A 70923-nucleotide genomic window follows, 5' to 3' on the forward strand; every position below is an offset into this window, starting at 1 on the left:
TTGTTTCCTGTAGAAACCAATTAAAACCTAACCTAATATACCTATGTTATTTTTATGGTACAATGTCATTAAAATCCAATGTATTTTCAATATAAATTTCTACGATATAGGAAAATTTACCTTTTAAAGAAATGCAACGTTACTAAGTAATAGCAAACAATAAGGAAGCTAAATCACAATTTGAGACCGAGCTGCTCGCAATCAGGGTTACAGCCAATGTTATAACTAACAGTTGGCTAATAAGTAAATTGAACAGAGCACTAACGAAAAACGAAGGCTTTGTGAACTGAATTTGAAATCTTAGTTTCATTAAGTTTCAGGAAAGGTTTATTCTAAATTTAGAGACGAAAAAGATTCGCAATGAATGATGATTAATGAATGTGGATGAAACGAAGGAAGTTTGCAGAGATCGTGGCAAGTGGAAAGATGTAGTCTCTGCCTACCCCTCCAGGAAAAAGACGTGATTAAATGTATGTACGAGTGTGTAAGTTAAGATTCGAAACTAGGTACCTACTTACATACGGTAATTTATAGTTACACCAGTCTTGTTAATATTAACAAGACTTATATATTATACAAGAGAATTTAGTTCTATATATTCTAAGGTTTCAGTAGCATAAAATTATCCGTTTCATAAAGGTAAACATTCATCAAATCAGCAGAATGGATTTTGCCATTTGTGCCTCTTAAACATTGGCACTAAACTAAAACCGGAAATTTCATGAACATTGTTTCATCCGAGATACTTTTATTTCTTCAAAGCCAGGATCATGGTCAAAAAGGCGCACCCCGGGATCCTTTTCAGAAATATAAGTAACGCCACCCAAACAAAATACGCCAAATTAACCCAGAGTAACGCCAGGAAAAAAAAGCAGTTACTTTTATTTCTTAAGAAACACTCAGTACCCAAATGTACTTCAATCTCTACAAATAAGGAAGGCCGTACCTTCCTAAAGTGTAAATATCTTAGGTAATTTAGGATAAAGGAAAGTACTTTAAAGTACTTTGTACCTAAATTTTTCATATAACTCGAAACTATTACTAGCGCTGATGTAACGTATGACGTAAATGGGCCTAGACTTAACTAACAAAGGTACTTAATAAAAAATCACCATCGATATTTACATTTAATTAAGGCACATAATTAACTTTCACCTAACGCAAACTAATATATGAAGCAATAACAATATATTCGGCAAATACAATAAACTTGGGCCTATTAGAGGTCGCTTTACACCTGCCGTGCTCTTGAAATGAAACCGTAATCAATTTCACGCCAATGTTCTTTGAAGTATAACTTTTTGTTTAATTTACTGGTACCTTTTTTAAACATATTTTTTTTCTATAAAAAATTACAAGATATATTTATAATGTCTACTTTTTTAACATTAATCTCGCAATTAAAAATAGTCATTTGCTATTTCAAGTACATATAAAATTATTCTTAATCTATCTTTATGTATACAATCGAACACCATTATTACAACTCACTCACTGTTAACAAAATCTCAAATCTCAAAAACTACTGAGAACTGCTAGATGACGTCCCTAAGAAACAATTTTAGACATTTTCGTGGAAAAGGGACATAACAGCATTTCAGCAACAACGTTTGTCTAACAACGTATAAATCGTACGATATTAAAATCGTGTCGTATAAAATCAAATAAACTTTATGAACCACAATGACATGAACATTAAGAAACTGTTAACGTAACGAAATAACATTGCTAATCAAAAGGAAATTTGATTTTTGGTGATGAAAGGTTATGTGGCATATGAAAAAATCTATGCGAGTTCTGTTTATTATCTGCGGGAGAAAAGGAATTGAAGCCTTTTTTGGTATTTCATTGATAATTTAAAATTTTCGTTTTCGCAGCTAAAAATGGTTCCATTTTCACGATTCACTTCGGACAGATAAAAAGTGTAGTTCTGAAACTGAAATTAAGTTGCAAATGTTGCAAAATGTCAACCGATGACAAGCATTTAAACCGTTATCAGTGAATGATTAGTTCCGATTTTAAAGGTTTAGTTCGAACGCTACCCCGAGGCGGAGGGCGCGAGTGCAGTGAAGCGCGACGCTGCTTGGGCAAGCGCCGGCGCAACAAAACTGCGCGCACCGCCCTCCCGCGCGACACTCTACCATGCGCCATGCGCACCGCCGCGCCGCTGCTGTTGCTGCTGCTAGCAGCCGCACGCGCTGCCGAAAACATCACCGACACCACGACACGCGACCAGAAAGAGCTTGACGATATATTCGACACAGTTCCAATCGCAAATGGCACTGCTCTGGATGATGCGACCAACACCACATTGGATTCAGATGACGAACACGAACCTATAGTAAGAAAGAAGCGCACATTCGGAGATATAGTGTTTAGAGGATTAGCTGACGTGCTCGGGTACAATGTTCAGAGGAAGCAACAACAGGCTGCGTTTCCACCTCCGCTAGCTCCTGTTCCTGGGATAGATTTGCCCTTGCAGGCTGCACCGGCCCCCGCGCCTGCTCCAGCTCCTGCCGCTGTACCTCCTTGCGGAGCACCACGAGCCGCTACGCCACCGCCCTGCAGACCTCCAAGGCCTCCACCACCAAAACCGACGCCGCCACCGTGCCCTCGTCCACGAGCAGCTCCAAAACCCAAACCACGGCCCCCACCACCTCCTCCTCCACCGCCTCCACCACCACCGCCATGTCCTAGACCTAAAGCGAACCCAACTACACCTGCCCCATGTGCGCCCCCGCCTCCTCCTAAACAACAAGCTGATCCGAGCCTTGAAACTATATCTTCCCGATTCCAATTAAGTTTTAATTTTGAGCGAAGTACTCCGGCACCAGCAGCACAAGAAGCAGAGGTTGCTGATGACCAATTTTTGGTCGCACCGATTGCGATAGAACCACGAGCAGCAAGATTACCACCAGCACAGCAACGTGAACCGCGAGTGTTTGTCGACGCGTTTGTATTAAGAAATGGTGAAAAACGTAGAGTTAGTACGGTTGATGCGAAGGTGCTTGATCCGCAACGGGCATCAGATGAAGATGATTATTTAGGCGATTATGAAGAAGAAGCTCCGCAAAACGAAGATGATGATTATGAGGATGTGCAAGAATCCCGGGATGAAGCGGTGAAACAGTTTGGAAAAGCTGTAAATAAATTCTGGGAAAAGAAAAAAAAACCATCTAATGACTACCAACTTCCTGAAGATCATTATCAAAAGGTTCATTTTGGTGACCGTAAATTGACCAATCAAATTCGACGATCTGGCGGTCGAGACTCACATCAAAGTCTGCAACGTGGTAATGATAATAATCCAAATACTATTCATATACCACTGCCTAATAGTGACGATGAAGATGCGGAAGTAACAACAACGACAGAAGATCCCCGACGCCCACTACGTCCACGAGTTCTCCCACCAACTGAAAATAATCCTGGACAAATAGATACAGTGACAGTGCGAGTGCCACCAATATATAAGGAAAAGCGTCCAAAAAAATTACACCGAGAACGTCCAGAAAGACCCGATAGAGACGAAAATGACAGTCGCGAGGCTGTTGATGAAGAGCACAATCAGGGTTATAGTGAAATTGACACGTATGGAGAAGATTCTAGGCTTGCTTCCCGATCTGAAGCTCCCATTAGAAGAAGGCGTAGACGCAAACAAAATCGCAAAACTCGTTCCGCTGAAGAAACGGAGGTATCCGACGACGTGGACGTGTTTGCTCTGGGCGATTACGACTATTTTGGAAAAAAACTGCCCATAACCAAAGAAGAAGAGTATTTTAGAGGTTTGACTATTCCGCCACCTACAAAAGATCCGGATATTGCTCGGATAGAAGGAGAAAGTGCTAAAGAAGCCAATGGACATTTTTTAAATGATCATGAGCGTCTTCGTGAAGATCCTGAGAGGATAGATAATTCCGAGCGTTTAACAGACTCGGGAAGGGCTGATGACTCTGGAAGAACGGACGACTCAGGAAAGATAGAATCAGATGAGCGTCCTATCAAAGATAGTGAAAGTAACGATAAGGATCGTGCCGATTCCAGCGAAAGGACAGACAGACTAAGCCCCAATGCTAAAGTTCATGAAACAGGTTACAGTAATAACTACGTACATGCTAAAAATGTGCAGGTAGATGATTCACGGCCCCGTAAAATAATATCATGACATTAATTCACTGCATAGACCCGCCATACCTAGTTAGTTATTTAAAAAATTAACTCTTTGTACTGTATGTAATATATCATACCAGGACTGTAAAGTTAGGTTTACTTGACTTCAATCATCATTTAGTAGTTGATGATTTTTAAGTATTCCGTCATTAATGTCAAATTGAACTATTGAAAATGTCAGCATTGCTTAAAGGGCAAAAGATTTGTTAAATTTTATTTTACCGTGATTAATATTCATCATCTTTGCTCGTTGAAAACTTTAAATATATTGTATTAAAAACAAAATTGTATTGTGATATAGTTTATATTGAAATTTGTATACATTTTATAGTCTTGTAATTTTTGTACCTAGTTGTAAGAAAACCTGTACTTGTAAGTTTCCTAATAAACAATTTCGTAAATAGATAGTTTCATTATTAGTATTGGCGTCTTTGAATCGATTGTTGGGGCGTGAAATTCGATTTGGTCGAGGCACGTCGAATCTGCGACAACGTCTGTCGACTTTATGGGTGAAGGTCCGATGTTTGAGATAAATTAGAAATAAAGTAGAAACAGCGACCATTGGCAACTGTTTCGAGATAAAGTGCAATGACCTAATTGCTTCGTAAGCATTTTTGTGGCACGAGTTGCAATGCAAATCGAGACCAAGTTTAGAGGTTTATTGTTCGCGTAGTAAATTCAGGTATTATCAAGCCACGATTACAAGAAATAGAAAGGAATGGGTAGAATTTTATAACTATTTTGAGTTCAAAATAAATAATGCGCCAACCATATGTACATACATAAAAAAGGGATTTCTCAACCTTTAATATACTTATTCGTAATCAAACTTATAGTACTTATGCAACGTTGCAACCAAATAATGAATAAGTACTACATTTCAGACTATTTTTACAAGTTTTAGTTATAGAATTGCTAGTACCTAGTTCAACAAAAATAACTTCCTAAATATATATATCTATACTTCAAATAAATAAGAAAATATTGTGTATAAATTAAACTTTTTCCCCAATGAAACTATTATACCCACCACTATGGGGCATTCATGTATTGCGAACCAAAAAATAATGTTATAAGCGTAAACATTTTTTAATTCAATCTTTTTTATAATATATGGCGGCAAAACTTGTTGAGTAGGTATCCAGCGTGGTATACCACAGAACAAATAAAAAATCAAACTTACCTCAAAATCAATCAATTAAGTGACCGTGGAAATAACTCTCGACAGTCAGGTGACATCGTTCGATGCGGCCTTGACCCCGGCCGCGATCTGATTTCTACTTATCTATACGTCGAAATCTAGTAGAAAGCAAATTTGAGAAAAAAAATCATTTTGAACCTACCTAGTATGCCCGTTCTTTTTCAAGTAGTCACCTCGGGTCTGGAAAAAGAGATTTTCTGTAGCAAAAAACGTAAAAGTTTAGGAAAATCCCAGTTTTTTATACCAAAGTTTTTTTTTTAAGTTATATTTAAATGTATGTAAGTAAGGTATGTGACTAAGGGCATTTGATGTCTGAAAATAAATAAAAAAAAAACATTTTTTACCTATAGGAAACTGAGGAATAATCATTTTTACATAGCTTTTGCTGTATCATTGGGTGTTAGTAAATTACATAGAGGGAGAGGGAGTTACTAAATCAGTTTGTTTGTAATATCTTTATTGCACAGAAATGTACATTGTTATAAGAAAATGTACTATTTCTTGTAGTAAATTGTAAAAGAAATAGGTAATTATAATTTTCTAATCACATTTTGATCTTTTGTCAAATATTGCTTATTGTCAGTAATGAAAAGTCTGCCCAAAACCCTTTCCTTATCTTGTAAAAGAAACCAAAAATAATATAACAATAAAAGAATAAAATAATGTATTTTGCTAATTGTTTCTTGCTGAGACCCCTGGCATTTTGAGAAGCAATAACACTCAAGGTTTGTTTTAGTATAAGATTACGAGGAGGCTTTTGGCTAGACTTCAAAATTTGAATCAACAGAATTGAAATTGGCTTGAAATAGGCTTGCATGAGGATGTAAAATTGCCATTCAACATGACAATACATACTGCCAGATTTCTAGGCACGCTCTGGTAGATTGTTACCATGCTGAAACTTCACAGTATATACATTTAGTTTTCAATCAATATTTTAATGTTAATGCTTACTTATTTTATAAGAAATTTAAATATAAAAAGTAATCTATACCCTCGTACATACGCCACACTTAATGTTTGCAATATTTTATGGAAATCGGTTCAGTTGTTTTGACGAGAACGACGTACAAACAAATACACTTGCACACTTAGCAAGTGCGATACTTAAACAAACGTGAAAGTGTTTGTTTTTTGCATGTACGTATATTGAGAAATATAAAGCTTAGGTATTTATTAAAATAAAATTCTCTTTTTTACTAACTTAAAAATTATTTAGATGACTCAGTTTAATCAGTTTGGTGTTAGCACATCACGTTCTTAAAGCAGATTGACGGATGTTGAATAAGCAAATGTGTTGGATTGCGTATGTTTCCTCCTTTTTAGCTATCATGGGTTAACATACTAATGACTACATTACAACTGAGAGTCAAGTGCTGTACATCAAAACTTCTCAATCATATAAGTCACAATATTAATAAGGTTCAAATCCATCCAATATTAATATTATAAACGCGAAAGTAATTGTGTTGCATACATACATATATACGGTCACGTCTACCTATATCCCTTGCGGGGTAGACAAAGCCAACAGTCTTAAAAAGACTGATAGGCCATGTTCAGCTTTTTGGCTTGATGATAGAATTGAGATTGGTAACAGGTTGCTAGCCCATCGCCTAAAACAAAAATCCTAAGTTTGTAAACCATTAGTCTCCTTTTACCACATCCATGAGAAAGAGAAATAGTGGTCCAATTCTTTTTTTTTTATTGGAGCGAGGAACCACACGGCATACGGTCAGTTTGTTATTTGATGTTACTCGTATCTCTCACAGCTAAACTACTAAAACGATTGTCATAAAATTTTACGTACCAACCTTCATATAGTTTAAAGTACTTACTTACCTACAGAAAAAGATATAGGTTACTTTACATTGCTAAATAAATAAATAGACATTGAATCTAAGTAAGATTAGTTCTATTCCGTTAGAGGGTACTACCTCAACGATATTAGATTTTAAGATAGCTACAGAACAATCAAATGTAAATATCCAAGATCCTAGCCAATCAAAAAAAGAATTCATTGCAGCATGAATAAAGGTATCGAACAATGGACTTGTAAGTTTACACACAAAAATGCTTCTACTGAGCCTCTATATAACGTTGGGAACTTTGATCAGAACACCGTTTCCAGTGTGTTTTAAACATACCATATACTTAAATAATTTATATAACTTAACGGCAATGGTGTAGCAGACTCAGGACTCTTAGTACAGAGGAATGCAGCTACGTTTGCTCAGGAATGGTGTTAAGCTCAAGTATTTACAGTTGCACTCAATTTGCCTGCCGAAAATAGCTTTTCACGCCTGTTTTGCAAAACCAATGAGCGGGAACTGGATTACGTATTATGTATATAATACATGCTGTCCCGGCAAACGTTGTTTTGCCATTTAAATAATTTTTAAGTAATTTCTACTTAAAGAAAAATGTTAAGGGTGGACAACCCTTATCACTAAAGGGTATGAAAAATAGATGTTGGCCGATTCTCAGACCTACTCAACATGCTCACATTTCATGAGAATGGGTCAAAACGTTTTGGAGGAGTACGGGAACGAAAATTGTGACATGAGAATTTTATTTATAAGATCATCTTAACATCCAAATAAATAAAGGAGGTCACTGACTAACGCGCGCGCCAAAGTTCCTGTGGGAACCATGTTATCGGAATTTTTAATAACGCGGGCGAAGCCGAAAAATATGTATTCCGATTGAGGGTGCAACCATATTCCCGAAACGTAAAGCATGCATAGACTAAAGGATTTTTTTTTAATAGAAAGTAACAAAAACAGTTACAAAACGGACGAAATCATGTATTTAGTGGTTGGAAACAAAAAAAATTTTTTTTCGTCTATGTATGCTTTGTGTGTTCTCCCTTCCCTCGATATGCCCTTCCCGTTTTTGTTTTTATATTACTCAAGATAAAACTAAGCAATCAACGTTCGCAATCAATCGCTGTTCTAAACATCTTAATGTTTTTGCGTTCAAACACCAACTCCATCACAAAAACCCTGAAACCCAGTAACATAATAAGTTACCTAACTTTATAAGATCAGATAATGATTACAACATCTGGGTGTCCGGCACGCGTCGGCGCGGGAGTGAGAGCCAAGGAAAGTGATCGCGGACATTTGGTAACCTGGAGGACGAACTGCGCATGCGCAACAAGTGTAATGGGACGCACTCTAAACGTACGAGTAAGTATATAAAATATAGCCGTGTTATATTCCAAACTTTTCCAAACTCCTGTTAAACTTGTGTGATTTTTTTAACAATTGGGAAGCTAGATTTATCAAACAATATTATACGAAAAAATCAGTACATTATCGGATTACTTTTGTCTGCCTTTTGTATCCGCAACAGCGCTAGCTTTAACTAAATTCTGGTTTTTCATAAAATTTTCCAGGATAAAGTAGCCTATGTTTGAACTGAAATTTACAACAAGTATGCAATATTTCACCAAAATCGGTCCAGTGGTCAAGCAATAAAATCCTAACAGACAGACACACTGACATTATTTTACATTAGTAGTATGTTGTATGAGTTCTTAGTTCGGCACTGCCATCGCTAGTACAATTTCTCTGATTACGTTTGTCGATTAATTGGTATGCATTCGCCTCCTCATGTTACAGGAATGACGCCAACCTACGTGGCTACTGTGGTTGTGATAAACTTGTTACTTAAAAATGAACTCTATTTTACTTAGATGGAGTTGAAATTTGATCTTAACTCCCCACAAATAATTCAGATACGAACGTTTATGACTGAGAACGAAAGCATTATCACATATGGACTAAGTTCGATGTTAGACGTCCGGCTACCCCGAGTGAAACTCATACGCAGGCTACATACAAATTGGTAGCACTTTAAGTTATAAGTATGGGTGCTGGTGGACGATGACACTTGGTTTAACTGTGTCTTTTGTATCGGGCAGGCGACCGTGCCAACATGAGACTGACGACTGTAAGTAGTGACACATAAAGTGCAGTGACAGTGGCAGTGACAAGAACTCTTCTAAATAATATTGAAAATAATTAAAAATGGTGCATCGTGCGTTTCAGATCGCGGTGGTGTTGTGCGTTTGCATGTCAGCGTCGGCGGATGTTGCACATCTCAAAGCAGCGAAGTCCCGACTAGCAGCCAAGCTGATAGGACACTCCAAACATCACAAGAGAGGCATACTCTCCCCAGTGCCGCCATTCAAGCTAGGATATGACATTCCACATGTTACACACTCGGTTGTGAAGCCTTTGGTGGTGACCTACCCTCCGACAGCTTCAGTGACTGCTGTCAAAGTGCCACTCGCGCATCCTCTCGCTCACCGATATCCTGTCCCAGTTGGCCACAAGGTCCCAGTGCCTCATCCACATTATGGATTGAAGTTCCCCCATACGAAAACTGTATTGGTACCGAAACCTGATCATCACTTCCACCATCACCATCATCATTTGGAGCCTAAACCCTTAATTCCAGTTGTACCAGCAGATCCTCACCCTCCAACCCCAATAGTTCCCATTGCCCAACCAACTGGTAATGTTGTGCACCCGATCCCTGCTCCACCACCAGTTGTCGTGCGTCCTGAAACGGTATTGCCAGCGCATCATATTCCTGTTGGCTCACCACCAATTCCGTTATTACCGCAGGGACACATCGATGTAAAACCATTCCTCCCCGCAGCGCCTGTATCACTTCAGCCAGCTGGGATTCCGCTACCTCCTGCTCCTGTTGTGCCCGCTCCTGCCCCAATATTCCCGCTCACTCCACAATACCCCTACGTCATACGTCCAGGCAACGCTGTTCAAACTTCCTATTTTGCTACTTACCCTAGATACCCACTCTTAAATTACAACACGATATTCCCTCTACAAGCACCAGTGGCTCCGGCTCCTGTTGGACCAGTGCTGTACGACAGACCGGCTGTGCCCTCCTTGCACTTGGTACCACAAGCGGCAACTGGTGAGGGCGTCCTTGAGCAACAAGCTCCTACTGTCCACCTGGAACCCACTCCAAATATTGTACATCCTACACAAGCAATACCTCATCCTACCCTTCATCTTCAGCCGACGCAGCCATCTGTGCACTTGCAGCCCACCCAGCCTGCAGTTCACCTTCAACCTACACAGCCAGCGATTCCATTCGATCACAATGGCTGGTCCCCAGTACCGCCACACGATATAGCTTCGACGCAACACACAGATACTCACTACCCTCAGGCACATGATTCTCACCACTTCACTCAGCAGCAAGGTACTCAGGTTTATGAACAACACACAAATGAAGACCAACAGTATCATGACCTTCATAATCTTCAGCATCATATTCAACATCAAATCGACCAGGCTCAATACGAGCAGCATCTTAATAATCAACATCAATTAAGTCATGAATATGGTGTACCCCAGCAAATTAACCACGAATACAGTCAGCCGAATCAGGACTTTTCTCAGCACGATTATTCTCAACATGGGCATGATTTCTCGCAGCAACAGGCGCATGATTACGCTCAACAAGCTCAAGATTACGCTCAACAAGCTCAAGATTACGCTCAACACGCCCAAGATTACGCTCAACACGCACATGAGCAGCAATATGATTTGCAACAACCTGGACAGGAATATGGATTGCCTCATGCTGAGGGACGTAGTGAAGATACTGCTGCTACGAGCGCCACGGAGGGCGAAGATCAACGGTATCATAACCATATACCTTTAGGTCTTCAGCTGCCATTAGAAAGACCATTGGATCACTTCCGGTAGCCAAACGTTGTGATATGGCGAATGTTATTAGTGTAGAATTCGTAGTCATTTGTAAATAATTTATTATTTAATTTATATGAAGAATTGTTATTTAAATTCTATTTATTTTAAATAGGGTAGAGGAGTAAAATAAATATTTATTGATCAATAAATAAAATTGTTAATAATTTTTTTCGTCAAATTATTCATATAACATTGTGCAAATCGATGAACACATTTGACTAATATTTATTTAAATTATTCTTGTTTGACGATGATAAGTTGTTTATTTCTGCCCTTCATATATAAATTACACGTCATATAAAGTACTTACACATATGCCAGGTGTCTCCGGTCAGATACTCGTAATAATTATATCAGTTTATGATAAACTAATTTTATACAAAGTATATTTAAATTTTGACCCACTTAACGAAGGTATATTTATAAATTATTTTTAATTTAAGAGGCGCTGCAACTCGATGTGCTTTAATTCGATAACAAAACAAAATAATTTCCTGTATTTTCATAATTGACGAAACACTGAAATTTGAATTTGAGACATCTTGCAGAACATGTCATGTTACAATACAGGAACTTCCCAATAAGAGATTACATATGTAATTTGCATCATAACGGAAACCCTAGCGAAACAAAGTTACTAGTAAAAATAATACTTTGGTATGATGATACTATTTTACAAAATTTTCAATATAAATAAGCCGTGTGGTTCCCGGCACCAATGAAAAAAGAATAGGACCACTCCATCTCTTTCCCATGGATGTCGTAAAAGGCGACTAAGGGATAGGCTTACAAAATTGGGATTCTTTTTTTTAGGCGATGGGCTAACAACCTGTCACTATTTGAATCTCAATTCTATCATAAAGCCAAATAGCTGAACGTGGCCATTCAGTCTTTTCAAGACTGTTAGCTCTGTCTACCCCGCAAGGGATGTAGACGTGACAATATGTATGTATGTATGTATGTATGAATAATACCTTAAGTATTTAGTCAATATGATCAGTACAAGTAGGTAAAGTTCTCACGTAGAGCAAACAATATCAATACCCTACAGACACTCAACCCTATATTACAAAATAATGTCTAGGCATTACAAAATATTATCATTGCCTGTAAAGCGGACAGCGTACTACAAGATTTACTATATCATAGTCTAGCAGATGTACCAGAAACATGTAATTAATTTTTTTTTTATTATGAAAGCAAGGATTTTGAAGGAAAATTAATGCTCATTTATTTCGCTCAAAACATACTTATACAAACATACTTTAATTGAAAAAAAAGTGCGACTGAAAAATAAAATAAATCCAATTTTATATTCCTCCATTCTGTTTCGGGCAGCAAATATACAATTTGTTACTTCTACAAACTGTTATGTAATTATAATTTATTCGTTCAATAAGTGTACAAAATAGTCTAAAAACTATTAGCTTGCAATGTGTTCCTAGCTTAACAAATCAGAGCAATATGTTGCAACCACCGCAGCACCACCAAACGACACTACATGTCCGCCACAGAAGTGGGCCACACGTGTGGTAGATCGCAGATACATTACTAAGGGACAGTGAGACATAGGGCACACCCATTGCAGCAATGGGTATTATGTGTAGGGCTGGCAAAAATTGTAAGGTACTATTTTTAGAAATTCATGTCATCACCAGCCATCCATTCTTTCAATTTCATTATCCTACTTATATTATAAATGCGAAAGTATGTGAAAATGTCAGGATGTCATTATGGATGTTTGTTATTCTTACGTTACTTCTTACTTTCGTAAAGACTACTAAACCGATTACGATGAAATTTGGTATGTAGATAGCTGAAGACCCAGAATAATATATAGGCTACTTTTTATCTCGGAGTTCCCGCGGAATTGATAGGGTTTCCATGCGGGCGGCCTCTAGTATTCTATACTTCCAAAACTTCGTATGACTTCAGACTTAAAACGATGGACATTTAAACAATCTTTCAGCATTTCAGTATCATACTCGTAATTGCATCATTAAGTCACATAGCTTTACGAGCTCTTCGATCGAGTAAATATTTCTTCTGTCTACCCCATATCAAATGAAGACCTATATATGCGTGTGTGTAAGCTATTACAAGTAACGATTTATAGACAAAGCCACGGTGGCGTTATAAGGCTATAGTTAAACAAAGCACCTACGACAGTGGGAACCTAAATAACTAACGTTAAAAAAAAATCAAAAAAATATTTTAGAAAAATAGAACAATTTTATACTTAATCTGTCAATTTAATTGAGAGCCCTATTGCACGTTATAACTTCGTCACACCGGGGCCCGATGTTCGCTGGTCACCGCGCTTATAAATCATTGAGTGAATGCGGCACAGCATGTGTGGCTGTGGGAATTAACTGCACTTAGGAAAATGTAACATTCCCAACTTTTATGTAATTGCTTTGAAGAAGAAACAGATATTAAGTAGATCATAAGCCGCGTTGGTTTTTAAATGTATATAGGATGTCGAGTGTTAATCATTTTTATATAAGCTTTGACCTAGACAGTTTTAGCAAAATATTGTAATATGCGCTAAATTCTTACTCTATTATATGCGAATAGTTAAGTAATAAATAATATACCTAAATAAGTGCCGTGTAGTTTACGGCACGAAAAGAAAAAAGAATTTGACCATTCCATATCTTTCCTACGGATGTCGTAAAAGGCGACTAAGTGATAGAATTTTAATCTTGGGATTCTTCCGTTAGCCGTTAGTTAGTCGAATTTAAATAAGAAATAATAAACATTATTCTTTTAAAATAACACCTTATATAGTCAGACCTGTGTAATTTTTCATCTCGCCAGTTATATTTAAATTCTTATTCTTCGAAAATAGCTCACGTTCTTCCTCAATCTTATGAAATCAAAACTATACAAGCTTTTTCCCGCGGCTATGCTCGCGTACATAGTCATTATGGCCTACATTTACAAGTCCACATTTTAGCTATGTGGCTTTATGGCGGAATTGGAGATCTGGATCACTTTAGAGAGTGATCTGAAAAAAGATTCCTAAAGCTTATGATGCATTTCCTTTAATTGACTTTTACAAACTTTACGAATATAGAAATCAGGCATACTTTATGTTATTTTGCCGTTCCTAGACCACCATGGAAATAACCGAGATTATTTTAATAAATAAGCAACATACATATGAATAGTCACCTATATATCCTTGCTGGGTAGACAGAGCTAACAGTCTTGAAAATTACTTTTCACTTTGTTATTATGAAGGCTCGTTGATGTCTTTTATTCGTATGAAGAAAATATGAAAAAATATGCTTACGAAGCTAATCTTATCAAAATACACCATGTACCTAATAAGTTGATAGAAAATAAATTTGTAATTGATAAATAACAAACAAGTGAGTTTGGTCTTTTTTTTCTTTAATGATTAAATGAGACTTTTCCCGTAAATTCTATTTTTATGTTGCAATTCAAAAAAAAGGGAAAAGGAGTCAGTTAGTTATACTCGTATTTACCTCTAAAGATTAAGTCCAAGTTCATTCCAAACACAAATATAAATCCTTTCTCCATATAAATTAATGTGGATTAATAAACACTAAGTTTCTCTTATCGTTATTTGTAAAGTAATCTGAATCCTAAGTAAACAATCATTCATTGTTTATGTATGGGTTTGAACTTTATATCCAAGGCCTAAATTAGCCTCAGGAGAGCCGAGGTTGTGGAGCGTGCATCTAATAATGACCATCCATAATACGTATATATTCCATATTACGTTTAATTTAATAGTTGGTATGTTTCATAAATGGATTTTCGCATCTAATCTTACCTATGGATGTCGTAAAAGCGACTGAGGAAAAGGCAAGGCAAATAAACTTTTCTTGAAGGCGATGAGCTAGCAACCTGGCACGTAGCCTTTCAGTATTTTCAATACTGTTGGCTCTGTCTCCTCGTAAGGGATAAAGACGTAACTTTTTTTGTGAATATGAATGAGATCTGATAGTGAATAAAATACATATGAGTACATGTCAGTGTCATCTGTTGAGTGTGTTTCTAGAAAAGTTTTATATTTACTTAGAATAATTCTTAATTAGGTCTGTTCTAGTTCTCTAAATCTAGTTCTATTTAGAAAATTTTATCAAAAATATTTTTCTCAAACTAATACGAGTAATAAAAAGAGAAATATTTAGTTTATTTAAGTCTATAATTCTATATATAAACCTCAAATTATCATTATTTTCATTGTTACACAATCATGTTTTTATTTTACACCGTTAGAACATGTTAAAAAATATGCGTATTAGTAATAGGTGCGGAACTTCTAAAAGTCCTTTTCTAAAAAAAAAAAACTATTCAAAAGCGACCTGACTATTAATAAAGCCGTTATCATTTACAAATGAACCAATTAATCAACAAATACAACACTATTCAATGAACAAAACTGATTCGCAATGTATAGAGTATAAGGTTCCTACAACCTAAGTCTAGACTTGGTGGGCAACCTCAGGATCCTTTATAAGGCCGGCGGGCGCAACGCAGGGATAGTGTTTCTTGTGAGCCCTACACGAATAAACAACATGAAGGCTGCTGTAAGTATTCTATTAATAAATTGTTAGTATTAAGGAAATGATATATTTACTTTTTGGTTAGATGTTAAGTTTGCTAATATGTGTTGGATAGATTAAGCCTTATAATTTTTATCCAAATTTGTATTACCTTTTATATTATATTTCTTTATATATATTTATATGTTAAAATTGAATTATATAGTTGTTTTAACTCAGTTATTCTTTTAACGCAAAGTTTAGAAGAAACAGCAAGCTTTCAAAAGTTAAAAAATACATTATCTCAAAAATACATGGATCAATAGCAAAAGTATAATAAAACATCGCCAATAAGTAGTTTATAAATTGATTACTAGCCAAAATCGATAAGAACACAGACTACACATATTCAAAAATTTTTATTTAAAAAGCAAATCTCTTAGATTTATCTCAATAAACAAACTTTTGAGGAATCAATACTGTATGATTATCCTAAAGCATTAATAATTTCATTTTAAAATGGATCAAAACCTACAATAACCTACAATAAAATTTACCCTAAAACCTTCATCATATAGCTTAATCCATATAGTCTCTACTAGATCTTTTATCAATAACACCGCTATCAGTCACGAATGTACCCGCCCGGCTCCGCCTGCAGTCACGTTATCACGTTGTCTATTTGTAAAGAGCAACATACAGAAATTTTGTAAACTACCGTATCCTTCTGCACTTAGATACCCGAATCGTCTGGCTACACTATCTCATACTACTAAATTGTTTCAAGCGAATAGTTACAATATGGCAATAAAACTTTATAACCATCTGCCAGAAAGTTTGAAATCCCTGCCATTGACAAAGTTTAAAAAACAGCTTCATACATTGTTGGTCACTAACTGCTTTTATAATATTAATGAATTTCTTGCATTTAAATTTTGACTATGACATACAGCGCCCTCAAAAATTAAAAAATCAAAAATTAAAAGATCATTTCATCAATTGACATTATTACATATTTAAAATTTCAGTAATAATTTCTATGTTTATATTATTTATTTGTTCAAAATTCTGCATGTAACTAACGTAAAATTAATTGTAAATAATTAAATTGAATATTTGCATGCCAACTGTTGGCGCAACACGCCTGTACAACTTATATAGACAAACTCTTGTCGCAATATGTAACCTATATTTACCGTGTTTGCCTGCAAATAAATTTATTCATTCATTCATTCATTCACGACACAAACAGACGAACATTTATATATTCAAACATTCGTACAATCACCCCTCGAATTTCGAAAATACTCGTATAATAACTTTCAAATTGGAATAAACATCCTTTTCATGTGAATTCGACTTACGTTATCGACCCTGTTTACATATAACAGGGTTAATAATAGAATTATAAAAGCTTTTAAAAATATTTTCTCCGTTTGAACCCGCTTGAAATGTATGTAGGTTATTTCATAAAACTTATGTTACTGTATTTTCATTCTGTAAGTACCAAATCACCTCATCGTGCCTTTTTCTTTGAATGCTTAAGGTATTTTGATACAATTTTCACCGGTATCTAATAAGCAAGAGGTTTTTGAGCAATATTTTCATATAAACCACAAAAACCGCGGGGACATTTAAAGGTTTTAAAATGAAAAGTCACGTACAAGTATTTACACTTTATAGCTACAACATTAACTAATTTATTCAAAGGGCTTTATAAAAATTGGCTCCTTTAAATATAAATAACTAGTAAAGTTGAAATTAACTCGTAATAAAAACAGTAATAGTAAAAAATAGTAATAATGTTCTTCATATAATAACATACTTACTACAAGATATACAAGTACATACGTAAGAAGATAATACAACAAGCCGGTATGGTCTATTTGCAATCCGCCCCAATTCCGAATTCTATTAACAAGTCAACGTTAAAAGTTCAATGCAACACTATCTAATAAGTTGCAGACTATGAGAAACTGTATAGTTATTGTAACTCCACGTAACAATTACAAATCTATAAAGAGCAAACACTTAACCACTTTTCCTTAAAGCGTGATCAATTTAGAACAACCATCATAAACATGATGGCTGTTTCATGGGAAAAGAACAATTAAGTGTGGGATGCCCTACATTTTTGCTTTGATGCTTATGCTTATTGGGAAAAGTTGTAAAGTAGTTTTGACTTAATCTACCTTTAATGAACTGAACTGGAGAGGTTACAAAAATGTACGACATACGTACAAGATAGGATAATTCATTCGCTTGTATATTAAAAATATTTATTTTGTCCAGCTTTGCGTTCTGCTGCTGGCAACGGCCGTCTTCGGCGCCGAAGAGAAGAAGACAGAGAAACGGGGGGTACTCGGGCTTGGCTACGGGGTTGGCGCTGCGCCCCTCGTCTCCCACGGCTACTACGGGCACGGCCTGGGCCTCTACAACCACGGGGTGGGCCTCTCGGGCTACGGCCTCGGACACGGGATCTACGGAGGAGGCCTCTACGGAGGGGGACTCTACGGACATGGACTCCTTGGACACGGACTCGTCGGACACGCAGCCCCCATCTCCGCCCCCCTCCTCAGCCATAGCTACTCCTCCCCCCTTCTTGGGCTCGGCCATGGCTGGCATTGAGTCTCATAATACAACTTCCTTAGTGCCAAATTAGTAAGTTGCATTGGTGGCTATTTTCTAAAATATACGTTTTAATTAATCGCTCGTTTCCTTTTTCCTTAAATCTAGATTGTGGAAATGTACCGATTTGGAAGGCTGCGCGTTAAAAGTTCACTCGTGTCGCAAGCGGATACTGAGTACATTTACTCCTAGCACCGGATGTTGCGAAAATTTGATCTGTGGATATTTCGAAACTGTCAACACTGTAGAAAAATATTATTAGGTGTTAATATAAGTATTAATGTGAATTTTCTAAAATAACACGCTTTTTCAATATAGGCGTAGCGAAATATCATTCCAAGTGGGAAAGTGGTATAATTTGTTTTAATAAGTTTTGCTTTAATATTTTTTATTCGATTTCCGCTTATTATAGGCATAAAAAATCTTTGAAATTTTAAACGTTACCTTATTTTTACTCTGAATTATTGTTAAGAGAATTGTAAGAAAAGAGGGCATAACAGTGAGGCACAATGATAGAACAGCTAAACATACTGTTCACAATATTAAAATTCATATTTCGCTTTGATTACACTCCATTTGGCGAAATATTGACATGTTATAATTTGTTTCAAAGTAACACCCACGTTATTGGTAATTTAAAAAAAACTGGTGATTAACGCAATTTACCGCACTTCGAAATACTAGTATGCCGGGCGCCCATACAAGGAACGTATCATGGTATGTGGCATGCAAAATAAACTTCTTTCTAAATGTGTAAATAGGTTGATGCTCTTTTTACATAATTTCTGAAGAATGATTACGATTTTAAATGTCGGGAGAAAGAGGGTGCAAGGAACACGCAAAAATGAGAATAAATAAAAAAATTGTATGGTCATGAAATAGTAAATTAAAAATAATTAACAAAGATGATGACAATCAAAGATAGAACAATAAAGCAAACTTATAATTACCTTACAATATAATAAATCAAACAAAATAATCGTATCGATTTCAGTTGGTCTGTGGTTTTAATGGTAATCCAATATTTAACTTTTCCCTTTGAAATGCTATCCTGTCGGATGAAGTTACTCTAAGAGATAGCATTTCAAATAGATAACCAATTTATTAACACAAAAAATCAAAAAATACGAAAACATCTAAAATTACGAATTCACAATAAATGATAAAAAAATGAAAAGTCAAAATCAAAAGTCTAAACCATTTTTTAGCATAACTATAAAATATGACTTATAAAACTCCTTGTATGTAATAACTGCTGTTCTTTTACAGACAGTAGGGCAGTATGTAAAGACTTCAAGGTAGGGTAAAAGAAACTTGTATTTTTATGCGGTGAAAACATTTAAAGATTTGATGCTAAGGTAAGTAATTTTATGAAAGCAACTTGGTTTAGAGGTATCAATTAAAATAGGCAACTAGCTTTGTTGTTGTTTGTTTGAGCAGTCCTCTCCCCGCAGCATGGCACGTGCGATGCTGTTTTTGTCGCGCGAAAAACTATCGCTGTTTCGCTTTTTACAATGACGTGAAACGGGACAGCGAGAGTATTTCACGCGATTAAAAAGGCGTCGGGCATCCAATGCTACGGGGGCTGGTTCTAGTCCTCTTTTGGTTTCTAATTATCTTTAAGTAGATATTATTCATTGCTGCCTCAATTTTTATGCTTAGTTTTGTTATCTCCAAAATTATAGTGTGATGAGAACAATATATTATATCTTGTTGCTAGGTAAAAGAGTCTTGTGATTATTGGCTCTGTCTTCCTCGTAAGATATAAACACGTGATATGTTTATGTACATAAAGGTATTGAATGTGTATTATTTTGGCAATTTCCCGATTTTTGCAACCTGTCACAAAAAACCAGGTCTATAAACCTCTAACCGTGCCTAGCTGGGCTGCTTGTATTGCAAAACGTTGACACATGTTACTTAGATTTCTAATCTGTGGCAATTGCCAGTCCTTGTAGGTCATAATTAGCTAAACGAAGTGAGAAAAAATCTTCTTATAGACTTTCTGCACTTAAACAACACAACTTCCTACATTACTCACGAACATAAACACATGTCACGTCTTTATTACGTTTACACACATTGACATGTAGCTATCCCCATTCTCTTGAATGATGTTCGGGATATTAAGCAGCATACACTGTGTTTTCCCTTCGCCTCCTGACCAGCATAGAAGGTGCAGACATCCTTAACTAATATTCAATGAAGAACCGCGGGAAATAGAGCTAGTAATAATAAGAAGGTTACTTTATTATTTATCATCAAAGTTTAGGCGGCTTAACAAATAACTGTTAAATGAATATGCATTGAATTTATAAATTACTCATAAAATTTGATATTTTTTATCAATATTGAAAAAATTATGATAAATATGGACCTTCACACCAATAAAAAAGATGAATAAATTGTTAACCTATTAATAAACAACAACAAAAATTACTGAAGTATTTATGAACCAATCTATCTTTATAATCTTCCTAGCCCTAGCTTAGGGGTTCACTCTGTGGCGACGCTCCTAAATTGGATAAATCAGGAATGAAAGCGACTCCCGCGCACTTGATCAGCGCAACTTTGCAGGTAAACTCAATAAACCAAATTTATTTATGGCTACACATTCAATTGTGTCAATGTGCCGGTATCCTCATTATGTTTTCCCTCACCGTAACAGCTCATCGATTAGGAATCAAACTATTGTACATAACTCAAAAAAGAGTTATCTAATATACATGGCAGCGGTAGGAAATAGAAAAAAAAATCTTGAGTTATCTATATGTATATAAATTATTTACAAAAAAAAATGTGCATTTTATAAAACCTAATTATAAATAAGTCTTATAAGACACTGATCGGTATTACGAAATTCACAACCTTAATATGAAGCTATAGAGTGTGAGGGCTAAGGGCAAGCATTGTTGATGTGAAGCAGGTGGGAAGGTCACCGCTTGACATTATAACTAGAGGCCGGTAACCTTTCGAGACCGTTCCAGAGTAGACGGGAACCGATTGTTCTAAAGCTAATTCTGAGGTCGTTTTAAATACTCATGTTCTAAGACAATCTTGCATGCGAATACTCGTGTTTTGAAATTATTAAATTCAATGTACAGATTTTTTTTTGCAAAGGTTTAGTTTGGCTTTATTGCAACTAATCAATATAATTCCGAAAAGAGTTATTTATATTGGATTCGACCATGTTGATAGAACGCACCTATTTTGAGTCAATAACCTTTCAACCACCGTCGCTGTCTTAAGCAAGTTTACCTACTTTAAAACAAACATCAAAATCAAACAAAACGCCCACCAAAAAAGGGAATGCCAAAATTTGTATGACGCTTTGCGTGAGATCTAAGTAGTTCACGCATAATAATCAAGTGATTAGTATTCAGATCAGATTTGTTGTCCAAACTTCTTCTATGATGCGTTTTTTAAGTCCGTTTTGGAATACGAGTACTTGTCCAAATATCAATATCTAAGACTTAGTGCAGTGTTTTGTACTGTTTAAAGTAGCAGGCGTTTTGTTGATGATGCATTTTGTTATGTTATAAACGTGCATTATGGGGTTGGACCGGCAAATTGTAACAATCTGAAGCTCAATTCCACCATACCCCATAAACGTGTTAATTGTAGCTTTGTGGCAATTAACTCCATCTACTTCGAAAGGGATGTTTGCCTATATAAATACCAAAGTTGCCTATATATTTGTAATCTGTTTGTATAATAATCTCTTCACGTTCTTACATAAAACAATGTTCATGATTTTCAGCCCCATAGGTACTTTGTTGCAAGATTCAAGCCGTATAAATTTATGCAGATTAAAATTAGAACAATTAAAATACAATTTGTTCTGTGGATGTAATACTTTATGTTGTTATTAATTTGGAAATTCAGGAGCATTTACAAAAAAATTCTAAGACAAATTTTGTATAAGTTACTGATACATACATACATAAAATCACGCCTTATCCCCGTAGGGGTAGGCAGAGACTGCATCTTTCCACTTGCCACGATCTCTGCATACTTCCTTCGCTTCATCTCCATTCATAACTCTTTTCATGCTAGTTATTGCTATTGTATTTTTAATTGCTGATAATTTTTAAAAAAATTAATCGTGAAAGTAAATTATGAATCTTCTGATCTTGTAATACAAAATTAACTCCAATATCCTTAATTCATCCTGTGCAAATGTTTAAGTCGGTACGCGGTTTATTAATTAACCATCATTAAACTTATCGAAACATACTCCAAATTTGATTGATTTTGCAAACCTAGAGTGGGTCACCATTTCTGACATTTCTCGGATAATGTCATAAAAAAACCAGATCAAGTACCACGTTGATCTATCAACTTAACATTGAAATTTGAATATCAAGTGTGAATTTCGTCACTAACCAGCGGGTGAGCCGGTGGTGGTCCCACGAAGGAGGTACTGCCTCCCGAGGGCCGAAGTTACGAAATCATCGCTCGTCTCCGAATTAATTGCCCTTAGTTCGTATAAATGTGTCCTAAACCAATGATCTGATATCAAATTGGAAACACCGCGGACGAAGACAACTTCCTTTAGTCAACATGAAAGTTTTTGTAAGTTTTTTTTTATTTTTTGATAATTATAATCGATATGTGAATTAATTTTGGATTATAAATGACAACGATATTGAAAGCGTCGTAGGTACTGTCATAACTTTTAAATCGGTTCATAGAAATATTTTAATTTAAGGAGCATGGGAAAGCTAAGGTATGTCTTAATATATTTAAAGAAAAGGCAGTAAGCGTGCCCAGGAGGATGCACTAGGGATTAACGACAAGAGAAAGAAAAAGTTTTTATAAAAGAATAACTCTAGAATCTTTTTCAAAATGCTTTTAATATGCTCTGCCTCTTTGATAATGGATTTTCCTTTTTATTTTGGTTGACTGAAATAAAACACGAGGGATAAGTCCGCCATTGTACCCATATTTGTTAAAACCAAATGGAACCTTTTTTTATGTGCTAAAGAGTTTACTGACAAACAACACCTTTGAATTACATGAATTTAGTAGTTTAATTTAATTATGATATATACGATTCTCGGGTGGTAAATAAAAGCTCCTAGCCGACTATGAAAGATGATTTCTTCAAGCCGCATCTAGTAGAAATCTAGGTAAGGGGCTCAAACCAATACATTTTGCGGACACAAACCTTTATTAAATTTTACTACACTGAATAACGATGCATTGTGACGCCAATAGTAGTACTATTCGCGTGTACAATAATGCCAATAAACTTGTATAATTTTGTGCAATTGAATTATCATATAATGAACATTGTATGTGTATGGCATGTCTAAGCCACTGAAGAAAAGACCGATCCCGTAGCGAATTTTCTTAGTTGTGTGTTAGATTAATTGTAACTTACATATACATATAATCATGTCCACAAACCCTGTGGGTAGACGGAGCCAGCAGTCTCGAAAATACCAATTGGATACGTTCAGCTGTGCAGTTAATTTTAACTTACGTATGTGTAATTTATCTGGAAAACTTACCGAAAAATAAATCTAATAACTAGCAGCGAGCATGGCCTCCTAGGTTATTATTATTATTTATTTTAATTTTATATTTTCTCTACCAGATGCAAATATGTGTAGGTATCGAAGTTAAATATATAAAAAATTTTACTTCAGCAAAAATTTATTCCAAATAACATGTTATTTCTTTTTCCAGATTTGTGTGGTTGTCCTGGCCGCGGTCGCCCTTGCCGAGAAATCCAGGGAAAAGCGCGGCATTTACGGCGAGCCCGGCGGTCTCCTCTCCCCGGCGCTCCACTCAGCTCCCCTGGCGCACTCGCACTCCCTCCCTGCCAGTCTACTAGCTCCCCACTCCCTCCATGACCATCTCCCACATTACCATGCCCCAGCTCTGACTTCCAGTCTCCACGCCCCTGTATTAAGCTCTAGTGTCCACCATGCCCCAGTTTTGAGCTCAAGCTACCACCATACCCCAGTTCTAAGCTCCAGCTATCATCATGCCCCAGTTCTAAGCTCCAGCTATCATCATGCCCCAGTTCTCAGCTCCAGCCATCACCATCACGCCCCATTAGCCAGCTACCATGCCCCTGCTGTAAGCTCTTTCCACGCGCCATTAGTCAGCTCGAGCCTTCACCACGCCCCTCTTGTAAGCCATCATGCTCCAGTCCTAAGCTCCAGCTATCACCATCACGCCCCGGTTCTGAGCTCTGTGCACCACCATGAGCCCCTCCTGAGCTCGCATTCCCACGTGCATGTCGCCCCCGTCGTCCGCTACTCCGCACCTAGATACGCCTCCGGCTGGTAAAAATGTAATCCGCCTATTTTCTAGACCAAATATACACTAGTGAAGTTTTATTTTTATTTTCATTTAATTTTTCTACTAAATATTAGTTGTAATATAAGGTAGTATGTGATCAATAGAAGAATAAACATACTAGGTCCAGGTGATTCTAAAAAAGATGATTTTCTACCTGGACTCGGCCGGGAATCGCCCCCAGAACCTTAGGCTTAAAATTCAGAACATTTTTACCTTAACATTAGCCTTATTAACCTATTCTGTTAACCTTACAAAGTAAACTAACAATTTGAACTAAAATTTTTAACTGAACACGTTTTTTAAAAACTCATTCGCAGTAAATAAACCTATTTATGACATTTAAGCGCTAGATATTACGAAAGCAGTCTCGCAGTTTGAAAGTTGAACTATTAATATGGCTTCTTTAATGTAACCTTCGTATAATGTTCAAAAACAAGTCATAAATACAATTGTAGGCTGGTTTTGCGACCTTGCTCTGTGCACAGAATCCTTGTATCATCGTTGTTCATAAAGTATAACATTATAATACCATAATTTACAATGCAAAATAATATTTGATTGCGAAAGAGCCAAATGACATAGTTAGTAATGGCCATCGACCGATATCGAGTATTAATCGTTACATATTTTAATTTATAATATTCGGTCGAGGTTCTAAGATGCGCCTAATAGAGGCCGACACCTGATTATAATAATCTTCAAAATAACTAATGTTTAATAGCCTGTTTACACATTATTGAATTGAATTTAAGACGTTTAATATAAATTTGGGAGATGGTTTTTTTTAGTATAGTCAATTATAGAAGGATCTTTATGTCTTTGGATATAGTGCACTCTACTAAAGTAACACACTCTCGGCTGATTTCGTATATTTTATAACTTATAGACTGGAATAGTTCATTATAGCAATGAAAATAAGCCGGGTATTGAACTTAAGTATAGCGAAAACAGTAGGTAATAAACTAACACAAAGAAGGAAAAAAAATTATAATAACATGTTTTTGAAAAACAAAAATTATAACCAGCTAATTAATAATATGAAATCCTTATTCATTAGAAACCCATATGTAACACAAATAATTTTCACCTGTTTAACTCCAGAAAGAACATTACCTGGACAACCGCGAGGAGGAACATTGGTAATTATTATTAACAGTCAGGTCAAGTCGTCCTAATTTCAAGTCGCAGGTTTACAGGTTTCTTTTGAGTCGCGAGGGTATTTATTACCTTTATCCCCTTTCACTCATTTCAGTAATCGTTGCACCTATTTAATATTATTGTTTATTTATTGTAATTTTTATGTAAATTTATTATAATGATTTTAGTTTGTATTTTGTGTAGGTATTAATACATTTATTTATTTAGTTTGACCCAACATAAAGTTCTCTGTCAACCTCGCAATGGTTGACCGGTAGATAATGCTTCCAGCATTAAGTCCGCCAATTGTGCTATACATTTGTATTTTATACAAAACAGTTAAAAAAAATTAATAAGTTATAATTAATTCTCATGAAATGTCACTGAAAGACTAAGAGATCAAAGATTTATTGCAAATTCGCACGAGTAATGTGATACAAAAGTATGCAGTGGCGGCAAGTGTGGAGCAAGTGATATTAGGTATCAATTGCAAAGCTTCATCTTTGCGCAACTACCAATAAAATATCAGGTTTATGCGCATAGGCACATTGCATACTTGTCAATCATCATCTATGCACATATTTAAATACTATTTATTAATAATACAGAAGCGATAAACGTAGCTTTTATTTCTTAATGAACTTGTTGACATTTATTTTATACAGTCTTATAAAATTAGCTTTTTCTTGCAAAAATGACCGGGCGATACAAATAAAGCAAAAAAATTTATTTATTAAAACCAAATAATAATTAAAAGTGTTACTAATGTTATAACTGACGCTTATCCTAGGTTTGAGTTTAAAAAAATTCTTCATTTGACGTTAAATTATTAAAAAATAGTGTCGATCCTCTTTGTTATCTTTCAGAACCTAATAAAATCGGAGTAGTTAGAGACATAGGTACATTAACTGGTGCATAGGATCACCATATTATGATAGCGTCTAGCTACGAAATCATCGGGTAAAAGCTAGTATTTTTTATAAAACGTGATTAAAATTTTACAAATTTTTTTTGTAGACTTTTCTCAGAAGATACCTTAGCTACCTCCCATACCTACATAAATTAACGCGAGTTTGCACAGCTATCATCTGATCCCACTGTACAACCAGTGGGGACTTAAAAATAGTTCGTGTGTATGATGTACATATGTATCATAGAATGAATAATAGTGTCTATTGTTTAAGTTTAAATGTATAAAGATATGTTATATCAACTTATCTATCTAATTTTATTAAATTAATTCCAAAGTCACATGCATCCATTCGTAAACTATGCGTGGGATGTTTCCGCCAACATTTCCATACAAAAGAAAAATACATTCAGTTCCGTAGCATGTCCATGAATTACTGTTGGCAACACCAACATTTTCGTTTAAATAAAGATTGAATTTTTGTTTATTGTTAATTGTCTGTTGGCCGAATGTCTCATGGAAGTAGTAAATGGTATTAAGAGAACTTGTTTTGTGTGCTTTTAAGAAATACATTATATTAATTAAACTATCTAAAAACTATCTAAAAACAAGTATTTTAAGCTCTTTTAAATTTGATAGTATTTTTAACAAGATATTGTTAAATTGTCTTAATCCATACTAACATTATAAATACGAAAGTAAGTTTGTTTATTGGTTTGTTACGCTTTCAAGGTTAGTTTTTTATACGAGTAGCAATCCATGAAATTTTGCATGCATAAAATGTGGAGTTAAAAAGACATAGAATACAAGGACGGAGCCGTAGGAGAAAGCTAGTATATGATAAATAAATTAAATTAAATTGAAAGACTGGAACAGCGCCTCTGACAAAATTATCATATTGCCTATTTTCTGTTTGAAGCCCCTCAGTGTTGTATTCTGTTATATGTGGTGACTCTTCTCTCACCAATCAAGACACACACAGCTCTTAAAAAAATACAGCACAAAAATTATAGGTACCATAGACATCGGAATGTTAATATTATAATACTTAATCTGATTTCTATGGCAGATACATGATGATTTGACAAAGTTGTAATCGGTTGCCTGCCTGTTTATAAGTAGATTTTACAGATGTTACTGCTTACATTCAAAAGACGTCTTCTACAAACCTACTGGAAGAACTGATGTACATTAATTTATATGATTATTTATGTGTTTACAGTGCAATGATGTAATGCTATTAAATATAATTGATTGATGTCCGGCGCAGAGGTAACCATGTCGAAGGATCGGCCTGTTTGATGATAAATCACCTGCCAAGAGGTCTAATGTAGATAAATTACGTTACACTACTCCTTGCCTGGTCCAATGCTCGTATAAGAAAATTAGTACCTGGGTGACCGAGCTATATATACATATATTTATATACAAATATTGCTAGTTTGATAGGATAGGATTACAAAATAAAATGCGACGATTCTTAAATATAATTCATGTGTGACCATTACCAGTACCAACCAAAAGTTTTACTTGTAATAAAAATGTACGTATTTATTGGACGAAAGTATTTATATTGAAACCTAAACTAAAAAAGAACTGAATGTTTTACTAAAATAATTGTTACCTCAAACTTTATCGATTATGTGTTGTATTACGACGCAATTATTTAAACTTAATAACAATTAATCTTTATATAGAAAATTATAGTATTTATAGCCGTTATAAAATAAGATAAAACAGGTAAATAATGTGTTACTCCATCTACAAGATACAGTTATCACAGTTCCAAATTAATTTATTATAAGTAAATAAATTCATCAAAGTGGCGACTTTAACCCGCTAGTTCTTACAAAACAATAAATAACCGCCTCCAATCGATATCCTCATTTTTAAACCTTCTCCTAAATGTAACAAATACTTTCCAGAAAACCGTATCAAAATCGATTCAGCGAAACGCGATACATACACCTGAGAACCACTTCTTTTTTAACGGCAGTTAAATTTTTTTATTGTTTTCGCAACGTTTAGGCGAGAACGCGTTTATTCTAATTCGCATTTGGTCCAATCACCTTCTCAGTTAAGACAAGAGTGAATTATTTTGGACGAACCTTAAATTGGAATTTTTTTTAACACTATGACGTATTCGACTAGTTTAATAACAAGATAGTGCTCGCGATTTCGTCCTTATGAACTATGAAATTAGACTTAGGATCCACATATGACTTGCTAACAAAAATTAAAAAATTATCATAAAATTCGAAATAATATACCTAGCCATTCACGGTTCTCAGGGTAATATCTTCAAAGCACAAAAAACGAATAGGTTAATAACCTCTATGGGTGCAATTCTTACAAAAACCTCCTCTTTCCAGAAGGGAGTTAGGATACACTACTTACATCGTTCCACTTTACGATTTCTAGATATAATGTACGAGTATGACTTTTACTATACTATACTATATATAGTAGTTCTATACTATAGTGTATGACTAATTACATATTTCTCTCTGAGGCCTTTTGTACACCTTTAGTTCCTTTAGGATACATTTTAAGGTAAACTTAGGGTAAGGATGCCTATTATGAGATACCATTTCTATTTTTGACTATAAAATCGAAACTGTTACCTTTGAAGACTTCCGAGATACAGTTTTAGAAAGGGAATTTAATGTACTTGAAATGTGTAATAACTATTTAGTGCTAAATATGATATTTTTCTGTCTGTGTTATGAAACATGAAATATAACAGAAAATAAGTCCTAGCAAAAGGGTCTCCTATTATGAGATATTAAGGGTACTTAATATGAGATAGTATCTCATATTAAGTTCCATAAAATTTTAGGGGTAAACAAAACATAAAAAACAATATTCATGTCATTATAATCCTTTATTTATTTATTGTAACCCTTTATTTAAATATTATAGATAAACATCAGTCTCAACATTTTAGTACTTTAATTTTTAATAGCCAACTGAAACGCCATGTAGGTATTTGAAATCCTGCAAACGTAAGCCATCATTTATCCATTTCTTTGCAATAATTTTCCAGCTCGGCTTCTAAATCAATAGGTAAGGCTGGTCGTCTCCCCATTCGAACCTAGACAAGATCTTCTGCTTGGGTATCTTTTTTCACACAGCTCTCAAGGGTACCCTTAGGTACAATAAAACGTTTAGCAGCTCTTAAGTAGCCCATTTCAGGTCTTCGTACTGCATTCACAATCTGTATCATGGCAGTGTGGTCCCAGGTCTTTCTTTTGATCGGAGGCATCTAAAATAAAAAATACACATCACCTTTAAAAATTGCTCTTTTTGTATACCACAATATGAGATATCCCATTTTAGGAACCCCAGCATATCTCATATTAGGAAAACAACAGTTTTACAAAATGAATGCCTTTTTTTTGGTTTAAAAAAGAAAACACAATAAAACTGCATTTACATCTTAAAATTGATCATATTAGTTACAAGCAAAATATATATTAAGACCTTTTAACTTAATAATAAAGTTGTTACATACCTTGTAAACATTTGATGAAAAATATTTGGTTTTACGATAATGTAGTAATCTGCACACACACGTCCTCAGATTGCCGGTGGCCAGTGCGCACAAGCAGACGTTTAGCACTGTTGCTGTATCGATTCGCGTGACACTGGCGCCAAATGGCTGACTTAAATAGTTTGACCAATACATAGCTATCTCATATTTGGCGCCTATCTCATAATAGGCATCCTTACCCTAATGATACTTGGACTTTAATTTTAAAATTAAATGTCACACTATACTATGTGAACTATTTGAAGGTGAAGCAAAGGTAACAAGGGCTGCTTGGTTTCGCAATGATTGGTCAGGATTCTTTGCATATGCAATAGCGAATTTAACAAATTTATTTTAATTTTATTACTATTATAATTTGGATGTTTATCACGTCCTTATTTCTTGCGGTGTAGACAGAACCAACCGTCTCGAAAGCACTGAAAGGCCACGTTCAGCTGTTTAAAATACATAAAAAGCTATTATAATAAATTATTAGAATTAATTGTAAGGTACGCATCTATAAATAGCCATTATGCACGTATTCTATTTTTAGATAATAACTGTATTAAAAGTTCAGGGAAAATCATATGCTATGACCATCACCCATCACCCATCACGTTGCCAAAAACATTGATCTGTTCTATAAATAATGTTTAATCAATGCTTCCTAGGTCAAAACAATAATAATAACAGTTTGTGCAATATGATTTAAATCCGTATTAAATTACAATAAATATTCTAATATTTAAGATAACTTTACAAAAATTGCATTATGATTCATATTTGGGAGTGGTACGCCTCGCATCCACGGCCACAGACTAAAATTTATGAATTTGTTTGTTGGTGTTTTTGCCGTGGGAAAACGTCGGTATATTGCATTTACTTCTATATTTTGTTGCTCTATGAGCTTGCTGCTGTCGTTGTGAGTTTGGTATATAAAAGGATGCGCTTAAGCAATCACAGCATACTCATTCACAACTTCTGAGAGAAACACCGCTAAACAAGCAAACAATGAAGCTGCTTGTGAGTATTATTAAAGTCTCAGATCTTTTATTATTTATCGTTTGACAAGAAAAAACAATTTGGTCAGTCGACCTTACACATTTTATAAGATATGGATTGAAGCACTTTGAGACTGAAAGGCTAAGAACAGTTGCTGTAGGCCTTTTCTAGATAGATTCCCGATTATATGCGACTCCTGAAATAGCATAGTTATAATACTGCAATCAAAAATTATTATTTTTATTTCTTTGAAGAAAATGACTTCATTTTCTTAAGCGATATAATTATTTTGTTAAGCGATTACGTACACTTGTACCTTATCGCTTGACAAAATAACACACTTAGACACACACACTTGGTACACTTGTACCTAATTGCTTAACATAATAATTATTTATTATGTTAAGCAATTAGGTACAAGTGACAATGACCATAAATTCCAGGTCCTCCTTGCTGCTTTAAGCGCCTTGGTCTGCCTGGCCAGCGCTGGATACATCAGGAGTGGTTGGTCTGGCGGCGGTTGGTCCGGCCGGGGCTGGTCTGGGGGCAGCAGGGGTTGGTCTGGCGGATGGTCGTCCCCCGTGGTCGTCAGACGGGTCTACTCCTCCCCATCTTACGGCTGGAGCGGCTACGGAGGATACGGCGGTTACGGAAGCGGCTGGAGGTCAGGATGGAACAGCGGCTGGTGGTAGAATATTTTGGGAACAACTAATTTTGTACAGTTAACTTGATATTTCTATAACAAAGTCGATCTTGCTTCTAACTGTACAATATCATCGTCTAACTTTACCCCTTTGTGGAGGACTGCGTGGATATCTTGCGTTATACCTTTTTTAAACCAATATAGAAGTAATATTTCTACTATTGAACTTACTAGGTACTTCCACAGCATAACCATGACAAAGAACAATATTAATCAACCATATGATGATCATTTTAATTAAAATGTGCCATTAATATTTTATTGTTTATATATCTGTTTTACGGCGCACAGTACTGTCATACCAGGATCAAATAATTGGTTAGCAGTTAATAGTGAGGCTGAAAACAAATTAAATACACAGAACGTCATCATGTTGTGTCTTCGCTATAATTAATTTCTCTTCAGCGTTGTTTTGGACCACCCGGGTTATACAGAAACGTTGACATGTCTTATCTTCTCTATTCTTTCTTTCTCGGCGGTAGAGAAAGAAAAGAAAGCATTTAAGACATGCGCCCTTGAGGAATGGAATTATTCGGTCCCAAGAATCAGCCCTAGTATTTTGCATGTAACCATTACGTGATCTGCCTGTTTTAAAAAGGTCATTAACAAAATTAACCATACTGTATTGGTCATTATTATCTCTGTGATATTTTAAACTACTTTTATAAATAAAAAACTTTAGTATTACAAAATTTGTTTTATTTACTGGTTTATTAAAATATACATGTAAAACTAATTTTCCTTTATCTATTCTAATGAGATGTATAAGTATAGATGTTAAGTATTTATGCCCAGGTAGAGTATAGTCCAAAAATTTTAGTAAATTATTGACGTAGCTTGGAAGATGATATGAGAGCTAATGGACTGAAAACCAAGAATCTTGATAATCAGACAATTTGAATAGAAAAAAAAACAAAAGTCGGGTCAAGCTGCAACAGCAACGGGGACGCAAAAAAAAAGAGATAAAAATTATTAGAATCGTATTTATTTCATGGTGAATTTGTTTACCATTAAATGACCTACGTATGGGTGTAGAATTGCAGTAACACATCATAAACTTGTTTTATGTCTTATTTATATTATGGATATTAATATTGTATGTAATTTTAATATAAAATGGCATTGATTGACGAAATCTGCAGAGCGTGGCATTCCCAATTATTCAGACTTCATAAGAACCTGCATTTACATCACATTTGCATTTGTATGGATTTCTACTAACAGGTAAATAAATTATGTTATTATAGATAAAGTGCTGACGTGTGTAGGCATTTTATGGAATTTAGCATATACTAGATTATGCCCACAGCTGCGCTCGCGCAAAACGATAAGTACCCGTCGTTCATGCACCTTTCCCGTAGGAATTTCGGGATATAATAATAAAATCGATAGTAATTAGCATTACCTAATACCTAATCTAATACCGAAATTAACAATATTTTTATTCAATCGTATCTTTTAGTTATAAAGTAAGTATTATTTAAATTTGCTCCCAAAAGTCATCATAGTCACATCTGCAAAATACAAAAATCACTGACTCCCATTGGGCAACTAATATATTTTTTAAATGTTGGTTGGTACCAATATATTCTTAATGTATGATTGATATAGTGCTCCTAAAGTTCCATGAACTTTAAGGTTGTTTACGAACATTAAATGTAATTATAACCAATTAACTATATTAGTTTACCTATCATAGGTAACACGGCATTAAGTCGAATGCAATAAATTAAATTATAGTTTAAGGCAATGGTTGGAGTTGACTCAATTGGAAATCGATGTATTCAATTGATAAATTAATCCTTTTTCACTCTTAGTTTTTCCCAACTTATCTAATTTGCATGAAATTTTGAAACGCGATAGTTAAAAACTTAGAAGTATGTAGTATTAAAGTTGTGTTTACTAGACATCGTTTTGAACGTACACTTAGCCTTCGTATAAGGGAAGTCTAGTAAATTAAGTATATGATCTCTACGAATGCTATATTTTACATACCGTTTGACATTTAACAAATATTCAACATTCGGCCGCATATATTACACCAACCCTAATTCCCTAATCAAATAAATCTATTTTTTGCAAAGGATGGATTTACGTGGATGTAAACAACTTGATAGAGAGATGTAGAAAGATGAAATTTGGCATGTATCTTCCTAATTTGTATTTAGTATTTAAGGGAATCGGTAAGAGCGTATTATAAAAACATTTTTATATAATAAAAAAGACTGAAATTTGCACTTACGTCGTTGCAGCCAAAACTAGTAGATATAAAACGAATTCCTCTTTATGTATGTAGATCATGTTCAAATAAGGCTTCACTGTCGCAACTCGCTTCTGTGATGTGACATGAGTATAAGATATTCGTCAGCTAAGTGACGAATTCACGGCCTCTGCTTATCGCGATCTTGCTCTTATTTTGAAATACTGCAGTATTTTTTTAATTTAATTGCGACTTTTAGCAGACTGTCTGTTTGTTATTTTTTTAAGTGCGCGGTCAATTAATAAATGCATTCATTCAGCAATGCAAGGGTAATAAATAAAACCTACTTTTTCTAATTCGGCATTATTGTAATTTTTTTCAAAAGGTGACAACATCTTTGAATTCTAATAACATATCATTGTTGATGTTAAAAATTTCTGATTTAAAATATTTTCTTACATTTTTACGATAAAATAAAAGTTTATCCAGGACTCCCGTTCAGTCTAGTTTTAGTATCCATTTAAAGGGTACCAATGATTTCGCTTAAGAAAACTACAGAAACGTGGAACCAAGAAGGTCGATCGTATTTCAACACTTGCAATATAATTTTAATACAAAACAAAAATATTAAAAATTTTCACATTAAATACTAACACTCGTCATAAGTAGAATCAAAATGTTTATTTGCCGGAATAGGTATAATAAAAAGTACGATAAACCCAATGAAAAGCAAACCCTGGGCCCTAAAATATAACGGGCAATGTTAACATGCAAAGATGGCAGACTATTTTTTACATTTGAAAATATTATTAAATTTATACTATTTTGCAGAAAATCTAACAAGTTTATAATACCAAAAGAAACGGGACGTATTTATACTTAATAGTTGCGTATCGTTTGTCAGGTTCTTACGGCTCAGAGGCTAGGTCCGGACACTACGAGATCACACGGGCAAATTCGTCCAATGCCAAGTTCAGGTTGAGGTGAGATTTGGTAACAATACATATATATGTATACACATTATCATGTATTATTAGTACTGGGATATAGAGCCAACAGTCATGAAAAAAGTCACATTCAGTTTTTATTACCTAACTATAATATGTTACGTTATCGAATATATACCTCATAGACCTCAGGCATCATCGCCAGCCATCGAAGTACATCGCCACTTAGCCAAAGTTCAGTATTTTAACATTAATAGTTGACGCATTCCTTTAATCCACGTTCGTAGCTAATTCGTTTGGCTTAAACTCAATTTTAGATATCGGTTTATGGGTAAAGACATTTGACTCGTCCCAGTCACCTGAAACCACAGGATATCTCTGAATTTTAATTAATTTACTTGTATATGACGAAGTACGAAGGCGTTCGATAAAGAAAGGTTTGCAAATATTTCCATAAGACCGAAACCAATGCGCAGAAGATAGTTTGTAATAAAATCTTATTGCATTGCAATTTCAAAGAGCAAATATCAGATAACAATTAAATTTGATAGCTTGAATGCATGTACTGTGATGTCAGATAGACACTTCAAGCCTCAGTAATTATATTCACCTCAAGTCTAAATCCGCCTGTATTTTGGATTTGTTCACACGGTATACTTTGGCTATACAAGTTGGCTGTAAAGAATTACGATTATGGATGACAAAGACAAACCTTAATAGAGATGCAGATTTTGTTATGAGAACTTATTTAAAAATAATAATTAAGAAACAATATTTTATTGAATAATAATGTGTAAAAAAATAGTATTGTAAATTAAAAATTATGAAATATACGAACAATTTAAATATAAAAAACCTATTTTGTTTATTTAAAACTAAATTATGTACACCAAAATAACATATTTTGTCAATAAGTATCAACATGACGCAAATTACTGACTAAAGTCCAAATAACACTACTTTCGTCTATTATTATCGTTTTAATTTTTCGTTCTAGGTAGCACGTTTTTTTTCAGTTTTATTATTATTTTTATTATAAAGTTGTACGTATAACATAATATGATTAGATAACATAAAAAGTGTGTCTATAAATAATAGATATTATATCTACGTTAAAAAAGGAATAATTTTTTGTTAATTTATACATAGGTAAGTACAAATATATATTATATCTTTATAACCTAAAAGAGCTGGAAGTCAGTCTCAAAGAAAAAATATACAAGCCGCGGTTATCTTTTTGGTTAATTTAACTTAATAAAATTTATTCTAAGGAAGTTGAATTTTCTCAGAATGGATCAGTAAATGTTTTTGCTGAAATTTTGTAATTTAGATAAACATAGCATAGTGCCGTGTGGGTCTCGTTACTTTAAAATAGCACCTCTAAGTGGTCTTCCCCATGGATGTCGTATAAAGCGATTAAGGAAGTAGCAAGCTTGGAATTCTTTTTGTAGGCGATAGGCGAGCAACCTGTCACTACTGGAAACTCAATTCTATCAATAAGCCATTACAGCTGAACGTGCCTTTAAGTATTTACAAAACTGTGGGCTCTATCTACCCCGCAAGAGGGTACATGAGGATACATACATTGGTATGTATATATCATGATTATACATACCAATGTATGTATGTAAATGACGTAGATGACGTTTCATCAGTCATGAGGTTAGTAATTAGTAACAACTTAGATATATTCACATTCTGATGGCAATTGCAAGGGCATTGAAGCGATAACTGTGTATAATTTGTAATCAAACTTGGTCCATATCAAGAAGACAAATTTGTCGCTGGGTCTAGGAACCCCTAAGGCTGCAATATCTAGTGCCATCCAGTAGGTCTCGCGGACAAGTGTTTGAACTACTTCGAACTTTGTTCTCTCAAGATAATTTTAATCAAAAACCCATTTCTCCTTCCTATCTGAATTTGAATATTGATCTAGTTTCGGTCGGCGACAACTGCGCGTCACCGCGAGGACGCATTTTGCAACATTTCGTACGGCCGCTATATATGGTACCTCGGGAGGAGCCATCATCACTCACCACCGATCCTCTCGTCTGGACACTTCAACCCTCAACATGAAACTCTTCGTGAGTACCTAATTGTATTTTTTTTTTGTTTAACGACTCAGATCAAAATAATTATTCTCAAAATAATTAGTTTTTACCATAACAATGATAGAGAAAATAAAAATTTATCATAAAAAAATACTAATTTAATTAATTGAACAGCGCAGAAGAAAAATACAGTACCTACTAATATTTTACTACTTGCGGGTTTATTATACAAAAATATTAATTTTAAAAATAGATGTACAGTGTATCATTTGCTATTATTTTAATTAGCACTTGAGTAATGCCACTAAATTAACTTATTAAAGGAACTAAGAAAGTTACATTATGGGTACTTAAAAAAACGTTTATCAATGAACTAGTCTAAATATGTCATGTGAATTATTTAAATGTTCCTGTCTTTGATAACACACGAACCTTTATATTAAGGAAAATAGACTGATTAATAGATATTTTAAAATTGAAACCTGATGCAAAGCATCTCCTTCGCGATACAGTGGGGAAATGCTGCCAATGTGATGGGTACCTTCCCATCAGGTACGATTCGGGGCGGACTTTCTCACTAATATGTTATTTTGATCTTATTTATTTATTTTAGTAAAATTTTGAAAATTAATAGTTTTGTACATTTTAAAATAAACCAAATCCTAATAATGTTTTAATTTGTCCTCCTTTCAGGTATGCATTTGCGCTTTGGCAGCGGTGGCGTTTGCCGGTGAGAGTGAGAAGCGAGACAAACGAGGTTTGCTGGGCGGACTCGGCTACAGCGGCAGCTTGAGTGCCGGCTACGTCGGCTACAGCAGTGGACTATCCAGCTACTCAGCCCCAGCTGTCAGCTACTCAGCCCCAGCTGTCAGCTACTCAGCCCCTTCAATAAGCTACTCGGCCCCAGCTATCAGTTATTCTGCGCCAGTAGTAGCCGCTGCGCCTCGAGTGGTCGCCGTCAACAAAGTCGTAAATGTGCCGCGTGTAGTTTCAGTGCCACAAGTCGTCAACGTGCGAAAAGTGGTATCTGTGCCGCAAGTCGTCAGCCAGAGAGTCGTAGCCGCGCCGTCTGTAGCCTACACTGCAGGCTACAGCTCTGGCTTGGGCTACAGCTCAGGTTTAGGCTACAGTTCCGGCCTCAGCTACGGATCAGGCATTGGCTACGGTGGAGCTGCTTCCTACTCCAGCGGTTGGTGGTGATTTATATAGTGAACTAGTCAATTGCAATAATGTAAATATGTTTTTTTCACCAAATATAAATGTTTTGAAATACTATTATGGTCTATTATTACTTTCTGATATACCTGTATTGATATAATTCGTGTTATGTTATGAAGAGTTCAGTAACACATAACGTCATAAATATTTATTTAAATACTTCATGAAGTATCCACTGGTCAAAGGTAGACCCCGGGTTCCTCTCCAGGGAGGTAAAGATACAAGCGGCGGGATTTTGTAAAATCTACTTCCTAATAGTATATTCGTATCACCAAAAGCACAAGGGGACATCCCATGAAATGAACAGGATTAAAGTATCTAAGTAAACATTTTGTCATATAAATTATTAAGTTTTTTAATGTACACATTGTGCATTCGTCCACGATTTAGATTTAAGAGATGTTTATTTGTAAATTGACGTCCGATGAAAATGCTGCAGTGTAGCTTGTTCCGCCTCTTTTACACATGCATATTCTGTTGAAACATTAAGTTGAAATATGCAATTTAAATATTTTTTTCCCTAATCCAGAGTTATATTGTTCCATTGAGATTGAACTGATATTGTAAGAACTGTAATTTGACATTTTGCATCTCATGCATAAAATAAGAGTTTACGCGATTTATAGCAAAAGTTTTGCAGTCTGTGTTCGCTTCTTATTACTTGCTCACCTGGATGTGACAAATGCTGTTGACACTTCTTGTTACGCCCGGTTCTAGCCCGCTTCTGTATTTGAAATGGCTTTAATAGAACCAGTACATTACTATTACAAGTACAGTGGGAACAATTATTATTTATTTATTACTACACCAACACAATAATTCAACCTCTTACATGAAAAGATTGTGAAAAAAGAAGACACAAGAAGGGGTTACATTTAATGCGACAAACTGGTGAAAAGTTATACACTGTGGCGTTTTCACAAAAATAGTAGTAGCAATGATATCGAATGAAAATAAAATATTGTTTCCGTTTCTTTAAGCATGATTATGCTTTGTTATCAAATTAATGCTTGATAACAAAGTAGGCACAGTAGAGAAAATTTCCAGCTCTTATCGTGATTATTGACATCCCTCTCTTAGCTATTTGAGGCTCGCTGGGAATAAGACATAATAAAATAATATTATTGATCTTGTAAAGCATATGAACTCCGGAAGGATCTACTCTATAATCAAATTTCATCTTTCTGCGATCGATGAAAAGCATTATTACTTTATGTTGTAAATAACTCAGCAAGGAAAGTATTTCATATTAAGAAGTAAATTTATAAGGGTTCCGTACCTAAAAGGTAAAATCGGGACACTAAGCCACCTCTGTCTATCTGTCCGTTTATCCGTCTGTCTGTCACCAGGCTGTATCTCATAAACCGGGATAGACTAGATAGTTGAAATTTTCATAAATTAAGTTTTTTATTGCCGCTATAACAACAAATAACATTTTTTTTTAAATATGTTTAAGGTGCGTTGCTTTTACAATAAACGTGTTTATTTTTTCTTAATATCGTTATTAACAATAACAGGAAGACACTTACCTTCTTCACAGTATATTTGCTTGTTGTAACTTTTCAAAATAAATAATTAAATAACAATAATAATTAATAACAATAAACTATTAAATCCCATACAACAAACGTATTTTACATCTAATTAATTATTCTGAACTTATTACAACATGTATATGTATTGATTGACCGCATTGTTGTTCTACCGATTTGTGTCAGATGGCGTTGTTCTGTTATGTGTGCATTTCCACACAAGTCTCGAACTTACTTCGAGGTTAACTCAATATGTGTAATTTGTCCCGTATACATTTATTTATTTATTTATAAAGGAAATGATGTTACGGAACCCTTCGTGCGCGAGTCCAACTCGCACTTGACCAGATTTTTTAAAGATATTGTCCACAAGACAAAAAAAATTGCATTTAGACAATATCTCTTTCAAATATTTAAATCGATGATCCTCGCAAGGATAATGATATTTTGTGGTATGACAATAAAGAATAAAAGCTAAAGTATCGGTAAATATTTATTTCCTGTCATTAAAAATCAATAAAAACATCTTAAAATAAAATTGACTAGAAACACACTAAATCACCACCAGCCGTTGGAGTAGGACGACGCTCCGCCGTAGCTGGCATAGCCACCCAGGCTTCTGTAGCTAGATCCGAGGCTGCTATAGCCAGATCCGAGGCTAGAGTAGCCTGATCCAAGGCTAGAGTGGCCAATGCTTCCAGAGCTATAGGCGACAGATGGCGCGGCGACGACTCGCCTCACTGTGACGACTTGAGGCACTGACACCACTTTGCGTACGTTGACGACTTGAGGCACAGAGACGACGCGTTGCACATTCACTACTTTGTTGACGGCGACGAAGCGGGGAGCGGACACTACTGGAGCGGAGTAGCTCACAGATGGCGCCCAACCGCTGCTGTAACCGCCGCTGTAACCACCGCTATAGCCGCCGCTGTAACCACCGCTATAGCCGCTGCTGTAACCGCTGCTATAGCCGCCACTGTAGCCTAGTCCGCCCAACACACCACGTTTTTCTCTCTTTGCACTCTCGCCAGCCATCGCGACTGCTACCAGGGCACAGAGGCACACCTGAAATCAGAAATATTCAGAATCAATTATCTAAGTAATAGGCTAGCAACCTGTCACTATTTGAATCTTTCCACCAGTTAGCCATGCAGCTGAACGTGGCCTTTCAGTATTTTCAAGACTGTTGGCTCTATCTACCCGGCAAGGGATATAGACGGTTTTTTTATCTTTATTTATCTAAAACTTTATTATATACGTTAGGTACTATATATGTATGTATTAGGAAATAAAATAGGAACACATATTTTTGATTTATGGTCTCATCCATTTTGTTCAGCTATTACCTACTCGTGGTCCCACACTTGTTAGTAGGACCAACCATTTTTTTTAATTAGCAGACATGATCGTCAAATCGGTATAAAAATTGTGTATCACACAAAGCATACCAATAATCGAATTAATCTCGCATTTTTCTGAAAAATAGAGACGGGACATTGCCCATCATCTATTTAGAAAAGGAACTGTAACCCATTTTTATAAATGGTCCTGAATCCATATTTTTACTCCCAAACATCTGGACTGATATTGATGAATGTACTTAATTATCCGAAGTCAAACTATTTTTGATAATTTCCACGGGAACGAAAAAACATGCATTTTATACTATCGAATTTAGTAAGTAAGAATAGTTAATACTGTGAATACTCACAAAGAGTTTCATCTTGTTTGGTAGGTGTTGGGAACTCTGAAGACAACGGAAGGTGAGTGATGCTGTGACAGCCACCGCGCGCGCCATATATAGTAGCTTGTGCTAAAAGTTGCACAATATGTCCTTTGCTGATGTTCGACAAATTTGATGAAGCTTTTTTAAACGATACTTTGAACGAAAAAGGAATATAAATGCAATTATAATTGATAAAGGCAATCAGATAAGACAGTTAACAGTAAAAAAAATTGCTTCGTGGAAAGTAATAATGGGCTTTATTCAGACTTCTAAATAATATTTAGTCTAGGCTGTCTTGGCGTTGCCTTGACAAATACATTTACAAGAATATTTTCAGCAACTATGGTGTTCACAATATGTGAATTGTGTGAGTGTAATTTTTGGTGATTTTAGGATAGACTAACTATCTAAAGTTCATAACATCAAGTTATTAGTATCCATTAATGTTTTTAGAGTGGTCTATGTTGCAAGCACAGATATAAATAACTTGAGCCCGTGGCGCCGGCCCCGTAAAACGAAAAATTTCGTTAATTCCCTTTCCCTAGGGAATTTCAGGAATCCTCTCTTAGCGCATCCTTAGACCACACAATGAAGGTAAATGTAGGTTGCTCATACTCAAAGTTTGTAGACCCGTGGTTTGGACTGCCCGTTGTCTGTCAGTTAGTCACAAGGTAACAGAAGAGTATTAGATAGTTTAATACCTATAAAGATTGAGTGTAAAAAAAATTAAAGATGTGATATTTGTAACAGACATTACTTCTCACAATTAAAACTTGTTCAGTACGAAACGTTCACACTTGCGATACATCGAAAGCGACATCGCGTATAAAAAACTGATTGACTGTAATGAGATTCATATAACGCAAAGTCGATTGCTTCCGAAGAAAGATTAATTTGATTGTTACTTGCTACATGCATATTCCGTTTGAAATTGAACTAATTTGATTTTTGACCTATAATTTTTTTCATTTATGTATAAGTTAGACAATTGAAAAAATATTTTTGTTCTTAAGTATCTCTTCCTAAGTATACCTATCTCTTTGTAACACTTTCTTAACAGATATTTATATATATATATATTAGATTTTCCTACATAACTAGTTACCACTTCACGCGTTTCTTCTTTTTTTGGAAGTCCCGAATATACAAGTTCTCTCATTCTATTAATATTGATAAACAAGGGTAGGATCTAGTGATAAGAGGAATCTAATGATCAAGAAGAACTATGCCAGCTGCTTTTCTGCCGACACAGATTGAAAAGGTCTATAACTTTAAGGGAAAGGATTATTAACTTGGAACTTAAATGATGAGCTAGCAACTCTGACATTGATTCTCAATCTCTTCCATCGTAAAACCTTTCAGTTTAAACGTTGCCTTGCGACTATTGGCTCTGTCAACACCATAAAAAATAAAGGTGTGATATGTGTATGTGTGTCGAGTCACATCACTTACAACGCCTGACGAATATCAATTAATATTGACTACAAGTATTTGCTGACCCTGACAAACTTACCCAAGTCTAGCAGCATATCCTATGCTAGACAATGGTTAAAAAACTATTTCAAAAGAAATTGTTGCAATCGTTTCCCTAAGTGCCTGTAATTAATCAGATATAGAACAACGGTTAGTTGACTATCAGGTATCAATGCCTTATCATGGCAGCCATTAATTAAAGTCAAAAATTACAAAATCTAATATATTTTGCATTTTAATCGGGATATGGATACCTTTCACTATTAAGTGCAAGGTTGAATTAATTGATCAAAATCTAGATATCTTCAAAGAATCTAAATAAGTAATAGTGAATAGATATTTTTAACCACAGAATGTGGCTCAAGTTCGTATATTGCCTAATTTTTAAATGACTAAAGGATATAAGCCCATTAATATTATTAATGGTACCTCCATTCAACATTGTTGACACCTCAAATGCCTATTACTATTCTAATTCATAAAATCGCAAATAAGGTAACCACAAAATGCTAGGTTAAAATTTATCGGTCATAGTTTAAGACCTCGAATATGGATTTGCATAATGTTGAAAATATTTAATTCGGTAAAAAAATTATTGATTATTCTAACGATATTTCTTATCTTTGCATCAATTCCCATCTAACGTATACCTATGTGTACATAGTACTTAGTAATATGTACTTATAGGTAAACTAGTAGCTAATCAGAAATTCGACTAAAAAGGATTTTGATAAAATCGAAAGTTAAGCTTCTTACGTACTAACTTACTGACTGCTTGACCAAGACACGTACATATTTTACGTAGGAAAAAAATAAGATATTGACTCATCTGACTGACTGAGAATGCCGAAGACCGGACAAAATGTAGACAAATATTGAATTAACCTAACTCAGATCCCGAAGCATATAAATTAAAAAAGAACTTATTCGCCAATAGATACAAACCTAACTAAAGTCAAATAACACCGGAACAACATGATAATTTAAGTAGCAATTGCGGCATTGAAAAATTAAATTAGTTCATTGGACTGTGTCACCCACACACGCCACTGCACCACGAGGAAGGAAGAGTGACATCGCTTGAATTTCAACTGGCCACAAGCATGCACAATGTCTACATGCAATAACTCAGGGAAAGTAAATATATAGAGCTGATGATACACCTACTTATTTTAAAAACCACATTATCGTCCTACGCTTTCGTATGTGAGTAATCCTTGAATTTCGTGGACATATTGCCCATAAAGATGGAAAAAACCTTGAGTGGTGGTTACTTCCTACAGACCAAATTTGCTCGATTGTGAACACAAATCATCATAATACGGAAAATGCAGATGCCAAAAAATAGGCAGATGTGTAGAAAAAAAAATATAAAAAAATATCACGTCATCAATAAGTTACCAAAATGTTTAACGTCGGGGGTCGAGTGCTTTAGGAATTCGACCAGATTCGAATCCTACGAGTACCACGTACAACCATGTACGTAGGTACTAATGACACTTTTCTGTACATTACATTGGTTCGATTGCTGGCCAATGCTTTTACAGTGAGGTAAACATGGGAATAAATTCTGCACATTCAGGCAACTAATTATAATCTTTTGATTATGATTAGTTGTCTGAATGTTAGGTCCCCTGCAATGTTGAGGAGTTAAGACAGGTAGGGCAACTGAACTGCTATGAGCATACAGGTTATGGAAACATAAAGATATATATCATGATTTTTATTCATTACAAGGTAGACAGATCCAACAGTCTACGAAGACTGAACGGCCGCAGTTAATACGGAATTCAAATTCAGAATTGATTGTGGTAGATAACTAGCCCATCATCTAAAACTTAGTGCCGTGTGGTCCCCGGCAAAAATAAAAAAAAAGAATAGGACCACTCCATCTCTTTCCCATGGATGTCATAAAAGGCGATTAAGAGATAGGCTTACAAACGATTCTTTTTTAGCCGATGGGCTAGCAACCTGTCACTATTTGAGTCTCATTTTTATCATTAGGCCAAAAAGCTGAACGTGCCCATTCAGTCTTTTCAAGACTGTTGGCTCTGTCTACCCCGCAAGGAATATAGACGTGACCATATGTTTGTATGTATGTATCTAAAACAATGGGTAGAACAGAAGTGACAAAATGGATGTATCCACTGTCACAGGAAGTACATCGCTTGTCATACCTACATCAGTTCCCTCTTTCCTGCCTGCACCCGAAGCTGAAACATTGCGCACGAGCACTAGCCACCAACAGTCGCGCCCGTAGCCACGCGCCGTGCGGACCCCGACATGGAACTCATAGTGAGTGATAATCATTCGTGATTTTACTATTTTGGATAAGTGCAGTGTTCTATTTAATTAGTATTGATAGAATTAATTATATTAATAGCCGTGTGGTTCCCGGCATCAATACAAAAAAGAATAGGACCAATACATCTCTTTTCCATGGATGTCGTAAAAGGCGACTAAGGGCTAGGCTTACAAACTTGGGATTCTTTTTTAGGCGTTGGGTTAGTATTCATATCATTAAGCTGAACGTGGCCATTTACCATCCATTCTTGGTCAGTCTTTTCAAGACTGTTGGCTCTGTCTACCCCGCAAGGGATATTGATGTGACCGTATGTATGTATGTATGTGTTGATAGAATTAATTGGATAGCAGATCATTTAAACAAATGCATTTGATTAATATTAATGCGCGGGACAATTAGGATAATACATATAACCCCGCAACACACATATTGACAACACTAAATTGCTTTTTTTCTTAAAATTTGTAACTACAAAAAAATTATACAACCACTTCTTAAAGTTTTGTTCTGTCTGAGAATCCTTTAAACAAAAATCTGATTTACTTTTAAATCTTGTCATCAATATTTAATAGTTCGAAGTTTCATTGTTACAATAAAATTATGTAGGTACTTGTGCAGTGCGTTGATGTCTTTTGTTAGGTGAATTAATTATGTGTCCAGTTAGAAACTGGACACATAATTAATTCACCTAAAAGAGAATAACTAAAATTTAGTTATTTCTTTAATATATTATTTATAATCGAGAGGAAGTAACCATCTCACCTTATATTCCTTTAAATTACTTGAACCCTATGATCAACCGTAAAGTTTGCAGTAATAGGCTATTTTACACCATGTAAAAAAAAATATAAAAATGCACGTATCTTATAGATTTTGTAAAAAATAAAAGAAAAACATCGATCATTATTCATAAAAGTGCAATATGGATTTTATAATTCAATTTAAAAAATCCTCTTTTTTAATCTGTTCTTCAAAAGTCGAAAACGCTATCCGCCATGTTGGGTACTGACGTGACGTCATACTTTTAGTAAACAAATATCGAATCGAAAACATATTGATGATGTCAGGCTCTGTTTATTTTGAAATTTTAAAATTTCTATCACGTTTTTGGGTTTTTACTCTTTAATAATTTAATAGAATCATGGAAGACGGTTTTGTGAAAGCAGACAATATAAATCTACCGAGGATTAATACGTTGATGGTGGCGAAATTTTTTGCGTCCAATCCCGATTTCTGTTCTGCTGAGTTAAGAAATGTTAAAACAGCGACGTAAGTATTTATTGTATTAAACATTCTCTTACAATACACAATTATAATAGGTAAATTATTACACAACCAATCCAACATAACCTATTTTTTACTTTAGTCTTACGTAGAGCCGTATTGTTTACTAAAAGTATGACGTCACGAGTCAAAACAGCATGGCGGATGGCGTTTTCGCGCGAAAATACAAAATCATAAATAATAAATCGTTTTTAGAGCACTTTTCGGCTTCAAAAAATTTTAATAAAAATTCTATAGGTATAACACAGTCTCAGGATTGATTTAAAACAGTTTTCAAAAAAGAGTGTAATAGCCTATTGCGAAGGTACAATGCTAAGTTTACATCTAAACTTTTGTTTCTGTGCAAAAAGTTTATAACTTTATGTGGTGCTACCCATCACTTAAGATAAAGGTATCTTATTGGTGTAGCTTCTTACTCCCTTAACATGCATTTTTTTACAGACAAAATAGAGATAGAGTGAGAGAGAGAGGAGATACATGGTTCATTAAATTCCACAGCCACGCGTGTTTTATATAAATTCTATGTAAGAATTAAAATTTTCACTGTTTATAATTACAGATGTCGCTAGTGTTGCTGCTAGCATGCGCGCGAGCACAAAGCGAGCCGCTCCAGGAAGCAGTTCAGAGTCGAAGCGACGCATACGGCGTATACGCGAACGAGTACGCCCGCGGATATGAACCCATGGCCTTCGCAGCCATCCCTCTCCACGCGCCATTACCAATCATCCACATCGTCTCCAGTGCGCCTTTAAACCGATATCAATCAACGCAGTCGAGAAGATCGCCTTATAACGCTCCAACGTCCTACAGCAACCACGTTTCTTCATTCGTGCATGCCCCAAGCACGAGCCATCATGTCTCCTCATTCGTGCAATCGCCGAGCACACTAGCGACATCGCACGCGCATCAAACGCATTATCGACAAAATACTTACCCTCAAACATTGCAACCGTATCAACCTCCTTACGCTCAACAAATGCCATACTACCCGCCGCCGTTGTACCGCCAACCAAATATATACGCCGCTTCAATGCCTTACGGAATGAACGCGGATCTCCCCGATATTGAAGACGATGCCCCGACTATACTCTACGCCCGACCCCAACCACATGGAGGCTACACATACCATAAAAAACCTAGTAAGAAACGGATCCCACCCAAGAAGAAAGAACCAGTAATCATCAGAGTACACAAATACAGAGTCGTCAAAGGCAGATAGACAAACGAACGATACTTAGCCCATTTTGTAAACCTATTACTTTTTGTACTTAGTCAAAATCAGTCATGTATATAATTTAGGTATTCTAAAATGTAACATAGTATTTACTTATAAGTAATTAGGTAGAAAATGTTGCTGTAAGCTTTAAATCGATCATGTTATTGCATTTAGTAAATGCATCTTTCTATAAAAAAAACATATTTCTTTTTTTAAATATTGAGTTTCGTATAAACATATATGTACACGAAACTCCACAAAAACTTACAAAGAAAAGAAGAATGTTTAAAATTTAATTTAAATAAAAAAAATATAATTAAACGTCAATTATTTTATTAAACAATCACTTACATATATTTAATAATTAAAATGTCACTTAAAACCGTTATCATAACAAGATTCATTAAAACGGGATATTATAATTAAATAATAATAACAAATTGAATGGCTTTTATTTTTTTGAGGCACTTTTTGTACTGTAAATTACGTATCGGCAGCCCTTATCAGGTACCTGAAATATAAAAATAAAAAAAAATATTCATAAAATTGAAAGTATTGAATTAAAAAGCATTCCAAAAATAGTACAACTTAAAACACTATGAAGTATAACAAAAAAGAACCTAAACTACAATCAAAAACTTCATGAAAAAGTATATGATAAAATTGCTTTTGGAAATTTCTACGAGAACAAAGCCCCATGCAAAAATGTATTATCAATAAAGTCCATATTAATGTCACTTCAGTTTTTCAATACGGAGAAGGATACAGGGTACTTTGCACCCAGGCGACAGCTAGTGATATTTTATGAAATACCTTTTGGAGTCACACAGCCGACGCTCGGAATGGCAGCGCCACAGCCAATCAGCGCGCACGCATTTCCCGCCAACCGCTGACGATTCCGCGCACAGCACGTAGTCTACGGGCCCGTCGGCTTCGCTCCATTCCTGAGGGATTAAACAAAAAGTTCATACAAGTTACATTTCTAAATTTATATAAACGAATCTGGATCTGCCTGATAAACTTTATCTTAATTTCCGATCAAGAGACAAGACTAGAGTTAACAAAACTAAGCTAGACTTGTTTCCATGGCTTGGCAAATACTTGAAATTTTTTAATCCGAAATTAAAAAAAAAACACTAAGCTCGATAAGAACTTCGCTGTCTCGTATATATTTTTCGCTTCAACAAGTCAACATCGATTCACAACAGGTTTCCATTTAGAAAGTGTATCCGGCCAAGACAATGCTCAGACTAAAAATAACAATACTATCAAGGCTCTAAATTATTTGTATCCATGGCCGCAGAAACGCTTCAATATCTTGTATCCACGAAAGTCAAATTAAAAAAAAGAACACTCACTTCGATAAGAACGCCGCCGTACGCTCGTACATATCTCTTGAGCAGTTCAACATCGAGTCCAGCTGATGTCACGTCAGGGTCTACATAGAATGTGTATCCGTCCAAGAAATTCGGAAGCGGTTCGTGTTTCCGACCCGGAGACGCGTCTGGTTCCGGATCCGTTACGTTGCCGTCTTCTTCGATATTTTTCGTAGCTGCGGATATTAATTTTGCAAACTGTAGTCTTTTGAGTTGTTCGTTAGCGCAATCAATATATTATAATAATAAGCTGCATTCCATTTACAATAACAATATGTGATATATTTGCTTTTAGGTTTCTCGTTTTATCGTGGGATTTAACAAAAATTCTCAATAAGTGTCAAATAAGTAATTGCCCAAGAAACTTGCCTAATTTCAAGTTCCTACAATCAGTTGTTCAGTAAGAAATGCAAGAGTTTCATATATATTATTAAGTAGCCTGCGCCCACGGCTATGTCCATTTTTGTACTCAACATTACATGTATGCAAAATTTCATGAGGATCAGTTCAGTTTTTTCGCATTAAACAATGTTTCTTACTAGCTTTTACCAGCATCTGCGCCCGCGCGTATTTAGCGCCATCTACAAAAAAATACAGGTTTTTCGCAAATCCCACCGGAATCATATTTATTATCGAGATGAAATGTACTCTAGATCCTTAAATTAATTCCTCTTAATTAAAAACACGAAAAATTTGTTTGAATAATATGGATAATTATGGATTGATAACAAGAAGTGTCAACTTACCACCCAAATCTTCCAACACATCATCATCATCCAATCGTGAGGCGTCAACAGTCCTATCGCTGTCGCTGTCATGCACCGTCAGATTCCCCTTTATCCTCTCGTCTCTTACGAACTCGACATCTGACGAAACGTCCCGTGACTTGTCTGCTTGTGTTTCTGGAGTGTTGCTCCTGCGTCGTTTCTTTTGGTCGCGGAGTACTCTCTCGATTTCATCGTCAGTGTCGCATTCTGAGAATTATTTATTTCTAAATAAAATTATATAAATAAAATGTAGTCATTGGTCCAAATCCAGAATTAAACTTCAATATCATTAAGTGCAGATAACTTATTTTTCGATGTGTCAATACAAATTGTGAAGAATATATACAATTGTATAAGTATGCAGGCCTGCACGAAAAACGTTAAAACAAAAAATACAGGACGGGACAACTTTGCTCATATCATTTAAGAAAAAAGTGGCTAAACCAAGAGAAAGTAGAAAAATAAGGACAGTTACAGCCAAAACTTAAGATCCAACCAAACTGACAACTGGCAGTGAGTCAAAATAACATTTTTATCAACCCGAAAATTCCCAAAACGTGCCGACGGGAAATATGTAGTGATGATAAGATTGATGATAATGATTTTACCTTCATCACACTCCTTTTCATCATTGTCATCGGTCAGTGTGTCGAGGTCTGGCATGGGAACACGTCTCGCTGGTTCAGTCGCGAACCACTGCCACGGCAACAGTCGCCGCAACTCGCAACACTTCTCCACCCACTCTCCGGTGGCTATAGGAGTGGACGGATCGCTGGCCAGCGCTTGACGTAGCTTTGGCGTATTTGGGAAGGCGCAACTGTTAAAAAATTAAAATTTTCAGTTTCTTCTTGTAGTATATCTCGTTCTTTTTTGTAATAATACATACAATTTTTTGCAACAATAGGACCGCCGTGTCGTTTGTGTTAATATTTTGGTTAATTTTAAATCAGAAAACTATTGTCTTAACAAAAATTTTTAAAGTGTTGTTTAATATACTGCTGCTGGATCCTCTAGAGATGACCAGACCCTCTAGAAATGAGAAGACCAAACACCAGCCCCCGTATCATGGCACGCGGGACGCTGTTTTAATCGCGCGAAAAACTATCTCTATTTCGCTTTTTATCATGACGTGAAACGGGACAGCGATAGTTCTTCGCGCTATAAAAACGACGTCACGCGTGTCGTACAACAGGAGGATAATGATCACAGAATACATAATCATGATTTGTATTCAATAAACTGAAGGTTCTGCTGCTGTAGGTGGAATGAAGGACATACAAAGAGACATACATATACAATATATTGTATTCTTAACTAGCGGACCCGACAGACTTCGTTCTGTCAAAAAGATTTGTAATATGACCGTTTTTTTTGTTCCTATCTATTAGACCTACATTGCTTAGACAACAGTGAACTTTATACATTAGCAATAAATCTCAAATTGACTGAACGTATTAGTTAGAAAACGTTTGGATGGGAAATAGAAAAATGCTGTTTTGAGGATTTTCCCGGCAATTATTCGAATTTTTCTCACCTTTTAAACCTTCCCTAGACCTCCACGAATAATTCAAGACCAAGATAAGATAAATCCGTTCAGCCGTTCACGAGTTTTAGCGAGACTAACGAACAGCAATTCATTATTATCCTATATAGAAGATTTATAACATACATGAGATGTGTGGCCCCGGGCCCCCAGTCGTGCAGCACGGCGGCGCCCAGCGCGGCGGCGGCGGCGCGCACGCGGGCCCTCCGCGGGTGCACGTACCCGCTCAGCACCAGCGCCGCGCGCGACAACAGCGTGTGCGGGCTGCTGCTCACAGGCCCGGCGCGAAGTTCGCCTGGAAATGTATTGATGTGTGGTTCCCGGCACCAATATTAGCCTTGATTGCAGGATCGACTAGCAACTTAAGTTCATATTGGCAAGTTTGTTAGTGTCCTTCTTGAAGTTATCAAAGAATAAACAAAGACCATGTTTCAAGTAAATATAACACAAAATAACTAGACACGTGGCTGCTATGTGGTTCCCAGCCCGGCATTTTAGGATAGGACCACTCCATCGATTTCCCATGGATGTCGTAAAAGGCGACTAAGGAACAAGTAGGGAGTAGGCCTACCTCGGTTCTTCCCAAGTAAAACGAAAAAATCTGTTCCCGCGGAAATTTCGGGAGAATCTAGACCCAGCAGTTTGGGATGTACGTTGTCAGTCAGTCATTCTCTTTCTTTATTTATAAATTGAGATTAAAATAAATTATGAATGTTCTTACCTGCATCATCTCTCGCTCGTTTCTTAGCCGTCTTCCTGTTTCCATCATGATCATTCTTAACCTTATTAGATGTCGTCCTATTCCTATCTGTTGAATCATTTTCATCACTTCTACCAGGTTTTACTGTACTGTCATTGTGTCTGTTCTTTTGTATGTTACGATCATTTTTCAAACCGTCATCACGTTTTGTTTTGTCATCTCTATTTTTATATTTAAATTGATCATTTAGAGTTTCATCCTTTTTATTTCTTTCATTTTTGCTTACATTATGATCGTCTTTTCTCTTATTTTGACTAGCATTATTATCGCTACCAGTAGCTCCACGATCATCTTTCGTTGCCCTCTCATTTCGTTTCTTATCCCTTTCCTTTTCCTTTAAAAGTTTTTCTTTGGCATCTTTAGCATCTTTTTCTTTAGATTTAACATCATTATGTCTTTGCACTACAGAATCTATTTTACTATGCGGTAGTTCTTCATCATCATACAGCAAGTTGTCTCTATGGCGATTGGCAGTAGTTTCTAAGACATTTTGTTTATTAGAAGAACTAGTGTTTTTAACAATTGGTGATTTAACTATTTTCGTTGATGTGTCACTAATGTTTTTTAGTATTTGTGAAGTAGCTTGTCGTATTTGACCCCCTGGAATAAAAAAGTATATGCTTATAACATTTTATCCATTTAAAACAAAGTTATATTGACATGACCAAAATAAGAAGACTACTTATATTTTTTGTAGAATTTTCTACACTATTAATTAATACTAATTGACGGCCTGTTTGGCTGTTCCTGCACATGGGCCATATGATTCAGATTCAATCCCTGTTCAGGACATGATAAACTGTCTCTAAAATTTACTAACGACATTGGAACTAAGTCATGTTGTTTATCCATATATATTTATTATATTTGTGACTAGTGATAGCCAAGCACTAATCTTAAAAAATGAGTAACTGCTATTAAAACATTAATTACGATCCAACCTACCAGTATTAGTGCTGGTACCGGGAGATGCTCGTAAAGCGGCGAACAGCTGTCCAGGGCGGTAATCTTCCTCATCAGACGAGCTGTGACCGAACTGAGTACTGGCCGCTATTGCACGGGACGCGGCTAGAGGTACCGGTGAAGGAGCCTTAGGAGCCGTTGGACCGCTTTCAGGCTCGTAAATTTGAATAAATGATAGGCCATACTGAAACATTTATAAAAACATTTTGATTAAAAGCTGAATTGGAATGTATTCTCTTCTCTTATCATCTTCACACATTCGTGGTTCACATCCACTTCAAGGATTCAGGACCATGGGTACGTGTTCAGAATTATCTTTCCTCATTGTTTTATAATTGGATAAATTAACAAATGAAAATGCTCAATAAAATTAAACAAAACTGAATGGAAAAAATATAAACAAAAGTAAATGGAAAAAGTTTTATTTATGAGTGACTTTATTTACAAATACAATGATTTAATATCATATATTTAACTGTGCAGGATCTTTTTTCTTGCTTAGTTTATGTGATAAGTTTACCATAGCACAGTTTTATTATTATCTTTTCTTTATTTGAATACTTAAATTTCAGAATGTGTTGACAACAAAACTCTTTGAACTTGTTGATTCATTCAAATTTCTACTTATACTATAAATGCCAAAGTTTGTAAGGATGTGTGAATGTATGTAACTCCTTCATGCAAAATTTTCTCGATGCATTTTTGAAAACATCATCAATTACTTACTTTTTATCTCAAAATTCAGGTAGCTAGTCTGTTACCTTGCACTGTTTGTTGTAAGGTTGGCGACAAACAACACGGATGCGGTCCCAGTGTTGGGAGGTATTGGAGAGTTGGTCTCCACTGAAGGACCGCACGCGATCCTGGGGCTCCCTTCGGGACTCTGCCGGTGTAAGGAATACACTACTTGGGACCAAAACCTGTGAAATAATTAAATATAACTGTAGGCGATAGCCAGGGCAAATTTTGTTTAATTTTATATATGTATAGAAAAAAAAAATATTTGACTTCAAAATATTATTTTTTGAAGTCTAAGTAAAATATTTTATTTTAAATACAGATATCCTTTTATGATCTTCCAGTAAGAGCCACTTGCCACATGATATTTGTAACAAAATAAAATCTTTTAAGGAATATATAATAATCATTTTTATATTACATTTTTCTCATAAACAATAAATCATTATGTACTTACTTCAAATGGGTCATTGGGTGTTTCAGACCTTCCTACTAACACTTCCACAACAGCTGCATGATATGCACCTATCTGGATAGATGATATCTGAAACACAAATATGATAGGCAAATGATTCACTCCAACTACACAATTTGTAAACATAATACAGGTTATTTTCTCTTTTTTTAATATAATTAATAATTTTTAGGTTTCTCAAATAATTTCTTAAATAATTAACATAATTTTAATGCTTGTTTCTGTAGCTTCACAGAAATTTTGAAAAAGTTACCAAACAATTGCAATCTAATGTTTGGATATATGCCTATCCTTTAGTGTGGTTCTATACTAAAGTGCTGAAAACCACACACCATAAAATAAATTACATTATATCTTATTCACTACCAACCTGGACTGACCGCGAGAGCTGCAGCACTACAGAACAACTGCTTTCCCCAGGGCGGCATAGCCAGCGTTTTTTGCTCACTTCCCAAGACAGGAGGTTACTGGCTGGATGATCCTTTCATTAAAAAAAGTCATATTGTGATGATGCTAGAATCACTATTGAATCTTGAATATATCTCTTCAATTTCACTCACATTTTAAGGATTTCTCTTAGTGGCGTTTACTATCGACAACATTCGCAGGTGCATTAAATTTTTATTCCACTGTGATGGAAACTACAGGGTACCCAATTGTTTTATTAACTTATTGCTTTTTATGTGCTTATCTTAGTATTGATAGTAAGTAATACTTACGTATTTGTGATTTCCAAAATTTGTATTATTATGTAAAGATTGAAATAGATAAAGAAAGGAAAATATTATTATTCCTTACCGGGTCTTCACTACTGAAGCTAGCTACGTAGTCGATCTTCACGCGGGGCATTTTAAAAGTTAGTATGAATACTTGCTACAAGAAGGTATAAATAATGTTTTTAAATCAGTAGTATTATCAAAAAGTTGAATATATTAAGTTTATAACAATTTCCCCGCTTTAGGGACGTATTTATTTGTAAAAGAAAACAAAACAAACAAAATAGGTAAACTGACGTCGTGACGTGACCTTGACCTTGCGTGAATGACACTGACATTTGCTATCAACCAAGGTATTTTAACATTTTCAACTAGGACTTCCAACGTTTATTTATTTATTTATTTATTGTGACAAAAACGGTTTACACCTATTACAATACCAACGTTACCTAACACTAAAAGTACCGATAAATAACGTTATATACAATTAGTTCAGACTGATACCGTTGTAGGCGTGATATCGGTAATGTAATCTTATAACCTTATACGATATTTAATATGTCGTTATGAATTAACGTTAGGGTAGCGATACCAATTAAATTTATAAATAACGTTACCAATTAGCGTTATAAATATTGTTACCGTTATATACATACATATGGTCACGTCTATATCCCTTGCGGGGTAGACAGAGCCAACAGTCTTGAAAAGACTGAATGGCCTCGTTCAGCTATTTGGCTTAATGATAGAATTGAGATTGTTACCGTTACGTGAAATGAAAGTTTGTTCTGTTTTATAAAATGAAGGTACCTACCTAAAGTTTGTTCGTCGCAACGCAACTGTACGATACGCTACGCGATTAGAAATGTTCACGGTGAATCCGTCATTAAATTAATCAGTAACGTTATTTGAATTTACCGGTAAATACATAAAAAATAACTTAAAACAGTTTTAGTGATACCTCTTACCTTTAATTCTACTAGTAACGTTATGAGTATGTGAAGCTAAAAATATATTATTATAAATTGAAATTTTTGTTTGCCTAATAATATGGGTATAAGTCCTCAATACTGATAGTTCTCTGTAAATATTATTCTCTTGATCTCAAAATAAAAAAAAAGTATTTTCAGTTTCAAATTGTTTATTACAAATAATAATAATTGTTATCTCCAGATAACAGCTCCCCTTCGTTTCTTACAAAGAAACTCTTGATTACAGGCGTTGTGACTCGCTACGTACGACTCAGGAGGTTTAGCTGAGAGGTCACTGAGATGTGAGCAGCGTAAGCTTCTCGTTGAGCTGCAGCTGCGTCTTGATCAGTTGCGCTAATGTCACCACCTTATAACAAAGAAATTTTTGTTTTAAACAAAGATTCATTTATACTTAGAAAGTTAGGAAGAACTAAAACACTAATTAGTAAAAACTTGCGGAGATATGAAAATTTAAACTATAAGCCAATTTACAGTTGAACTTACACTCACTTATGCTCCCATTTCAACATCACCCCATTCTCCATTTAAGGCAGAATATGGGAAAGTAATTGGCCTGTCTGTCTCTCGTATTTCAAGCTATTACCTTTAAAAGCTTTGATCAACAGGGGACAGTTTAGGTACTGTGAAAAGATTCGGCAGTTTTTTTATAGCCAGAAAATGGACACTCCAAACCCTTTTTGAACACCCAACAACAGTCTATTAAGTTTTATTGCATTAAAAAAACATTTGGAAAAAGTAAGAATTTTAGCAAATTATACCATGAGTAAATCCTTCACGCTAGAGTTGATGGCGTCAGCGAATGTGTCCGCAGAGAGGTTGGGCACAGAGTTGACAAGCTCGAGCAGTTGGCGGCCGGCTGCGTTGTTCGGCACAGCACGATCCGCCAGAACGTCTTCAACGTACTGCAGGACCTGGATGATGGAGAATTGATTTAATATAATGATGATAGTTTGACAATAACCACCAATCAATCTTTCTGGGCGTGGTTTCACCCAAGCGCACCTACTCAACAGTGGGACAAGATATAGCTTATCCTAAAGGACTATTGCATCTGTAGGGGGAGCGATGATTCGGCTCGACCGCCACTAAAGGGAAAATCTTCCGCCAGACTAGGTGTTATGCCTCGGAGGTTGTATATATAGCTCCAATCCGTGAAATCTTTGCTTGCGCGATTGAGGTTTTTCACTGTTTTTGACTGATCGCATGGTTTTATTTTTTATATTTTTGTGACTTGTGTTGCCAAATTTCATCAAAATCAGCCAAGTAGTTATTGAGTTCATTTGTGACAAACAAAAATACAAAATATTTTCTCCTCAAAACATATATTATTTTAATTTGGAAAATGGTTTGAAATGAGATCTCATGGCTATGAAAGATAATATTATCAAATGAAAGAAGCCTGTTTTTCCAGGGCATAAAAATGCTATATATTAGCTGCAAAATCTGTCATACCTGGTCAAGAAGGGAAGACAACTTAGCAGCAGCCTCTGACACCTGGGCGAGGTCCAACATTGGCTGCACTTGGCGGGAGCGACCGCCAGGACCCATGGTCTTCTGGCATAACTGCATTCCCACAATCTGAAGAAATATATATTAATCAACTTATGCTTAAAATTAAATACCTACCTTAATTGCCACTGGGCAAATACATTAAAGAAATTTTGTGTTATTTTTACTGTATGTTAAATTGTAATCTATAATACCTACAAGTAATAGATACCAACTTAACCATGCTATAATTTGTATATCTTCACTTTCTGTGAAGCTGCCAGCTGCCATGCCAGTAATACTTGTTATGCTGTTAAAAGATTAAGAAAGAAGCCTGCCTGACAAAACTACCAATGTTTGATGTTAATTGTTGCCCTTACATTATCTACCACTCACATTGGCAGGTTTTGTAACCACCTTAAAAAAAAGTGTGGTTCTCAGTTTGACTTTGTATGTTTGTCCATGATTATTGCGCGTTTTGCTGCACCGATTTTGATGTGGTTTCCAGGAAATTATTTGTTACACTTAGGAGAAGGTTATAGAAATTTATCTGATTAAAAAAAGGAGGATTGGAGGCGGTACGCTTTTACAAAAGTTATTACTCTGGTAAAACCACTTATCCTAATATAACAATAAAATAGCTAATGGCTTAAAACAAACTGACCTCAGGATCATAAGCCGTGAGTGCTACATCAATAGGCGTGAACATGCACCCTTGCTTGCCACGTGGCACACCAAGTGCTACACACACGTAAGCTCGCAGCCCCATTCGTGCTCCCGCTAGTGATGTGTCTACTGTAAGGTGAACTGGCTCACGGCATTCCCGAGAATAGTATTCGTGAATCACTGAAGAATGGTTTGTTACTTCGTTGCCTGTTGCCCACCATCCTGTAATTAAAACAGTTATAATATATAATATTATAAATATATCTATACTAAAATTATAAAGCTGAAGAGTTTGTTTATTTGTTTGAATGCGCTAATCTCAGGGACTACTTCAAATTGAAAAATTATTTTTGCGTTGAATAGACCATTTATCGAGGAACGCTGTATAACATCACGCTGCAACTAAAAGGAGCAAAGAAATAATGGAATATGTGAAAAAAACGGGGAAAATTATTCATCCTTGTGGGCTTCAATGATGCCCAAAATAACTTTTCCATGTGGACCAAGTCATGGGCACAGCTAGTATAACATAATATATTTATTTATATGTACACTTTGAAATATTAAATGGTAGAGGTTTCCATCAGGAACATGTTAAAAGAAAAAAAGGTTTTGTGGATCACTGATAGTGGTGATTGTAAAAACAGGATAATTAGAAAACAGAGAATGCTGATATGCCGTGTGGTCATAATCATTTGCAACACAAATATAAAAAGAATTCACATCAGACCATCGCATTCCCATGGATGTTGTAAAAGACTTTAACTAAGGGATAGGCTAAAACGATTCTTCTTCTAAGTTGAAGGCTAGCAACTTGTCACTTTTTAAATCATAATTCTATCTTCAAGCCAAACAGCTGAACGTGGCCTATCAGTCATTTCAAGACATTTGGCTCTATCTTCCCCTCAAGGATAGACTTTATTATTTTTATCACTTGTTACAATAAAAAGGAATCCAATGACTTTAAATACATATATCATTAACACTAGTTAACCATCTTAAAAGAATAATCTTTTTTATGCTTCTCCTTAGTAGGAGATTGGTTCTCACTTCGAAAGAATAGAGACAGAGAAAATTGAATCCAATCACTTACCCACAATACTCTCAGATGCATTGACCCTTCTGTTGAGTTCATAAACATCCAGGGCATAGTTGAGCTCGGCCTCCACTTGGTCTGCATGTTCCTTGTGCGGTACACAGAAGCAGTTGGTCACTTCTACAACACCCTTATCAGAAGTGCCTACAAATTCATCAATAACATAACCTCAAATTAAAGTCATAATATTATATATGAGATACGCAATAAAATGAAAATTGCGTTCACCCGAACCACTAATAAAACATACGCGGTCAAGTCACTTCAAAAAACTAAAAAGAGTGAAAACAATATGAAAATGCTATGACGTCGGCATGGCATAGTATTGTATATTTTGTGTGTCGTCGTAAGTGAAATTTTGTGTAAATTATACTTACCCAATAATGTTCCAATGACTCGGTGCGAATCTGCATTGCGCCGTTCATATGCATCAACTATTTGGAATAAAACAACAGGATGAACCTTTACAACAAGATTCAACGCCATTTTGAGTTTTGAAAGGAATGGTACGACTTTGACATTGAGTTAAAAAAGTTGAAAGAAGATTGCAAAGATGACGTAGTTCTATTGTCAATGGGCGTCTTTGGTCATAGACAATATAGGTCCCCAAATGCAAAAGAAGTAAAAACGAAACGCCATTGCTAATGCCTGAAAACCTTCCAAGTATTTTTTTAAATCTGTGCCGAATGAAATCACATCCTGAAAACATAATACATATAGTTACGTCTATATCCCTTGCGGAGTAGACATAGCCAACTATACTAACTTAAAAAGACTGAACGTTCAGAAGTACGGCTTAATGCCTGAACAGACAGCTTCTTATAATAAGACAGTAAATAATTGATAAATTTCATTTTCTCCCGACGTGGTTAGCCCTTTATGGCATAATTTCGATGTTTCGAATTTCACTTGGCATATTTTTTTTAAGCCGAATATATTTAATGCATAAAAATTTATTAGTATAATGATCGTTTGGCCGAATGTTTATAAAGCAGAATTTACAATGGCATACTTTTAATGTGGCGGAATTTTGTTTGGCATAATTGCCTTTGACAGATTTTTCTTTTGCATATTTTCGTTTAGCATAACTTGTACCTAGTCGAATGGTTATTTCACTTGGCATACTACGGAGTTGGCAGAATATCCTTTGGAATTATTGTAACTAAATAGCATATTGCTATTTAAAATAGTATTCTAAATCCAATTGCAATTGGTCTAAAAAATATACTATTTTGTGCTATAAAACTGCGTGACAGAACGAGTCGCTGCAAAACCGACTCCACGTAGTCTTGTCTGCCCTACCCCTAGATGGTAACTTAAAAACGCGTAGGCACGGAGGGGCGAGGCGGCCCGCGAGCTTAGGAGCAGGTGGCTTGAAGCCTAGCCGCCGCGGCTGAGGCTGCTAGGCTTTACGCAAGCCGAAGGTGCGGTGGTGACACGAAAGCCATCTGCGATGATAAGCTCGCGTGGGACCGCCGGAGCCCCGCAGTGCCAGAGCCGTCACGGAACTCGTGCTTGCTTGCATGCTTGTATGCTGCATGCTTGCTTGCTTGCATGCTTACTTGCATGCTGCATGCTTGCTTGCATGCTGTATGTTTGCTTGGATGCTGCATGCTGAAAAAATACTGTTTAAGATATTTAAACTAAAGATGATTCTTTATAAAAACTTTGTGCTAAGATATAGCTAAAAGTATGCCTAAAGATGATTCTAAATGTAAACTTTATGAGTATGAAATTTCTGCCTTTTGATTATTATGGATGTTAAAATTATGCCTTAAGATGATTCTGCGTTACAAAATTATGCGTTATGAGTGTATGCTAAATGAGTACATGCCAAATGATGTTCGGCGAAATGAAGATTCTGCCAACCGATAGTATGCATTTGAACATGATGCCAAAAAAAATTCGCCAACAAAGGGCAGACCCTTTATAAGACTGTGTCACAGACAAGCGCACTACCGCTGCGCCACAGAGGCCGTTAAATATACGTACGTTTACTATAATACATATATATATTATACAAAAATAAGTAGGGGATGAGGAAGCTCGCTTAAAGAAAAAACTACAAACTGCAACAATTTAAATTATTTACTTAATCAATCAACATTTATTTAACACATATGTAATAATATCTAATCATAATGTTTAATTTTTTCATTTCACAAATTCAAAACAAGAACACATTACTAATATTAGGTGCTATCACTTTTCTTCAGAACTGGTTGGTGTAGTGTGGATGCGTATGCCATGCATTTCAGCAATTTCTGTCTTCAGGGAATCAGTCACTAAGCGATGTTGTTTCACTCTTGATAAACCTACAAATTCTTTAGCTTCTACACTAATCTGAAATAAAAAAATTTACTGATCATGCCTTTTTCCCAGAGGCAGGCAAAGATTACTTACTCTTTTTTTACTTCATTTGCATTGATCTATTTTATCTAAGCTTATCTTAACCTATTTCATATTTCTCCAAAATGTTGTTGATTTGATCAAGAATAATCAAGATATATTTCTCTAGCAGTGTTAAAGTACACTTGTATATACTAACATCATTTTATGTACAGAAATGTGATACAAAACATTGGTAAATGTAAAAATATGTGCCTCATTTTAGTATACCAGAAAGTAAGTACCAAGGTTAAGCTGGGGTTGTGTTATGCAAGCTTAATAAATATTGAATCTTTTACCTCAAACATAGCACCACAACCTCCAGAGATGTCTTCAACACTAAGGTATGTTATTCCTGGCAAACTCTGCTTGAGAACTGTGGAAAGTTGTTGCTCTTTGGTTTCACTATTCTTCTGAAAAGCATTTCTTTCAGCGCTTGCCGTTTCACCGCCATTACTGGCACCAGCTACGGCTCTTGCCTGTGAATTACAATAGTATTAATTTAAATTTCCCGCCAACCAGAAGTAAGTTCTATAATGTTAAAAATGATAATACTATTCTGTCAATAACTATAAAAATCATGTCATCTAAAACTGTATTTTGTAAATTCATATTAAGAAATCATCGCAACACTTTTTTTGTTTTGAGTAAATAAAAACTTGGGCAGTAAACAAGTTTAATTTGACACATTACCAGCCTACTTCTTACAGGAACTAAAGATTTTATAAACTGTCGAAGCATTATAAATTAATTAATACGCTTTATAATAATACTACACGAAAATATTTTTCAGATTCGCAAATGCGAATCAAAACATAACCTCAATCAATACTTTGTTTTTATTTTTGACATAACTTGACATTGACGGTAGATGACTTAAAAAAATGAGATGGCAAGATATCAAGCACTGTACCTTCGTATAAAGTACAGGTACCTATGTATAAGTACGGGTATATTTATGGGTACAGTATGTAAGGTAAATAAAATAAATAGTGAATTTTTACATACTTTAATTGATAAATTGACTGATACATTTTTTAGCTACACCAATTTTCATCTTTATTACATTTTCCTTGGAACCATAAGTATTGCATATGGTTATGTTCAGATAAATTCTTGTATTCTTCCGGAATTAGAGAATGTGGTTTCTGAAAAAAAAGGAATACTTTATTTAAAAAGTCCTTTCTGACTGGCAAACGCACAGAAATTATAAAATTTTTATTCATGGCAAAATCGGAGTGGGGCATTAGCTCAGGGCTTATGTCAAAATATGTACCTAACTCTATATAATAAACTTTATTTTTATTTGCTCAATTAAATATTACTATTGATTTTTTTTGTCTAAAAATAAAGACAATGACTCACCATTGCTGGAGGAAATATTCTCCCAAAGTCGCCTCTGTGTAAGTGTTCAGCATTCGCCCTCAACAAGCTACTACGCAACTTATGACTGAGGCATGGCTTGCAGAGACCGCATACAATCTGGTCACAGTTGTCCTTGCATGAGTTGCTACATTCTTCGCCCCACACTGCTATGTTCTTTTGAGACGACATCATGTTTTGTGATGCTGTGTAGTCTCTGAAAATAAACGCTTAAATAGTTCTAATGATGGTAAAATGAAAAGTGACCAGTAGTACGAGTAGCTAACCTATATTCTAGATGATTAGTATTAGAAAAGAATATCTAGCTTTGTCTAAAAACAGGCAATGTATTGATGCAAGTTCATCTTATTTATTTATTTATGTACACAAAATTATATATAGGAGCATTAATTACAGTAATTCTAGTACAAAGGTGCTACTTATTTCAAAAGATATCTCTTCCAGAAGACCCATGAGAGGAAAAATGAATTTTGGAGCGGTATAGCGTGTGCATAAATAACGTTTAACATATTTAACTAAAGATACATGCTAATACTTACATAATTAAACATGGAACAATTAAATAAATCTGATAAGAAATGTTCTGTCTTACGGTACGGGTGTTATTTAGACTGGGTTATTTTATGCGTACTTTATTAAGATCTTACCTCTGATTATGATTATTATATCCATTCATATTTCTTGCCACTCCAGTTAAAGAATAAAGGTTGTACAATACTTGTTCATACAGCAACTGGTTGGGTGGGTAATGGGCCGAGCTTAGATTTGGAGACATATTGGCCTCGAGAAGGTAAACTTTTAAGTCCTCGTCTACGACTAAATCGAACCTCATGAGCTCGAAGAAGTTGTCTCCTGATGGATAATTTTTGAGCTGTAATTAGAAGTTGTTTAATTAATCCCGCAACGCCTTGTAGCAAACCTGCCTTGTTCTACCTTTACGGGTTTCACGTATAGACGTACTAACGGACAATCGTTTGTTCCTATCGCATGAAGATGTTCAAACGCTCGTGTTTTGCACAAGCAGTTGAATTCGACTTATACATACTGTTGAACTACAGTGTTGAACATAGTTTCATTTATTAATTTTTACGTTGACGAACTGCGAGACAATAATAAGACTATAGACATTAATATACTTACAGCTTCAATTATATGTTTTTCCTTGTTTATGAATACTTCAACTATAGCCTTTTGTACATCTTCCCACATTTTAGAGGTATCCTTTCCCTAAAAAGAGATAACATTGATAAAATAACCAACAAAGTGCACTTAGGTAGGTACTTAAATTTTGAAAGTAATACAATATCTAAGAGATCTACATTTCATGCCTCCAAATTTTTTATTCATGGCAAAATCGGAGTGGGGCATTAGCTCAGGGCTTATGTCAAAATATACTCTATATAAAAAACTTTATTTTTATCTGCTAGATTAATTATTTCTATTAATAGTGTTCGGCACGAAAGTTGAACACAAAAGCTAGCTGCGCAAAAGATTTATTTGTATGAAAAATTGCTACTGCGCAAATTTCTGAAAGTGTCAAATTCTAAGCTCTACATATAAGCCGGGTGCTATAATTACCTTAGACTGGGCGTATATGTCAAAAACGTCTTTCATTCCGAAACCTAACGCAGTGTAGGGCTGAGCCAGCGAGGGCACCTCCCACGTCGGTAAGTAGTCATCTCCAACCACATACTTGTCTAAGTTCTTTGGATCAAATGGGTGATATTTAGCTGGGCAGTATCTGAAAAAGAGAATATTTTATGACTTGAAATCTGTAAATTACGTGAAATAGAAGGCGGTGTAAATGGTTAGGTAACAAATAAAACTTCTGAAGACTAGTAGATGCCAGCCAAGAAGGCTGCCAAAAGAGGGATGTACCTCATTGAATAAATATGAAAAAAGAATTCAATATAATATTATTAAATATCAAATCAATGCAATATAGTACCTGAACAACACATCTCCTTTATACCAATACACTCTTAGTGGATTGACGGACGTGAGGACAACGTACACGCCAATATCGAACTTATGTCCATCTACCAAGAAAGGCTTCTGTACATACTCCTGCACGAAACTTTCCCCGCTCGACAAATCAATTTCAGTCACGTTTTTCAAAAACACTCCTCTATGCTGATTGTGTTTCTCCAGAAATAGCGCATTTTTATTTTCATTTGCATATTTAATAAAATCCTCCTTATTTTGAGGTAACTTGAATGCTCTGGGTATAAATTTTGAATCCGAAGTTGCCAAATCAACTTTGTTAGTTATAAAACCCGTACCAGGAAAGTGATTGACCTTCTGGTGAGATTTAAGTCTATGCAAATTAGGGTATAGGACCCTAAATGGGTAGTCATGTGACCAGAGAAGACTCCAGTTAGATTCATTTGTACTTTTCTCGTATCCTAATCGTCCTAATACTAAATGCACATGTTTCAATAAACCATTTCTATTATCTACGTCACTAAAGGCGGAATATACCCAATACTTTGGTTTTTCGAACTGTCCTATACATTCTTGTCTGTTTTTGGTCTGAGTATTGATTATCTCTAATAATATTCCTAATGAAACCCCTATTATGCAAACGAGTAGGCAAATGTGTAAGTGATCGTTTTTATTTTTTGTTTTCTTCGCGTCTTTATTTTCAGCATTATCATTTTCACATATTTTGTCCAGCAGTTGTTTATTGTTTTGGGAAGAATCCTGCAAAAACACATTAAGTTAATCCAGAACATGAATATCTGTTTCCCGCAGATGTCGTAAGAGGAGACTAAGGGATCAAGTACTTTCGCAAAAAGATGTTTTTATACATTCGTATCTACTATGAAGATATTTAATTATACTTACACAACTTCGTTTTTAAAAATAAAACATTTTTATTTAAGGAGGTATTACATGAAAACATGAAACCTACTTTCTAACGTTCGGAATGAATGTAAACTTAATGTAATAGATTAAGTAAGTATTATAATATTGTATAAATTTTTACCTATTGCGAAAAAGCTGCCCCAAAAATAACAACTCTAGGCTTTGCTCTGATTATATAGGCTTTAAACACTTTAAAGAGTGCAAATCATAAAAAGTCCGGGATAAAAATATATTATGAACATAGAGTACCTATACCCAATTTGATGCATAAACTTTTTAAAAACTTACTGTTATTCGGTCCTCCATTTTTAATTCCGATTTAAGCAGGTATTCTGTCACATCACTTACTAAAACTATGAACATGTACCTTAACTTAGAAAACTATTAAGAAAAAAATATGTAAACCAACATATTACTGCGCACACTTCTTCGCATATGACACAAGACGAGATTGTATGAAAACGACATAGCAGAAAAACAAGGATGGAACATAATCCGCATTGGTTAAAAAGGGACGGAGTAAACTTTCTAAAACATCGAGCTGGCAGAATACTTGCTTTTAAGGTCACATCCACGGACTGGTAGCTTAAGGTATTTGCATATTTATTAAGAAAGTATGTGGTATAGTTTCCACTAAATTTTCACATCGAACACTAACTCGCTTCTCTATCGCTTAAATGAATGGCAGATGATGATGTTTATTCCTCATGATGTCATAAAGTTTGAATAATGTCCTAAAGTACCTAAAACACAAAGTAGTTTAAAAAAAATAAGAAATGACGTGAGTAAAGCACTGCTTTCAACAGCGATTCGGTTGCTTTCCAGTATTTAAGGGGCTATTAGCTCTGTCTTTTCGTAAGAGATAACTCAATACGAAATATGTATACCTATAGATACATATTTCGTATTGAATATAAATAATTAGCAATATTTACATAGGTATGTAAATATAGCTAATTATTTATATTTGACTTATACCTACTTTACTATATTCGCTGTACAAAGCTACGTACAGAATATATTCAAGATATGATTGTAGGTTGTACCTCAATTAAGCTTCTTAGATGATTAAAGGCTATCAAAATTTTACTTCCCTTTGAGCGAGTGCGCTGAAGCGTAGGCTTACGGAATGTAGCATAAAAAGACATACATCATCATGTACGTTGTAATAATTTAATAACAAAAGTACACATTTGTGATAGTTAACTGTAGGTACCAAATAAGTACCTATAGGTATTTTCTTAGATTATTCACTAAATAAATCAACTTAGATTTACAATACATTAATTTCGTCCACCTGAACTTTATTTATACCTAAACATGTAAAGACAAGAAAATGGTTTATAGTTTATTGCGAAGCTTTCAAAATGTAAAGACAAGAAAATGGTTTATAGTTTATTGCGAAGCTTTCAAAATGGTGGTAGCTGAGTTCATAGAGGGACTATCCCACCACCAGCCATGGCTCTACCTACCTTCCAGGTATACGAGCCGAATCATGGAAGGAGTTCGCTGCTCTCACGTTTGCTCTCTAACAGCGCGCCCATTTTCGACTCCCTACAAAATCATTTAGTGTCGCTTACATACATTACCACCTTTAGTATTTTTTATGTGGAGAAGACGAATAAAAGCAGGTTGACTAAGCAAATATATAAGGGAAGTGTGAATGGAAACGTTCGAGACGTTTAGGGTTGAGACGTATGAAAAAAGGTTAGGTCTGTACTCGTAATTGATGAGCTTGCATGAAGAGAATTATGAATGTGGATAAATCAAAAGACATATACAAGGATCGTGGCAAGTGGAAAGTTGTAGTAGGTATCTGCCTACCTCCGGGAAAGAGACGTAATTTATTTATTTATTTTTACACACCCCCTTTTCTAGGGCGAGCTGACAATTTATAGAGAGACATTAAAATGATGGCAGTGGTTGACGATCGGTTTTGCGGCAATACGATTGTCTCAATGTTTACTGTCGCAGACGGACTGTCGGGCGCCAACCACATTCCCGCTGAGTAAGTAAACTGTAAACACTTTTTGGGAAACTGAAATATTTTATTGGGTCATCTGCGTCTTCTAAGTATTTCGGAAAATATAAGAAAATAGAAATGCCTTTATGTCCTTGGAACTATAGGAAAGTTGTGTAAATGGGTTCTAATTACCATGAGTTGACACTGTGAGGCTTCATTAGAGGCGCATATGTAAAAATACTTACCGTTATTTATTTTATTTATTTATATATTTATGTACAACAAAGAAAATAAGAAAAAAAAATCTTAAAATAAAGAGAAATTCAGTACAATGGCACAACTTATTTCTAGAGAAATTTCTTCCAGCAGGCCCACTTTGTATGTTGCTTATCCAAATGTCTCAAAATAGAGTACCGTCTTAATTGTACTAGTTAAATATTCCCAATCTTTTGTCAAATGATTTCTAACGCGATTGTCCTAGCCATGTTTACATCTCACGCTTTGTGCTACTTACACCCGTGTCAAATTGACATGGGGTTCCATAATAAGTTGCCTAGTTTTGTACAATGAAAACGTTTACTCTTCATTTCTACGTAGGTACCTACATAATTTATGTACTACAAGTGCTTGCCATTTCTTTGCTCTTAGTTAAATTACCTAACATTCCCTTGCAATTATAAAAAGATAAAATTAGAAAGCTAACTTTTGTATTTATTTATTAACAGATGTTATTTCAAGCCATTGAAACGAATGAGTTTCGCTACGCCTACGCTGCTAAAGACGGTGAAACGCCAAAGGCCTACTCGAGAGCCAATGACCGTTCGTGCCCATAGATTACTATTGTATGGTGCGTGCCAATGCCAACGTACGTTAGCCCGAAGGCTTAGTGCGAGTTTTACTCGATCAAACGCGTCGAGCTTGTATGTAATTTGATCAGCGCCACCTAGTGGTAACGCGATGGCACTAATGGAATTCTATAAAAAATTGTGATTACTTGGTCGATGCGTTAGGTCGAGTAAAACTCACACTAACCCCTCCAGTGTACACACGGCTTTACTCGTATGCGGCCAAGACGCGGCCGGCGCCGCGTTGTCTCCGATCGCCATCGATCGCCGTACGCACCGCATCGGATGCGTCGGCAGACTCGCCCGACGAACCGGCGCCTCTTATTGTTACACAGCTTTGTGCCAAGGATGTGTTTACGTCGTGACGATTTACAGTAGGGCTGCCAACACAGACGGGTATAATTGTTAGGCGTCTTTTCTCTAACTTCACAAGTTGTATAGCTAAGAATTGAATGATTTTTGCATACATACATATTTACAACATATTCCTGATTTACCCTTTGCCGGACACGCGCCTTTTTTGTTATATATTGCTCTGTTCCAGGGACGTGTTTGCATCGTAACTATTTAGGAAACTTCACAAGGCTTCAAAGAACACTTTCGGGTAATATTTTAAAATAATTTTGGGGTGCTTTCTATGCTGTTGTGAAGGAAATTGAAAGCTAAATTTTGAAGTGATTTGATTTTTCATTCAGCTGGATGGCTTATTAATGGATTTGAGATTCAAATAGTATCGCAAGATTTAAGAAATCGACTCTTTTCATACACCATTAGGTATTGCTGCGCTTAAGATGTTGCCTTCACACATCACATCTTTTCACTTACTCGTATCCATACCTACTTCTTTTGTACATATTAATTACTCTCTACAAACGCCAGCCGGATTACTTAGAAGCCTGATCTTTCACCAGGACTTTCTCGATTTGATTAAGATTTTTTCCAATTTTTGTTCCATCGCATTCACACTTATTATTGGACACAATTTGAAAATTATGAACAATCTTTACAAATCTTGGCCATGTGACAGCCCTAAATTAAAAGTGAATATAAATCTAAGGATTTTATACTGCAGTACCAACATTTCTATTTATTTAAGTAGTTACACAAATTATATGGGGAGGTTATTTACAAGTTATATAAAATACATACTCGTAATTACATAAAAAATCAATAACCCTTTTCATGGCTCGTTTCATCACCCAGGGCATTACAGGACTCAGGCACCTAGTCTATCATAGCAGTCAGTTAGGAAAAAGACTCAGGGTCTTAGATTTTATTCCTAACGCCGAACTGACCTGAAATCTAAAAATCTACAGAAATACATAGTTAATACATTATGAATTAAATTATCTGATAATATAGCATACAGTGATATATAATTAGATAATTTAATTCATGATCTTAGTACCAATGTATATGTACCTGTATGTTTCAATTACTCAGTCGATAAACTTTACCAATATCGTTTACCAAAGTTTATCTAGATAGATTTATTTACCTTATTCTATTTCTATTATTTATCAAGCCCTGAAATTAATCAGGCCCACTATTTGTACGTGTAAACGATTCCTTGGCTATATTTAGACATATTCGTGCTTCGTATTTGATTACCTTAATAACTGTTCGTAATAAGTAAGGAAGTACTTATGTAGTGAGACAGATTTACGTTAAACTAGTATCAGGCTGCGGCTTCGCCGTCGCTCGTTGTCATTTATTGCTCGATCATTCAATCCGACAGGTATAATATAGACGCGCTTTTTATAGAGTGTAACGGACAGGACATAAAATCCGCACAGAATCGAACTAGCCCATGGAATTGAACAATTTTCCTCAACTGAAATCCGAAAAAAAGTAGAGTAAAATGTAAAATAATTATGAAAAAAATAATTTACAATTTATTTCAAACTTACAACTATCCTAAATCAACTAACTTATAAATTAACATAAGTATACCCATTTTGCCAATCCCACTATGACAGAAAGTGAAGAATACATTAATTATTATCCCTAATGGACACAACTTTAGCCACTCAAGGTTGACAAATCGTTGCAATAAATGTTTAAAATAGC

The 70923-nt window shown here is 35.3% G+C and overlaps 12 protein-coding genes across 12 annotated transcripts; 7 read left to right on the forward strand and 5 right to left on the reverse strand.

Moving 5' to 3' along the window:
* The first annotated feature begins 2149 nt into the window (after window positions 1-2149).
* LOC132902576 (proline-rich protein 12-like) lies at window positions 2150-4165 on the forward strand. Its single transcript, XM_060948342.1, has one exon. The coding sequence runs from the start codon at window positions 2150-2152 to the stop codon at window positions 4163-4165; it is 2016 nt and encodes a 671-aa protein (XP_060804325.1).
* A 5240-nt stretch (window positions 4166-9405) lies between these two features.
* Window positions 9406-11121, forward strand: LOC106135666 (tyrosine-protein phosphatase non-receptor type 23-like). The gene has a single exon (XM_013336028.2). It carries the CDS (start codon window positions 9406-9408, stop codon window positions 11119-11121), a length of 1716 nt encoding a protein of 571 aa, XP_013191482.2.
* Window positions 11122-15677: 4556 nt separating this feature from the next.
* LOC106135668 (larval cuticle protein F1-like) lies at window positions 15678-18272 on the forward strand. Its single transcript, XM_013336029.1, has 2 exons — window positions 15678-15689; window positions 17937-18272. Exons 1-2 carry the CDS (start codon window positions 15678-15680, stop codon window positions 18270-18272), a joined length of 348 nt encoding a protein of 115 aa, XP_013191483.1.
* Window positions 18273-23472: 5200 nt separating this feature from the next.
* LOC132902577 (pupal cuticle protein G1A-like) lies at window positions 23473-24575 on the forward strand. Its single transcript, XM_060948343.1, has 2 exons — window positions 23473-23529; window positions 23967-24575. The coding sequence occupies exons 1-2, from the start codon at window positions 23473-23475 to the stop codon at window positions 24573-24575; spliced, it is 666 nt and encodes a 221-aa protein (XP_060804326.1).
* Window positions 24576-31145: 6570 nt separating this feature from the next.
* On the forward strand, window positions 31146-32481 carry LOC106135704 (uncharacterized). Its single transcript, XM_013336072.2, has 2 exons — window positions 31146-31189; window positions 31612-32481. The coding sequence occupies exons 1-2, from the start codon at window positions 31178-31180 to the stop codon at window positions 31858-31860; spliced, it is 261 nt and encodes an 86-aa protein (XP_013191526.1). The 5' UTR covers window positions 31146-31177; the 3' UTR covers window positions 31861-32481.
* A 3527-nt stretch (window positions 32482-36008) lies between these two features.
* On the forward strand, window positions 36009-38313 carry LOC106135700 (cuticle protein 16.5). Its single transcript, XM_013336068.2, has 3 exons — window positions 36009-36167; window positions 36955-37102; window positions 37763-38313. Exons 2-3 carry the CDS (start codon window positions 37091-37093, stop codon window positions 38267-38269), a joined length of 519 nt encoding a protein of 172 aa, XP_013191522.1. The 5' UTR covers window positions 36009-36167; window positions 36955-37090; the 3' UTR covers window positions 38270-38313.
* A 2064-nt stretch (window positions 38314-40377) lies between these two features.
* On the reverse strand, window positions 40378-41569 carry LOC106135669 (cuticle protein 64). Its single transcript, XM_013336030.1, has 2 exons — window positions 41534-41569; window positions 40378-40887 (listed from the first exon to the last, which is right to left on the reverse strand). The coding sequence occupies exons 1-2, from the start codon at window positions 41543-41545 to the stop codon at window positions 40378-40380; spliced, it is 522 nt and encodes a 173-aa protein (XP_013191484.1). The 5' UTR covers window positions 41546-41569.
* A 5600-nt stretch (window positions 41570-47169) lies between these two features.
* On the forward strand, window positions 47170-47975 carry LOC106135670 (uncharacterized). Its single transcript, XM_013336031.2, has one exon. It carries the CDS (start codon window positions 47170-47172, stop codon window positions 47827-47829), a length of 660 nt encoding a protein of 219 aa, XP_013191485.1. The 3' UTR covers window positions 47830-47975.
* A 173-nt stretch (window positions 47976-48148) lies between these two features.
* LOC106135686 (DNA repair protein XRCC1) lies at window positions 48149-55503 on the reverse strand. The gene is made up of 12 exons (XM_013336050.2): window positions 55247-55503; window positions 54819-54929; window positions 54431-54517; window positions 53997-54155; window positions 53218-53419; window positions 52234-52872; window positions 51639-51807; window positions 50578-50786; window positions 49949-50176; window positions 49185-49378; window positions 48640-48770; window positions 48149-48337 (listed from the first exon to the last, which is right to left on the reverse strand). Exons 1-12 carry the CDS (start codon window positions 55295-55297, stop codon window positions 48310-48312), a joined length of 2208 nt encoding a protein of 735 aa, XP_013191504.1. The 5' UTR covers window positions 55298-55503; the 3' UTR covers window positions 48149-48309.
* Window positions 55504-56287: 784 nt separating this feature from the next.
* On the reverse strand, window positions 56288-59942 carry LOC106135688 (eukaryotic translation initiation factor 3 subunit F). The gene is made up of 6 exons (XM_013336051.2): window positions 59784-59942; window positions 59404-59550; window positions 58309-58532; window positions 57609-57734; window positions 56915-57067; window positions 56288-56502 (listed from the first exon to the last, which is right to left on the reverse strand). Exons 1-6 carry the CDS (start codon window positions 59890-59892, stop codon window positions 56428-56430), a joined length of 834 nt encoding a protein of 277 aa, XP_013191505.1. The 5' UTR covers window positions 59893-59942; the 3' UTR covers window positions 56288-56427.
* A 1531-nt stretch (window positions 59943-61473) lies between these two features.
* On the reverse strand, window positions 61474-62638 carry LOC106135702 (bolA-like protein 3). The gene is made up of 3 exons (XM_013336070.2): window positions 62488-62638; window positions 62094-62273; window positions 61474-61749 (listed from the first exon to the last, which is right to left on the reverse strand). The coding sequence occupies exons 1-3, from the start codon at window positions 62533-62535 to the stop codon at window positions 61609-61611; spliced, it is 369 nt and encodes a 122-aa protein (XP_013191524.1). The 5' UTR covers window positions 62536-62638; the 3' UTR covers window positions 61474-61608.
* Window positions 62639-62831: 193 nt separating this feature from the next.
* LOC106135671 (probable tubulin polyglutamylase ttll-15) lies at window positions 62832-66466 on the reverse strand. The gene is made up of 7 exons (XM_060948238.1): window positions 66334-66466; window positions 65126-65880; window positions 64756-64918; window positions 64318-64404; window positions 63825-64048; window positions 63160-63373; window positions 62832-62942 (listed from the first exon to the last, which is right to left on the reverse strand). The coding sequence occupies exons 1-7, from the start codon at window positions 66406-66408 to the stop codon at window positions 62832-62834; spliced, it is 1629 nt and encodes a 542-aa protein (XP_060804221.1). The 5' UTR covers window positions 66409-66466.
* Window positions 66467-70923: the final 4457 nt, after the last annotated feature.

The sequence above is a fragment of the Amyelois transitella genome, chromosome 15, assembly GCF_032362555.1.
Source record: "Amyelois transitella isolate CPQ chromosome 15, ilAmyTran1.1, whole genome shotgun sequence".
Taxonomy (NCBI): Eukaryota; Metazoa; Arthropoda; class Insecta; order Lepidoptera; family Pyralidae; genus Amyelois; species Amyelois transitella.

What these genes read in the sequence shown, in the direction of transcription:
- LOC132902576 (XM_060948342.1), top strand. Translation starts at nt 2,150, where the DNA reads ATGCGCACCGCCGCGCCGCTGCTGTTGCTGCTGCTAGCAGCCGCACGC.
- LOC106135666 (XM_013336028.2), top strand. Translation starts at nt 9,406, where the DNA reads ATGGTGCATCGTGCGTTTCAGATCGCGGTGGTGTTGTGCGTTTGCATG.
- LOC132902577 (XM_060948343.1), top strand. Translation starts at nt 23,473, where the DNA reads ATGCATTGTGACGCCAATAGTAGTACTATTCGCGTGTACAATAATGCC. An exon ending in ACAATAATGCCAATAAACTT is followed by an intron (nt 23,530 to 23,966) that starts GTATAATTTTGT and finishes TTCTTTTTCCAG; the next exon opens with ATTTGTGTGGTTGTCCTGGC.
- LOC106135670 (XM_013336031.2), top strand. Translation starts at nt 47,170, where the DNA reads ATGTCGCTAGTGTTGCTGCTAGCATGCGCGCGAGCACAAAGCGAGCCG.
- LOC106135686 (XM_013336050.2), bottom strand. Translation starts at nt 55,297, where the DNA reads ATGCCCCGCGTGAAGATCGACTACGTAGCTAGCTTCAGTAGTGAAGAC. An exon ending in CGGTACCAGCACTAATACTG is followed by an intron (nt 52,873 to 53,217) that starts GTAGGTTGGATC and finishes TTTTTATTCCAG; the next exon opens with GGGGTCAAATACGACAAGCT. An exon ending in TGAAAAGGAGTGTGATGAAG is followed by an intron (nt 50,177 to 50,577) that starts GTAAAATCATTA and finishes AATAATTCTCAG; the next exon opens with AATGCGACACTGACGATGAA.
- LOC106135688 (XM_013336051.2), bottom strand. Translation starts at nt 59,892, where the DNA reads ATGGCGTTGAATCTTGTTGTAAAGGTTCATCCTGTTGTTTTATTCCAA. An exon ending in TGCATCTGAGAGTATTGTGG is followed by an intron (nt 58,533 to 59,403) that starts GTAAGTGATTGG and finishes TTTTAATTACAG; the next exon opens with GATGGTGGGCAACAGGCAAC. An exon ending in TCACGGCTTATGATCCTGAG is followed by an intron (nt 57,735 to 58,308) that starts GTCAGTTTGTTT and finishes ATATTTCTTCAG; the next exon opens with ATTGTGGGAATGCAGTTATG.
- LOC106135702 (XM_013336070.2), bottom strand. Translation starts at nt 62,535, where the DNA reads ATGCTTCGACAGTTTATAAAATCTTTAGTTCCTGTAAGAAGTAGGCTG. An exon ending in TTCCTGTAAGAAGTAGGCTG is followed by an intron (nt 62,274 to 62,487) that starts GTAATGTGTCAA and finishes TGTAATTCACAG; the next exon opens with GCAAGAGCCGTAGCTGGTGC. An exon ending in GTTGTGGTGCTATGTTTGAG is followed by an intron (nt 61,750 to 62,093) that starts GTAAAAGATTCA and finishes TTTTTATTTCAG; the next exon opens with ATTAGTGTAGAAGCTAAAGA.
- LOC106135671 (XM_060948238.1), bottom strand. Translation starts at nt 66,408, where the DNA reads ATGTTCATAGTTTTAGTAAGTGATGTGACAGAATACCTGCTTAAATCG. An exon ending in AAAAACATATAATTGAAGCT is followed by an intron (nt 64,049 to 64,317) that starts GTAAGTATATTA and finishes TTCTAATTACAG; the next exon opens with CTCAAAAATTATCCATCAGG. An exon ending in TATAATAATCATAATCAGAG is followed by an intron (nt 63,374 to 63,824) that starts GTAAGATCTTAA and finishes GTTTATTTTCAG; the next exon opens with AGACTACACAGCATCACAAA.